Consider the following 72,089-nt stretch of genomic DNA (forward strand, 5'->3'; position numbering starts at 1 on the left):
TATGCCATAATTCAGCACCCACCAGTGAGCAGATAGTGTAAATCCCAGACCTGTATCATTCCAGACCATGACAACATCCCACATAACAAAAGGTTGACACTGTACCCGCAACATCCCAGACCTCAACAAGTAGTAAGAAAAAGAAAATAAGACAATAAAAAACAACAATAACACAAAAGTTCCTAATACAGGTGAAGGCATCAAAGAAGGCCTTCCGTAATGAGGGGTGCTAGCCACTAAATGGGGCCCCTCGTAAGCAGAAAGAAACAAAAACAGATGTGTGGCTCAAACATTACCAAAGCACCAGCCATTATCTAAAACTTTTAAACGTATTTAAAGGATACTGTTATTTGCATAGTTATCTATAACACACCTCGAGTTCCATTTGACCGGGGGTTAAGGCGCTCACCCCTCCTCTTAGTCTTGCGTTGCTCCCTCTTCTCCAGGCTCCTTCCTGCGATATTCACTCAGCCTCTCCCGAATCTGCTGCTGGAACAGATCCTTGGCTCCAGTGTGCTGGGCCCTCACCATTTTCCATGGCAGAAGCTCAGCAAGCTTTTCCGCTGTCATACCCTTCTTCTTCTTCTTGTTCCTTGGGGTGAAGTTCTCCACGGTGAATCCCTTGCTTCTGAGGTCTTCAGTTGCTTGTGCTGCACTGTCGTATGTTGTGTACACGCCCTTCTCAAATTCAACTCGTATTTTAGTCATCGGGGTTCTGAAGCGTATTTTCTTATTCAGGAGAGCTTTTTTGACTGGAGCATATTCCATTCTCTTTTTTTGTACAGCTTCCGGGTAGTCGTTATCGAAATAGACCCGTTTACCTTGAACACAGGGTTTCTTCTTCCAGGATGTAATAAGTATTTCCTCTTTCACTGGAAACTGAAGGAACTTGACCAATATGGAGCGCGGTGGAGCGGTCGCAGGCGGCTTTGGCCCAACTCTATGAGCCCGTTCTATTCCAAAGTTCTGGTCCTGTACCAGGTTTATATCCCCCAGTTCAGTCTTTATCAGATTTTCTATGAATGTGACTGTGGAATTCGCTTCTGCGCCCTCTGGAATTGAATAAATTCTTATGTTATTTCTACGGGAATATCCTTCCATTGCAGTCAGTTTGTCCTCCAATTCTTGCTGGTTAGAGAGCATCTGAATGAGGGTGTCTTTAACTCCAATGTCCCATTCTTCCATGGTGGCAAAGCTTTCCTCCATTTCCCCCATTCTTTTCACTGCTCCATCCAGCTTGTCTGTAGAATCCTGTACCTTTCTGTTTATTTCCGTTCTAAATTCCTCCATTTGTTTTTTAATATCTTCTCCAAGGCATTTTCGGAATTCAGAAAGGTCTTTTTTAAGTTCTGATTGGATTGTGGCCAACCCCGCCGCCATAGCCTCACCCACCACAGTTTTAAGAGAAGCCATATCCATCAGTAGTGGCTTCGGTGCCATCACAGGGTGTCGATCACCGCCGTCACGGTTTCCTCCACCGCGGTTGCCGTCTCCACGGCTCGCATCGCCGCGGTCGCCGCCTCCGCGACTCCCGCCGCTGTTGTCGCCGTCTCCCCGGTTCCCGCAGTCTCGGTCGCCGCTCCCGTGGTTCACGCCGCCCTGGCCGTCATCTCCGCGGCTACCGCCGCCTCTGTCGTCGCCGCCGTCGCTTCCACCCCCGCGGTCTCCATTTTGTGTTGTTGTTTTCTCGGCGTTTGCGTCGCCCCCGATCATCGACCCAACGGTGGTTTTTCTTAGCTCGTATCCTCCTTTTTTCTCTCCTTGCGTCTTTCCCCCACTCATATTCCTTTGTTTGTATCACTTTAGATGTATTAAACTCACTGAATTAGGGGAAATTATAGGCTGGTGCAGGAGCTCTGTTACTAAGCTGCCATCTTGTTCAGCGCCACCGGAAAACCATGACGCAATATTTTATGCTTTAACTATCAAAAAATAGCAGATATACAAGCTCACAGCGCGGCACCGAGTGCCGCGCTGCGAGCTTGTAGATCTGCTATTTTTGAAAAATCGTGAAAATTAGACTTTTGACCCGATTCTATAAGTGTCTTTTGAATCCTTCTAAGGTTTTTGGGAAAAAAAACCTATGTTTCTATGTCAGCAATCTGGCTAGCCATCGTCAAAGAAAAGGTCCTTTTCACTTAACTGGAGCTCAGTTAGTCTGTTCTTGAGAGACTACTATGTCAGTGGTTCTCAAACCTTTTCATGTGAAGGACCCCCAAAATTATATTTATTTGGCCACGGACCCCTATTTCAAAATATCTAGTTCCAGGGACCACCCAGAAGCAAACATTTAGTTACAAACGTTCGCTTTGAAAATACATATATGCAAAGATTTGCACACATTTTCACAGCTTTTTCAAAAATAGCAGATCTACAAGCTCGCAGCGCGGCACTCGGTGCCGCGCTGTGAGCTTGTATATCTGCTATTTTTCACTGGTTAAAGAATTCAACAATTCTATAAAAAAATAGCAAAAGTAACAGATCAACAAGCACTTGGAGCGTTTCGAGCTTGTGGATATGCTACTTTTGATGCTTTTGTGTGACGCTGTAGTATGATCAAGTATGGCATTATTTGCTAAAGAAACACAAGTTATAATATGGAGATGTGAGGTTTCTGCCCGACAGCAAACGATATATCTGTACACTGTTCTTGAACATACAAAATCGGTCATAGTACACTATTGATCTACTACATTCACAGTAGCCGGAAACCATGTTCATTCAGTTCATTCATTCGGCCTTGTCATCATAATACAGGGCATAATGTGTCAGCAGGGGCGTCATTTGGGTCATCGGGGGAATGCATAGTGTTCACGTTTAACTTCAAATTCTCTGAATTGTTTTAGCAGATTAATCTGATTTCATCGCAATCGATGCATGCATGTACACGTGCAACCATTCATTTATTAATGCCTATTTTTATTCTTTTCGCCCCCAAACAAACTAGTCTAGTGACAAACATTTCAAGATACCCCTACCGGAGTCATAGTTTCTCCTCATCTCTAAGGTCTCCCATACATGAAATGGATTCTATTTGCGACCGTCAGGTCGCAAGTTACTATGAAAAGCTCCACCGGCTGTCAGTCAGTCAGTCAGTCAGTCAGTCAGTCAGTCAGTCACGTCAGTCAGTCAGTCAGTCAGTCAGTCTGTCTGTCTGTCTGTCCATCACGTCATGTCACGTCATGTCACGTCACGTCACACTATTGGCCCTACTCTTATATCCGGCACCGTTGCCCCTATCCATGCCAAACTTTGCACACACACTCCTTGGCTGGCAAACCACAAACTCCGCCCCTGATTTCTAACATCACATGCCCCTCTTGTTTGTTTGTTTGTTTGTTTGTTTGCATGCCCCTCTTCTAGCGCCACCATGAGGTTGCCGCTTATCTCCCAATTAGGGAGTGTAGAATGCTCTCTTTACTTTGTAGTGACTCAGACATGAATAACCATATCAACATATATGGCTTTTTGGAAAGTGTGGTTCTACTATTCAGCAATACCAATTGTGTCTTGTATGGAGTTATACCAGTAAGAACAGGGGCATGTGAGAAGTCAGGGGCGGACGTTGTGGTTTGCCAGCCAAGGATGTTTGTGTGTGAAGTTTGGCATGGATAGGGGCAGCCGTGCCGGAGATAAGAGTAGGGCCAAAAGTGTGATGTGACATGACGGACAGACTGACAGAGGGACTGACAGACAGTCGGTGGAGGTTTTCATAGTAACTTGCGACCTGATGGTCAATCATCACTAAACGTATACGCAGAGATGGGCAGTATTTGTATGTATATTGAAATACTTTTTGTATTTTGTAATTTGTATTTGGCTGGGATGGGGAAAAATATGTAATTTGTATCAAAAAAAAAATACTTTCAGGTCTAGTATTTTCTGTATTTGATATACAAAATACTTTTTTAATGTCATTTTATTCTCAAATTGACACATTTTAAATATTCACAAAGGTTTAAACTGTAGGGAAACACACACGCACAAGGTGGATGTGTGTTTGACTCGATTTTTGATTTGCTTCAAATGTAAAGTACGTTATCTAACTAAAAATTTGTCAAATCTCTGTCTGTCTGTCTGTCTGTCTGTCTGTCTGTCCGTCCGTCTGTCTTTCTGCACTTACATCATCCAATGGGGAAACCCTTGAAAAAAAGAATAACAAACTGGGTCTAATTACGGCGTGGCATCTACGTGGGTCTTGTCCATCGTGATCTCTTCCATCATGGCGGTGATGTCATATTGATATGTCACTCAAATATGGAGGGGCGGCAGCCTGCGCACATCGGTGTTGTCAGGCATGCGTGATAACCGTTTGTGTTGTGAGTGAGGTCAGACCAGAGCTCTGCTCAGCATGTATAAGATTTGAAGATATTTTTGAGTAACACTTCATTGGACAGAGACCAGAGGATGGTTGTTACTCAGTGCCTTGAGCAGAAGAACCTAAAACTCCCATCACGATCCATCTATAGATGCAGATTTCATGAACCGCCACTCCAGGAAGGAGTGTGTTCTCTATCTTCCCAGACTAATGTCTGCTGTTCTGATTGTAAATACTTCAGATCTCAATCGAGCCATGACGACCTCTACTGCCATATGCCCATAAATGGACAGATACCCTCAGAATCCCTCCAGCAAATCACCAGAATTGTAACCAGCCAGGAACAAGGAGACACGGATGAACCAATATGTTACAGTCATCAAAGGTTTACCAAGATGTTAACTCAACCAGGAGAAGACAAGACACATCAGCTGACTTATAAGAAAACTCACATCTGTAAACAGTGTGACAAGAGTTTCAGTAAGCTAAGTCGCCTGAAGACACACCGGCGTATCCACACAGGAGAAAAACCTTTCCACTGTAAAGAGTGTGACAAGAGTTTCAGTGAGTTAGGTTCTCTGAAGAGACACCTGCCAATCCACACTGGAGAAAAACCTTTCATCTGTAAACAATGTGACAAGAGTTTTAATTACTTAGGTCACCTGAGGATACACCAGCGTATCCACACAGGAGAAAAACCTTTCTATTGTAAACAGTGTGACAAGAGTTTCAGTGAGTTAGGTTCTCTGAAGAGACACCTGCCAATCCACACTGGAGAAAAACCTTTCATCTGTAAACAGTGTGACAAGAGTTTTAGCCGGTTAGATAACCTTAAGATTCATCAGCGTGTCCACACAGGAGAAAAACCTTTCATCTGTAAACAGTGTGACAAGAGTTTCAGACATTTAGGTAACCTGAAGAGACATCTATCTGCCAATCCACACTGAAAGAAAGCCTATTCACTGTAAACGGTGAAACCCACCATCTGAACAATGGAGGAAAAAAAACAACTATGTGGTCACACATTGTTTGTGCAAGACCGCCTGTTTTGTGCAGCCAGTGAAGCCCAGTGTGAAGTGGGTGGCGTTTCTTATTATTTAATTTCATTAAAGGAGGCATCCAGACCAAAACACATATAGGGTTAAATCTGCCTTTTATCAAATCCCTTCATACATGCTGCAGTTGTTTTTGCCAGACCCATGAAATGGGTAGGCCTACATAAGCAAATGTCTGTCCGGGTTTTCTATATAAAGGGTATATATGATGATGACATGATGATGACATGCCTACAAAAGGCATGATGTCATAAATGATGATGACAGACAGAGGGTTGGCAGAACCGGGGTCTGGCACAACCAGGTTGACCTGGTCTAGTTTTTATATACATGCCACTGTTCTGAATTTATCCCCACCCTCCACAGGAAAATGGGGGTATTTGAAGAGCTAATGCGGCTATTTATATCGCTCCAAACTCCACTTTTTTTATGGATCGTGTATTTACCGTCTCATGAGACTCACAGATGCACTGTTTGTCCCTCCCTAGCAGCCGTTCATGCAGAAATGACGAGTAGACTACTCGTCAAATACACAAGTTGAAATCATGACAAAGTCATACATTGACTTTGTCTCAATTCCAAACAATCCAAATGATATAAATGGTAAAATAAACAGTGAACTTAGAGTTGAAGCATCTGGTAAGATTAAGCGCTGTTCAGTGTGTCCTACAACAGCAGACAGGAAGACAGACTGCTTGCAGGAGGTGCAAGAAGCTCATATGTGCCTCACATGCAGTCTGTGTTTGTGAAGCATGTGCTTCCTAGAGTATACGTACAAGTGTGTATTCATATGTGACGTTAATGTACAGTATGTTCACATGTGTGTTCAGCTCTTATCGTCTCCACCAGCCGAAGGCATGGGGGAGAGTATGTTTTCGCCCCTGTCTGTCTGTCTGTCCGTGCGTCCATCCGTGCGTCCCTCCAGTTTGTTACCAGCTAATCTCCAGCGCCGTTGGCCCGGTCGCTGCCAAAATGAGCACACACACTCCCTGGATGCCAATTCAGAATCTCTGCTCCACATTTTTCGAATGGCCCTGTTCTAGCGCCACCATGAGGCTGATGTTTGCAAAACACATTTGTGTACACTACTGTACAGTAGACACGTTTATATCCAATTTCACCAGTTTTGCAGTAAAACATTTTTATACAAGAATCCATTTCATGTATGGGAGGCCTTAGAGATAAGGAAACTATGTTGTGTGCTTTTAGATGTGGATCAACAATTGTTGCTATTTTACAAATGTGGCTATGTAACTTAGTTTTGGCCACCCCAGATTTTGTTCTGAAATTACACCTCTGTGTGTCACCAGCCGGTATTAAAAGTCCTTAAATTGTCACTTCATGACAGTCAAGGGCACAGATTCCAGCTGGAACCATAACTATGGTCCATTCGTACCCCAAATCGTAATCATAATCCTACGTAATCTAGAAGAACGAATATTCAAATGTCGCTAACATATTGGCTTCTGTGCAAATGGAATAATGGATTTTCTGATTTGTTATACTTTGAACTAAGCTCCCAAAAAAGTAGTTTTCCCTAATCCGAATTACATGAGCGACCGGACTAAAACACTCCAGTTCATGTATTAAAGCAAAAATAAAACCTCACAACTGACAATTTATGTCAGGCCAAGTCCTAATCTGTGATTTGTGAAACAGTGTGAAAGGATCCCACTCCACTAGCACTCATTTTCATCAACAATTATCTCTATTCACGGCCCGCCAACTCAGCATCCCCCTGGTGCTGAAGTCACGTTTTGAAGGGTAAAACCCTGCTAAAAGCCCATAGTTAACACAGAAATCGCAAATTTAAAATGTAATGCAATTTCCGAATAGTAAAGTATAAAATACGGCTAGCATGATCAAGAACACAGGATAGTAAAAGGCACAAAGCATTATAATTTACTTTACCGTTCAAAATAATGATTTGTTGGCTTTAAGTCCAGCAATTTCTGTCTGACGTCAGCACCAGGAAGTTGCTGAGAAATTTGTGATTCTGTCAGAACATAGACCCATTTTGTTATTATTTGTATTAAATTAAATCACTTACCCAACCTTTAAAATAACTAACAACCGAAAATAGAGACGCATCGTGAGCCTGTAGATCGTCTATTTTCGGTGTGCGACTTCTATGGAATCCAAATGACTGAAATTAGCCATGGTGACTGAGAACTTTAATCCATGAGAGTAACACTATCGGTAGGCTAGGCCAGTGTTTCTCAAATGGGGGTACGTCTCTCCCTAGGGGCACACGGAGGTACTACAGGGGGTACTTGAGAAAATGAAAACATTTATTTTAATGATAAAACATCGACAAATGTATGTGAACGTGCTGCTCCGTAAAGCTTTAAACCAAATTAAATACGATTTTGTTTTACTAGCACAACTGTTACTGAATACAAAACAGGCTATTTTACTTTTATTTTCAACATATTGATATAAAAACTAATCAAAATGTTGTCGAATAAAGGGGTACTTGGATGGAAAAAGGGGTACTGAAGTCCAAAAATGTTTGAGAACCACTGGGCTAGGCAGTAGCTATAGCCTATATTTTCTTTCCTAGTTCTAGTATGGTTCTTACCCATAACCCACAACTCGCAAGGTTTTACAAAGCTGGTGAGGTTTATTGAGCAAAATGGTACAGTTCCACTGTTTGATATTCATTACAATCTACAAAATACAAAACATCAGAAAACAAAATGAAAATCCCACCATATGCTCATACAAGCCCTGCTTGTAGTTGTAACACACACACACACACACACACACACACACACACACACACACACACACACACACACACACACACGTAACCCGTGGCTTTTAATTCTCTAAGTGGGGTCTAGGGACCCTCAGCATTCCTTGAGGGGGTTCCAAATGGACCCTTATAGCACACAGGTCTGTAAATCTAAGAGTGTAGCTCTTAATTAAGAGGGTCCTTGAAAAAATGAAAAAGTTTGAGAACAACTGATATAGATGCATAAATAAGACGTGTTGACTACCACACAGTGGGTTTAAACAAACTTAGTGTTTACACAAACTATCTACACAGCTTATTTCAATGTTCAAACAAAGAAGCATCAAAGGCCCTTCTAGACACGTTTTGTTTCTAGAACGTGGTGTGACCACTAAGGTGCCTTTTCCACCGGCAAAGAACCGGTTCTGGTTCTTTCTCCCGCCTATGGGATGAACCAGAGGTGAGCTTTTCCACCGAGAACCGGAGTTGGTTTCCGAACCGTAAAAGTTGGTTCCGAACGGGACCGACAAAATCCTTGGTTCCTCTGGTTCAATCATGGTTCAATCTGGTGGAAAACGCAAGCCGGTTCGCAAGAACGAACCAAGGTTCCAAGAAAGTTGAACCAACCAGTGGAAAAGGACCCTAACAGTGTAATCCACATTTTAACCATGGTGGACTCTGCCCCCTTGTGGCACCTGCAGTGTACTGTCACAGCAGAGTACTCCAAACAGCAAGGGGGATCAAATGTCATGCCACTAGCTAGGCAAAGGTCATATCTACTGTACCCTAGTGCAGTGGTTCTCAACCTGTGGGTCAGGACCCAAAGTATTTTGGCGGGTCCCCAGATTAACCTAATGTGCAACACTGTTTTCTCACTCAACAGTAAACAAACCAACAAAGTTTAAGTGTATAGAGGCTATCTGCACATTTCTAAAGTGACAATTTAAGGTCTTTTTAAGACCTCTAAAAAACATTGGCCAAATTGTCAAATATTAGAGGCGGAATTTGTGAAAATATAGTCGATCTACATGCTCACAACATGATCACAACGCCTTGCAACGAGGCGTTGTGAGCATGTAGATCTGCTATTTTCACAATAGAAGCGTTTTATACAAAATGTAATGCCTCAACTCTTAGTGCTCGTAGGGTGGGGGGGTCCCCAGTTGAAATATGATTCTTTTGGGGGTCACGGCCTGAAAAGGTTGAGAACCAGTGCCCTAGTGACACCCAACGTTCCTAGCACATTAACATTATGTCCCTCCAGTGGTGGCCAGTAGCCAAGTACCTCGACTCTACAGTACTACTGCATGCCAACACAATTCTTCTTCAACTACTCCAATTATTTGAAAACTTTTAGTCATTAGTTGACTTTGTAGATTTAGACTATTACAAAACACAGCAATTAATCCCTGTTTTATACATTTTGGCTTTTACAAAAACAGCAGAACTACAAGCTCCATAAATGTACCCACTATCTTTCAATGATTGTGACCAAAGAAATGTTTAAAACCTTTGAAAGAAATGAAAAGTATATTTTGATGCCAATACCTTTGTACTTTTACTCAAGTCAAATTTTGAATACAGGCTTTTTCCCCCTACTTGTAACAGAGTGCTATTGCTATTCGTCATTGTCGGATGGAAACCTTGTATGTCCAAAACCGTTCGTTTCGTATTTATCATCTAAAAAATTTGCGATGCGAGGCGTTGTGTGCTTGTAGATCTGCTGTTTTCACTAGTTTTGTGCGACGGTCTTGTATGATGAAGCTTTACCAAAAAACGTACACATTTGAAACTTGGAGATACGAGGTTTCTGCCCGACAATGACGTATTGTTACTTGAGTGAAAATATCCGAGTTGGGCTACTTGGTCCACCACTGGTCACATGTAGCCTGTGCATTGTTTCCCTACGTACCGAACGCACACAATCCAAACATAATACAGTGTAGTTCAGTAGAACAGTGAATGTGCATCGAGAAAACTAAAACAAAAGAACAATGCTATACTAGCTCGTCAAACAATGGTAGTTGAAATGAATAGAAAAAAAAAAAAAAAAAAAAACACTGAGTAATTTATAAATACTGCAGTTGGAGATTTCTTTTCCTTTTTTACTCAAATCAAACCCTTTGTTGTATTGAACAAAGTTCAGTGTAAAAAGAAAACACAGTCAGGTGGCAAAATGTTCTGTGATTCATGTGCTATACGTTTCAGACAGATTACCCACGATAAAACGATACCTGAATAGTTCCACAGATTAATTACTCTTCAACAAGTATATATATTCTCTGCATCATCGCGCCTCTCTCCCTACTCAGACTTCTACTATTGGTGATGGATGCTTAAAAAAAATAAAAAATCAAGCTAACCTCTCTAACTATCAGTATTAAAATGGACTTAGGGCTCTGGATTTTCCAATCTGCTTCTAGGGCTGTCACAATTATTACATAATCGTCTAATCGCAATTATTTGAGATGATCGCAATTATTTTGTGATAATCATCATAGTCGTTTACATGTTGAAAAATGTTTATCAAACATTAAAAAAATAGTGGAAATAGCAGATCTACAAGCTCACAACGCGTTGCGATCCGACGCGTTGTGAGCTTCTAGATCGGCTATTTCCACTGTCAATGTTCTTTTTAAAGTGTAAAGTTGTCAAATATGTCCTTCATTTCTTTGTATATTTAGGTTATGTGTCATATCTGCCATGTGCAACTTCAAAGCCTACAACAAGCCAAACAGAAATGTAATTGTCAACAACAAAAACATAATTGAAATCGTTAATCGCAATCGTAATGTAAAATGTCATAATCGTGACAGTCCTATTTGCTTCCATCGCTCAGAGTTAAATAAACTGAGAGTTTACCACCAGGCCGGCACCGGCCCACACGTTGAGAGACAGAACTCTTTAACACACAGGACACCCACATACGTACAAAAAGGTACAGTAACGGCAGCGACAGGCGGTATTAACGGCACACTAAACCCGACTGGACCGAACCATCCATCCTCCTGAAGCTTAGCAGTGTTGTTTTTGACAGCAAATTTTGATTTAGTTTTAGTCATAGTCTTTTGAATAAAATGTCATTTAGTTTTAGTCATAATTTAGTCGACTGAAAAGTTTTAGTTTTAGTCTAATTTTAGTCGACTGAATATCATAAGATTTTAGTTGACTAAATCTACAGTTGATTTAGTCAACTAAAAATGTATTTCGGCAGCCCTTGATGGCATCGTAATGACTGATTTTACACTTGGTTGGGTGCTGAAAATAGCCGATCTGCAAGCTCAAAACGCGTCGCGCTGCGAAGCGCTGTGAGCTTCGTCATAGTTTTAGTCGACTAAAGGAACAGTGGCTGACAAAGACCCATGATGCTGAGATGACCTGGGCGGCCACGTGAAAACAATAAACGTTTCCAGATTAAAATAGGCAAAATAAATACTTTTAAGTTTCTAGTTGAATCTAGAAACTTAAAATCTTTCAAATAAAGTTTTTCAAATGGATTTGAATTTGCACTTTTTGACAAGATATCCGGACAATATATATTGGTGGTCTAAAGGGAGTGATTCCTTAGATGTGTTTGTTTTGTTGTTTGAAAATTCATAAAATTATTTTATTTCTAAAAATGTAATTATTTCTGGGGTGGCGAACATTTTTTAAATATATATTTATTTATTGTAGGAAAAGAAAGTGGGTTGGTTTGCATAAGACTGAGGTGGACTGAACTCGATACTGTACATCACTGGTTCTCAAACATTTTCATGTCAAGGACCCCCAAATTACTGTAGACTAGGGCATTCACCAACTATTCGAATATTCGAATATCAAAGTCACTATTCGACATTGTTCACCGAAGTCGAATATTCGCTTATTTTTATTTTTGTATTGTTTTGTCTTTAAAAAATATATAGTTTATAAAGCTTGGCTACATAGGAAGTCATAAGAATGAGTTGTCAATGCCCCTGGTGGATGAATTTGTTAATGCTCTATACCAGGGCTTCTCAAACCTTTTTAGGCTGTGACCCCAAAAAAAAAACATATTTGAACTGGGGACCCCCACCCTGACAAACAAATAAAGGTTGATTGATTGATTGATTGATTGAAGCACTTGGAATTGTAGGTATTAATGTGACTCGATTCCAGGCGTTGTGAGCATGTAGATCTGCTATTTTCACAATGTTTGCCTCTTGCTTACTTACAGTTTGGCCAGTCCTGTCGAATATTCGACTATTCAAAAAGTTTGAGGTCGAATAATTCGAATACTAAAAATCACTATTCGTGAATGCCCTGCTGTAGACTTGGCTGCGGATCCCCACCTGAGTGAGTCAGGGGGACCCCCAGGGGGACCCCCGTACAAGATGTGGGTTGTTAAAATGTTTTTTTTGGTGATCCTTAACTTGAAAAAGTTTGAGAAACTGTACGTCCGGGGTGCAAATAACATGGTTTTATATCCGGGTGCTCGTGTCTTGTCTCTGTTAAATCCAACTGGGTGTAAAAGAGACACGTTGGCTATTTCACCCTGGGGTGCAAATAGCATCGTTGGCTACCGACACCAGGTTGCTAATAGCGCCTGCCTTAAAATAAAAAAATAAAAATGAAAATAGTATGTAGATATAAAAACGGTTTGTGCTTGACAGCGTTACTAAGTTTAACAACCCTCTTTAATTAACCATCAACTCTGCAGCAGAAGAACGGAATCCTGAGATAGAAAAAGCGGCAGTCTGAATAATACAAAAGAAGGAGTTCTCCTCACAAAGCCACGACGCTTCCCCGTTGAGAAGATCAGGGTTGTTTGGGGGTGTCAGCGAGTTGTTTCAGCGCTGGCTGACAAAATGTCAAACCCAGATCCCGTGAAGTTCTGGCTGTTTTTTGTCGTTTTCGATTATAGAACACTCTGAAGAGGGAGGTACATCGTAAAAAACTTTTACAAAAAAAAGTTAAAATAGCAGATCCACAAGCTCACAACGTACATGTTGTGAGCTTGTGGATCTGCTATTTTTAGAACAATTTTGAAAGCATTAAAGCTTGTCATGGGTTCCCCCAGCCGGGTACCCAGGGTGTAGGACCACCTCCTGAGCAGCAGGAGGCGCTCCTTAGGTTCTAGTCTCTGTCGGGTGGAAACCTGTCCAAAAAGTGTCACTTTTTAGAATTCAAATTCAAAAACAGCAAAAAAAAGTTGCTGCTCTACAAGCTCAATACATTTAGATTTGAACTTGAAGATCAGCTTTTTCTTTTTGCTACTTTTGTGTGCCACTCAAGTATGACGAAAGTAAACCATTAATTCATGACAAATAACGTAAAAAGTTAAAATATTTCATTCCGAGGTTTCTAGCCCGACAGCGACGTTCAGAGAACAGCGTCTGAAGGCGAGACGCAGCAGCAGCAGCAGCGTAACGGAGACAAAACCCAGAAGAACCCCTGGATTAAATACGTTTCACGGCTCCCCGGCTCACTTTAGCTTCTCGTAGTGCAGTGTTTCTCAAACGTTCAAATTTAAAGGTCTCCCATTAACTTTGACAGTGTACAAATGGACCAGTTAGGGTCCATTCGGTTCCATTTGTACACTGTCAGACAGAGTTACAGACTTGTATGGGTCCATTTAGACCCACATAAAGGAACCCACAGAGTAGCTGGAATCCACTTTGAGAAACACTGTCTTAGTGGACGTAGCTTTCCTCCTCTCGCGTGGGCAGGCTGGCTGGCTGGCTGGCTGCTCCCCCCCATCCCACCACCAAACTCCACTCCCTCCGCTCACCGCAGCGGGACGAAGTCCACGACGTCAGCGGGGTCCCCCGCCGCCGCCTCCTCCTCCTCCAGGACCTCCAGGGCCCCGCGGTGGCTGAGGGACGGCGAGGGGGAGGCCAGGCGGAAGGCGGGGTTGATGGAGTGCAGCGAGTCTCTTCTGGGGTCCTCGGACCTGCCGAGGAGGAGCCGCCGAGGGGGGCAGGAGGAAGAGGGAGGAGCACCTTCTCCTCCTCCGCCTATGAGAGGCTGCTGCTTCAGGCAGGAGGAGGTGGAGGAGGAGGCGGAGGAGGAGAGAGAGGAGACGGACTGCTCCGGGCCCAGGGGACTGGTCTTGGGAGCGCCGCCGGGACAGCACAGGCCCAGCGGGACGTCGTCCGGGGATCGGAGCACCCTCTCCAGCAGGTCCTTGGTGCTCTGGGTGCACTGTGGGGAGGAGGTCAAGGAGGTCAAGGACGGTAGAGGACTCAGAGGTTTAAAAGGATCCCTGGCTAATACGACAAATATGCACTAAATACATTATAATTGTCCTCTATAACTACAATGTAAAATTAAAAACAGCTTAAATATTGTATTTCTTCTATAAATAAATAGCTAATCTTTCACTCAATAGGGGAAATGCCTGTCGCAAGTTGATGATGTCATAAAACCATTTGTGGTCTATCCCTATGGAATTTATGGCATTCATGTGCAAAAAAAAAGAAAAACCACACACACACATTTTAAATATTGATTTGATGCTCATATTAACCATAGGAAGGTTTTATGACATCATCAACTTGCGACAGGCATTTCCCCTATTGAGTGCAAGATTAGCTATTTCTAGAAGAAAAAATATTTAAGGTGTTTTACATTGTAGTTATAGAGGACAATTATAATGTACTGTATCAAGGCATATTTGTCGTATTAGCCAGGGATCCCTTTAAAGGACAACTTTGTTTTTTTTTTACAACATGGGTTCACCTTTTAGATTGTAATTGGAGAAAAGAAAAGATGAGTGTTAAAATGTTTTCAATTACTTCTTTCTACGGTTTTAGCAATTTTAATGACCTTCATTTCAGTGATTGGGGGCATGCATGCAAGTGGCTTATTGTGTCTAAAATGTCTTTTTAGACACAATAAGCCAGCGATTTCTTTACAGGAACACTAATAGCCCCCATAAGTCACATCTGCCCATGAAAGATTGAGGTGCATCTTGGGAATGGGCTTATTGTGTCTAAAAAGACACATTTAGCCACCTGCATGCATGCCCCCAACCACTGAAATCAAAGTCATTCAAATGGCTAAAACGATAGAAAGGAGTAATTAAAACATTTTAACACTCATCTTATCTTTTATCTAATTACAATCTAAAATACGAACCCTTGTTGTAAAAAAACAAAGTTGTCCTTTAAAGGCAAGATGATCCACATGAGCGTACAGATAGATGATTGTGATTGATTATTACATTTATTTAATCAAAAATAAATGCGATTCCAGGGCTGTCACGATTATGACATTTTACATGACGATTAATTGTCACTCAAAAAATAGCGATTAACGATTTAATTGAGTTTTTGTCGTTGACAATTACAATTCTGTTTGGCTTTTAGGCTTTGAAGCACATGGTAGATAATATGACCCATAACCTAAATATATAAAGAAAGTACTGACATATTTGACAACTTTATACTTAAAAAAGAACATTGATAGTGGAAAAAGCCGATCTTCAAGCTCACAACGCGTTGCGATGCGACGCGTTGTGATCTTGTATTTTCACTATTTTTTACTAAAATATATGAACATTTTTCAACATGGAAACGATTATGACCATTATGAAAAATAATCGCGATTATGTCAAATAATTGCGATCAGACGATTATGTAATAATTGTGACAGCCCTATGCGATTCATCTCAAATAGCTGCGATGGGTCGACGACGCAACAATGGTGACAGTCCTATCGGTGTCATGGAACACGCCAGCGGCCTCAGCCGTAAACACACACACACACACACACACACACACACACACACACACAGTTAGTGGAGCACCCCAGGGTGCATCGGATGTGAATCAACAAAAGCACAAGGTTAGTTGAGGACAAAAGCATCCAGCATGGTGACGACAGAGAACAACAATGGCAGTACAGTAGGTCTGTGACTTAACATTTAGGCCTAGAATTATTGAATGCTTTAACCAGTGAAAAATAGCAGATATACAAGCTCACAGCGCGGCACTGCCAGCTAGTAGATCTGCTATTTTTTGAAAAAGACATGAAAATGTGTGCAAATCTTTGAATATATGTATTTTCAAAGCGAACTTTTGTAACTCAAATTTAGCTTCTGGGTGGTCCCTGGAACTAGATATTTTGAGATGGGGGTCCGTGTCCAAATACCTATAATTGTGGGGGTCCTTGACATGAAAAGGTTTGAGAACCACGGACATAGTAGTCTCTCAAGAACAGACTAACTGAGCTCCAGTTAAGTGAAAAGGACCTTTTCTTTGTCGATGGCTGGCCAGATTGCTGACATACTGTAGAAACATAGGTTTTTCAAAAAAATCTTAGAAGGATTCAAAAGACACTTATAGAATCGGGTCAAAATTCTAATTTTCACGATTTTATCAAAAATAGCAGATCTACAAGCTCGCAGCGCGGCACTCGGTGCCACGCTGTGAGCTTGTATATCTGCTATTTTTCAATAGTTAAAGCATAAAATAATGATACACAAAATGTGTACCCGTTCTAAATGGGTTAAAATGAAGAAAATACAATCCACACAAGGTGAGGTGAGGTGAGCGAGGAAAGAAATAACAACAACGGAAGATTAGAAGAACGGAAGCTCCCCCCCCCCCCCCCCCTCCCTCCCTCTTCCCTTTTCCTGTGTTTGCCGGAGGGGCTGATTGCAAAAGACGGAACGGAAGGGAGTGTTACGTAACAATGGGTCACCCAAGCAAACAGCAGAGAGCCCTGAAGAGGATGACTGGGCATGAGACTGCACAACGGGGTTGGGATCCTTCGGGATTTTTTAAAACCATTCCGGTTCCTTTAACGGTCCCGTTCCTTACCGGTTCCCTTTAAACGAGACGGTTTAAATGGTGCGACCTACAGTATGGTGCTTCCGTGCTTCCCTGTCTTCTATGGTGCTTCCAATTAGTGGTCGACCAATTAATCGCCGGCAACATTTGGCTTATTTTTATAATCGCTTTTGAGCGGTGATAACCACGCTTACATCTGGCTTTGTCTGTCTGTCTGTATGTATATGTATGTCTGTCCGTACCACATTGGCCAAGCTTCGCAGAACGCTTAATGAAATTAACTCACTTGACACTACACTGGGTGTGATTATTTATTTATTCTTCTTTTTGCTTTCAGCCAATAGTTTTTGGGATTTTTTTACTCCTTACACACATAAAGAACCAGTAAGACTCCCTAATCAGGAGATAAGCGACCGTCAGGTCGCATACACAAACTTTAGAAGGCAATGGTAGCCAATCAGGAGGGAATATGGGACAGATCCATGTTGATGACATGACTTTAGAGATACTGTGTACCGCTTTGTGTGAACATCTGTAGGAGCAGTGTCCAAAAATGTGTTTTGCAAGAATTTGCCTCATGGTGGTGCTAGAAGAGGGCCATGTGAGAAATGAGGGGTGGAGGTTGTGGTTTGGCAGCCAAGGAGTGTGTGCGCAAAGTTTGGCATGGATAGGGGCAACGGTGGCGGAGACTGAGAGTAGGGCAAAAGTGTGATGTGACGTGTGACGGACAGATTGACAAGACAGCCGGTGGAGGTTTTGATAGTAACTGCGACCTGACGGTCCCAATAATTTACATTTACTGATAGATTAAATCGGTAATGATTTATCGATATTGGTCAAACTTCGGTAATTTTTTTTATTCATCTTTAGTTTATAACACCTATCAAAGCTTTCTATGTCCGTGAGAAAGTGCACTGGTATCTAAACACAGGTTCATAACGTTTAACCAACATGATTTGTTAGTAGGGAGAGAACTAAAAGTTTGTCTATTGGCCTTGACCATTCTCTAAATATCGGCATCATCGGCCACTGAAAACCCATAGTCGGTCGATCACTACCGTTAACGGTTCCGAATGTGACAGAACATGGATCCCAACCCTAACAGCACAGAGACAGGACACCAACATGTGAGGAAAGTGAAGGTTCATCCAACACTGAAGAGAGAGAGTCCATTTTAATGAGAGGAACAGAGTGAGGAACCGTAACGATGGACAGTGAAGTGAACCATGCACATCCAGAGGCAAGGCACACGCAGCCCAAATCATCCAGACTACGGGCCTTGTTCAGAAAACCATCGACTGCATCTTTCCCCCACGTCGCCTTCCTTTGTCTTTTACTTTATTCACGTGAATATGAAAGCATCTAATGTAGTTTATTGAAATGCTTGACGGGATTATAAATGGCATAAATCGTGGTCGGTCGGGTGTAGTAAACCTTGTATGTCCAAAACAGTTACTTTTCAGGGAATGGGATGACAAGATATGACTCAGTCATATTTATCAGGTCGCACTTGTTGTACGTCCAGACATATTATGTGCTCGTATTTCATATAATGTAAACATCCTTATTTGTACTGGCATATACCTATGCCATTGTCTGAGGACATTGACCCCAACAGCACCACAGATAGAGATACACAGTATATACCAGTAAGATGCCCTAAGGGCGAGAAGCGACCTCACCCTAAAGGTCATGCATCCGCCTGGGTGACAGCAGACTGCTGACCGAGCACTGGTGCTTTGGCATGGGATCAAGTTTGACCAAAAAAATGCACAGACCTGGTTGGTTGTTTAAGTTGAACAAAATGTGTCCATATTTTCCCAAATATGGAGATGATTGACGTCTGACATCATAGATATTTGATGTCATAGACCACATGAGACTGACACAATATGTCCATATACATGGGCATTCCCAGAAGTGGGCTTAATATTGATGACATCAGAGATCTCCACATATGGGCAAAAAAGGATATCAGGGATCTCCATATATGGGCATAAAAGGGACAGCTATATTCTTCTGCTGAGCTGGGATGAGGTGTCACGTACTGTGACGCACGCATGCACGCACAGGATCTGACTTTTTTTTATAGTAAATGCAACCTACGGTCGCAACAATGAGCCCTCCTCGCTGGGCCAGCCAATGAGGAAAAAGTAACGAGGAAATCACGCGTAAGTGGCGAGAAATATGACCAGGTGATCACTACTTGCACGTCTCTTCACTGATCAGGCCGTCTACCACCTGATCAAAAAGAACCTGTGTCCAAATGGATCCAATGGAGATAGATCTGCTATTCTTGTTATTTTGGAATTTGAACGCTGAAAAGTTAACCATTTTGGACATGTGAGGTTTCCACCGGAACAGCAACGATGTATTATCGTTTGATATTTACTGATAATCATGCTACACAACAACAACAACAAACAGATGGCGAGGAGGGGTGAGATGATGAGTGCGACGGATTTGAAGCCGAGCCCAACTCTTACCATGGACCCGTCTATACAGCAACAGTGCCCCCTTCAGGCTGTGCAGGACAGAGCAAAATCCTGACAGTCGTCCTCCTGGCAGGATGGAAGGCATTCATCACTACAGTACACATTCTTAAAACCCGGAACGTGTTAGATTTTAACCACTTTAACCATTATTTTATGCTTTAACTATTGAAAAATAGCAGATATACAAGCTCACAGCACGGCACCGAGTGCCGCGCTGTGAGCTTGTAGATCTGCTATTTTTGAAATATCGTGAACATTATTTTGTGAAAGTCTTTGAATATTTTTGACCCTATTCTATAAATGTCTTCTAAATCAGTGGTTCTCAAACTTTTTCATGTCAAGGACCCCCAAAATGACATGCCTTTGGCCACGGACCCCCATCTGAAAATATGTTGTTCCAGGGACCACCCAGAAGAAAATATTTGAGTTACAAATGTTCGCTTTTAAAAAGATATATTCAAAGACTTTTACAAAATCACGATTATTCAAAAATAGCAGATCTACAAGCTCGCAGTGCGGCACTCGGTGCCGCGAGCTTGTATATCTGCTATTTTTCAATAGTTAAAGCATTAACTAATCCTAGGCCTAAATGGGTTAACCCAGTCTGCCACGGCAGCAACGGGGGCTGCCAGGATATAGCAAGTGGGCCCCCAAATAATTGGCAAAATACAAAGATGTTAATGATAATAGAACATCAATGCTGTGCTCACACTGGCAGATACACAGCATATATCGTCACTGTCGGGCAGAAACCTTGTATCTCCAAGTTTCAAATGTTTTTTCGCGAAGTAAAGCCCTGCTTCATCAGACAAGGCTGTCGCACAAAAGTAGTGAAAACCAGGCGATCTACAAGCACACAACGCCTTGCAGTGCACAGTAACGCCTTGCAGTGCGAGGCGTTGTGTGCTTGTAGATCGGCTGTTTTCACTAGTTTAAATCTTTTTTTTAAATGATAAAAACGAACAGTTTTGGACATACAAGGTTTCCACCCGACAATGAGTATCAGTAGTCTCCCCTGCTCATTAAATGAAAATACATGTTTTTAACTTTTTATAGCAGTTTCAGCCAATCAGAGGAGAGAATCCATTTTGGGTTGCACGAGGTGCGGTACAGCCATCTCACAACTTAACCCGGCAGCCATAATTATAAAATATAATATAGCAATACTTTTTTGTTTTAATCTTGATGATCATCTCATACAGCTCATGAAAATCCATATCTCAAAATGTTAGAATATTACATAGGCAGCCTAATAACAATAATAAAAATAAAATAGTTCACCTTATGCACAATGAATCTATTCCAGAATATATGAAAGTTTCAATTTCCAATGGATCTGCATGGATATCATGTATAGCAGTGTCACACACTGAAAATAGCCGATCTACAACTCATCACGAGTCAACATCGCTGGTGCAAAAGAAATACAAAAAAACAAACAAACACACCACCAGCTTGTAGATATGCAATTTTAAGACAGACACCATTGCACAACAAAGTATAAATCAAGCTTACATTGACATTACTCGTTCATTTCACGAAAAACCATAGAACATGCTTTATTTTTTGTATCAGGAATCATAAAAAAAGGCACATGTCGACTTCTATTCACCCCAAAAGATTTGTTTTCATTTTGGAAAACAAATATTAACATATTATTGATCATTCTGATCTAAACTAGAGCCTCTGCTCCTGATGAAATAAGATATACTGTAAACACAAGCACAAATGTTGCCAATTGTCTTATTATTTGTGCGCAATGAAATAAGTCAACTTAACAGAGCAACATTCCAATAAACAAAATGTGTATATATTTATGTGTATATATTTTTTATTTAATACATTGAACCATTTTAAGGACAGTGTTTAAACATATAATCGTGCCTCAAATCGTTTGGGGACGGACTACACCAAAGATATTTGAAACGTTAGGATGTTTGGTGTGAATGGCAAACACAACCAAAGCATGTGAAAAATGAGGTGCTAAAGTGCTTACCAAAAAAAAAAAAAGAAAGAAAAGAAAACTGTCCAACAATCACCCAAACAAACGTTTCCTCAAAATACTGTACATACAGTATGTGCCAAAACAGAGGAATAAGCAGCAGCCATCTTTACAACACAAATCAATAGAGGTAGGTCAAAGAAAAGGCACGACTCGTCAAAGTTAAAATAAAACAAACAAGGAAATTAAATAAAACACTTGATAAAAGTACTAACGGCGCGAAGCGCACTTTTAAAAGTAGAAACCTGAAATTTGCGCTGCAACAGCGACGGACAGAGCAGGGAGTAAAGTAAAAACAAATCTCACTACTGAAATGTTTGTTTGTCCATCCAAATCTGTGACTTGCGTTTCCTAAACAATTACCAATATGTATATTTATGATGGTTAGGTATTATCCTAAACCTATGTTCCAGCTTTTCTACATGCAGCCAAGAGCACACCATTTGAAGCAATCGCAGATTGGCTTTTATGAAATATATGAACATGTCATGTATTCTGAGGAAAAAATGAGAAGCCAAACCAGGTGCTCAAACAGGAATCAACAGGAATGAAGTCTGACTTAAAAACTAAAAAGAGGAAAAGCTCTCTAACACAAAAAAAGTGGAGGAGATGATGTAGAACGTCATCAGTTCTCCACTGACGAATGTCGAAACACCTTCCTGACCTGAGTTTTCTGAACAACTTCAAAGTTGTATTCAAAAAACAAATAGAAAATGTATAAAAATGTTGCTATATATACTGTAACAAATACACACGGAGGTGTTCCCGACTTGAAAGGTATAACAATGTACCCAATAAGACCTGATCAGGTCTAAATGGGTTAAAAACATTACTTTTTCTTCAGTTTTGTCTGAGTGCTCAGATATTTTCCATGTATTTTATTGCTTAGTTTGACCCAATACTCTTGGCGACTCAGAACCTTCAATCCATGACACGGCTTCAGTGCGTTCCGGGGTGCAGCAGCAGATTAATGTTGAGGAGGAACCTGAGCAACCTACAGTACAGTCATACTCACACACACACACACACTAGGGCATTCACCAAATATTCGAATATCAAAGTCACTATTCGACGTTGTTCACCGAAGTTGAATATTCGCTTATTTTTTTATAGTTTTCTCTTAAAAAAATATATAGTTTATAAAGCTTGGCTAGATAGGAAGTCATAAGAATGAGTTGTCAATGCCCCTGGTGGATGAATTTGTCAATGCTCTATACCAGGGCTTCTCAAACCTTTTTTAGGCCGTGACCCCCAAAATAAACATATTTGAACTGGGGACCCCCACCCTGACAAGCACTTGGAATTGTAGGTATTACACGTAATGTAGTCTGGTAGGATTCACCTTGAAACATGGGCTGCATATTGTTGTAGTGTTTTTGGTTGGTTTCTGTTCTGAATGTTTTGAAGGTTTGCACAGGGCTCTACTTCCTGTATTGTCCCAGCTCAGATTCTGAGCCTGGGACAACTTCCTGCCCAGGAATATCATAGTTTTGGCCCAGAGGTTCTTCTCGCCCCCCTAGTGGCGAGAAAAAGAACCTCTGGGAACTCAGATTGCACTAATGTGACTCGGTTCCACAGATAAATATTGTGAAAATAGCAGATCTATATGCTCACAACGCCTCGCAACGCGAGGCGTTGTGAGCATGTAGATCGGCTATTTTCACAATGTTCGCCTCTTGCTTACTTAATATTTGACAGTTTGGCCAGTCCTGTTGAATATTCGACTATTCGAATACTTTGATGTCGAATAATTCGAATACTAAAAATCACTATTCGTGAATGCCCTAACACACACACACACACACACACACAAGGGGCGGGGGGCAGGGGTTGGGACACTGGGAGCTACACCCCCAGGTGGGGGGCACTAGCGGGGGACCACAAGGTGTCTGATCCTACCATGTGTGCGTCGTTCTTGGCCATGAAGGGCGGCAGCTCGGCGTCTGAAGAGGAGGAGGTGTTGGGGAAGGCCTCGTCCGGAGCCAGGAAGCCTCTCCTGTCGATCAGGCTGCGGAATCAACGGACGGAAGGCACAAGAGCATGAGTGAGAGTCATCGCCATGACTGGCTTGTGGTGGACGTTTATGTATATATATATATATATTTTTTTTTCCATGGACATACAAGACAAACACAAAGAGCTAGCTATTCCTCTGTAAATTACCATTACAGGTCTGTAACTCTGAGAGTTATGGGGGTCCTTTAAATTATTGAATGCTTTAACCAGTGAAAAATAGCAGATCTACAAGCTCACAGCGCGGCACTCGGTGCCGCGCTGCGAGCTTGTATATCTGCTATTTTTGAAAAAGTTGTGAACATGTGTGCAAATCTTTGAATATATGTATTTTTCAAAGCGAACGTTTGTAACTCAAATTTTGCTTCTGGGTGGTCCCTGGAACTAAATATTTTGAGTTGGGGGTCCGTGGCCAAATACATATCATTTTGGGGGTCCTTCACATGAAAAGGTTTGAGCACCACTGACATAGTAGTCTCTCAAGAACAGACTAACTGGGCTCCATATTAGTAAAAAGGACCTTTTCTTTGATGATGGCTCGCCAGATTGCTGACATAGAAACATAGGTTTTTCAAAAAATCTTAGAAGGATTCAAAAGACACTTATAGAATCGTGTCAAAATTCTAATTTTCAAGATTTTTCTAAAATAGCAGATATACAAGCTCGCAGTGCGGCACTCGGTGCCGTGCTGTGAGCTTGTATATCTGCTATTTTTCAATAGTTAAAGCATAAAATAATGATACACAATAATGTGTACCCGTTCTGAATGGGTTATCTAATTTGATGCACACAACGCGCCAACTCGTCAAACTCTTTGATGTCTCCCTGTGCCCGACAGTAATGTACAGTAATCTACAGTAAACTGTAGCTTACTGTACGAGGTACCCGCATGTGAAGAGAAACACTCCCAATTCCCAAAATGCAACGGGGTATCACGTGACCAGGAAGTCGCGGCTCCTGGTAGACAGCAATGTTTTGCTGCTGCACAAAAGTGCATTTATCACCTAATCTAACTTTTAAATCAAACGCGGCCTTCTCTATCAGCTGTTACAAAAGCCTAGTGGACTCCTAATGTGTCATACATAGTGTCATAGTAAATCAGTGTCATACAGATTCTGAAGAAAACCTGGAGTTGACATTTAAGGCTCATGCATACCCCAGGTGAAAGTGATAGCTTTTCACTTTTTTAGGTGATAAGCCATCACTTTTTTAGGTGATGACGGAAAATAAAAGCAGAGATGTGTCTGGGTTTGCAGGGAAAGCCTCTTCACCGCGGCTAATGACGTAATGTTGTCGTTTTCTGACTTTAGAAAACTACCCTGCGGTGATAGCTGATCACTCCACCCTGGAGTATGCATGACGACTTGTGATTTTTGCAAGTCGACTCGACTCAGTAAAAAGTTGAGTTGAGGTCGACTTTATCGCATCACACACGACCCCCCAATTATTTTGGAATGTCCCCAGATGATTAACTTAACGTGAAACATTGTTTTCTCACTCAACTGTAAACAAACCAACATAAAGTTTAAGTGTATAGGGGGTATATGCACATTTCTAAAGTGCCAATTTAAGGACCTTTTAACTCATACAGTGCCAGGCGACTTTTAGAGCAACTTTCTCACTATGGGCTTCCCTGCCAAGCGACTTTGGGCGACTTTTACTTAGGAAAAAAAAAAAAAAAAAATCAAATTTTTTTTTTTTTCAAAAGATTTTTTTGGACCCCAAAAAATGTAGTAGGCATGATAGAAATCGCGAAATTGCATGTTTAACCCCCATAGCAACCCCATCTATCAAACATGGCAGCCATCTTTGTTTACATTTTAGGAAAACATAATGGCTATTATCTCAAGAATGCCTGAACGGATTTCCAATCTTTTTTTTTTGTTTGAAAGCTGTGAACAGCCTGCACAAACATGGTGCATGATCTGTGCATGGGTGTGCATGATCTGTGCACTACAAATTACATGGAAGTCTATGGAGAGGGCTGGCACTAATGCCACTCGAGGGCATTTTTAATTGGCAGTAAGTGAGTTAATACCTCTAAAATGACAAATTAAACATTGTCCAAATTGTCAAATATATAGAGGCAGAAATTGTGAAAATAGCAGATCTACATGCTCACAACGCCTCGCGTCTCGAGCCTCGTGAGAATGTAGATCTGCTATTTTCACAAAAGAAAGTTTTTCTTTTCAACTTCGACTTTCTCTGGTGGAAGTCGACTTGTCGACTTTTTCATTAATGCCCTAGCGTGAGCCTTAAGTAATTGGGTCTTATGATCAAAATAAGAACATTCTAACAACACAGAGTTCCATTGGTGCTGACCTTGGGGGCATGGGCCCACACAGGGTGACGCAGCAGTTTGTAAAGATGCTGTTGTACGTGTATGGATTCCCCGTCTCTTCTGCACCTCTTTTACTGGACCAGGAGCCCTTTATCTGCATGGGGAAAAACATTACGTTAATAGTCTGATAGTTGAACTAAATCAATGCAATGGATTAAAGTAAATAATGGATAATTTAATAAGATATTATATTGATCATCTATCCCTATTTTTGGCTTGTCACTATAGGCGAAAGGTAAAAACAACAACAACAAATGGTGAATATCGGAAATAGTGAATATCTACAAGCTGTGATGCGTTGTATGCTTGCAGTTTGACCATCTTCACTAGTGGGTAATCAATTTGTTGATATTTAAATTCTTTCATATATTAAAAAAAGCTCTTAGAAGAACACCTTATCGAATCAATTGGAAAAAGGAATGTATAGAATAATAATCAGGCTTTGGCAGAGTGAAGACAGTCCCGCACAAAACAATTCCTAACAGTTATTAGCAATGATTATGATGGTTTCGATTGAAGTGGTGGTGTAAACTGTACACTATTCTTTTTTTCCTACGATGGCAGAGGAAGACTTAAGGAACAATTCACTCCCAAAATAACTTTTTCCCCCTATCAATTACTCACCCCACGAAGCCCTGAATTCATGGGGAAGTTGTGTTTGCGTCACATTCTTTCACAGAGAGTGAAGAATCCAAAAACAAAGAATAAACTTGATGAATTGAAGAAAATAGGGATCCAGGATTAGCAACAGCAAATCTATATTAAACTCTCAGCACAGCTCTCACAGTATAATCCAGGTGTCCTCATTACTTCCAAAACACTGTCTTTTAGCTGAAACTTTACTATTTCTTTAACACTTTCCGTGTAACCAGTCCCAGGCACAACCCACACGCCTCATTAGTGCATGAGACCGTTTATCCCGGAAGTGGTTTAAATAGCAAACTTTTGTGGTGTTTTGGAAGTTATGAAGATACGACTGGATACAAGAGACTTGGCTTACACTGTGTGAGAGCAGGGTTGGGAGTTTATAAATGGATTTTTGTGTTATTAATCCTGGATGCCAATTTTCTACAATTCTGTGTGTGTGTGGATTATTCATTGACCGTGAGGGACTGTGACACCAACAATCATTATCCATGAACTCAAGTTCACAGTTCGAGTAAGTGATAGGAAAAGAAGTAAGCCATTTACCATGAGTGGGTTGTTGGCTGATTTACCACTGTTTCAGGGTTGTAAGCCTCGTGCCACAACAACCCACGACCCTCGAATGGTAAATTGCTTTTCTACCACTTCTACCATATAAATGAAACACAGTTGTAACTTGCAAATGTTACAACTGTGAGCCAACTCAAGGTTGTTGACTGATTTACCACTGTTTTAAGTCAATCAGAATCCAGTATCTGAACATGTGACCACAAAAAGTGGTAGAAGTCATATTTTACCTACCCTCTCCCACTCACACTTGTAAAGCGACTTCGGGTACTCAGAAAAGCGCTATATAAATACCAGATATTACCTGTAAGACTCCCTAATCCGGAGATAATCGACCGTCACATCGCATACACAAACTTTAGAAGGCAATCGTAGCCATTCAGGACGGAACATGGGAAATGACACAGATCCATGTTGATGACATGACTGACTTTAGAGATACTGTGTACCGCTTTGCGTGATTTTAGGGCAAAATCTGTAGGAGCAGTGTCCAAAAATGTGTTTTGCTAAGCCTGATGGTGGTGCTAGAAGAGGGGCATGTGAGAAATGAGGGGTGGAGATTGTGGCTTGCCAGCCGAGGAGTGTGTGTGCAAAGTTTGGCATGGATAGGGGCAACGGTGCCCGAGATAAGAGTAGGGCAAAAACGTGACGTGAGGGACAGACTGACTGACGGACTGACTGACTGACAGACAGCCGGTGGAGCTCTTCATAGTATATTACTTACGTCTTCGTTTGTTGTGAGGTTGGAGGCAACCAAGTAGGTATGGAATCCAGAGAGACCCAAAACAGACCAGATGGAGAAGAAGCAAATGACCAGCTCCACCACAGTAAGAGAGATCGTCAAGGACAATTCACCATACAAAACTCATTGTTGTCACAGTGAACAATGACATCACAAATTAATGACTAAACAACTGAAGTTGACCACAATGCTGCATGTGTGGAAATGAATGTGTACGTGTGTGCAAGACACACACACACACACACACACACACACACACACACACACACACACACACACACACACACACACACACACACACACACACACACACACACACACACACACACACACACACACACACACACACACACACACACACACACACACACACACACACAGAAGAGTAAACTGGGTCAACTTGAATGAAACATATGTCAGAGGTAATTGTTTCCACCATGATACAATCATGTGACGATATCTTAAATTGATTCAAACTGGTGACAATTTAAATCGTGATTACGTCGCAATTTGAATCATGGTGCACTGCAAACAGCAGAGGACCCGTTAAAAAAAAGAAGAAAATACACAATCTCTGTAAGAGATTTAAAAAAATCTTATCATGAACCTAGTATCGTGATTCGATTCAAATCTTGAGTCGCGTGAATCGTTACATGCCTAATCAATGCCCCATCCACTGTTGTTGACCGTGCGTACAACACAGCGTTCCTATTCTAATTAGGGTTGTTTCTTAATGATTCTTAACTCTTAACGGTCTGATTGGCTAAACGGTTTTCTTTAAAAAAAAAAAACGGTTGCTGAAGCGGTTCCAAGTGTGATGGAACCCATTCCGATTCCTCCCGATTCCTGATCCCAACACTGATTCTAATAAACAACACACACACACACACACAAACACACCTTGTAAACAACACACACTCAGCTACAGCTTTACAGCATTTGTCTAGCCGGTGACATCATGCCATATGGACATGACATGAGACAACACAGTGTGTGTGTGTGTGTGCTGGCCATGCCTCTAATCCTATTAGCTGCTGGCTTAGAGAGCTAAGGCTCGTCGTCAACAGTGTTGCTACAGTCAGTCACAGCATGTGTTCTGCACGACACCACAGCATCTACAGGCAGAGAACCTCCTATCTGAATAATTATTTTTACTCATTTTAGGTTTTAATTCTAAAAATTCAAAATTTGTGTGACAAGGGTAGCACGAATAGCCAATCCACAAGCTCCTCACAGCCCGTAGAGCAGCTATTTTTTTGCACACAAAAAAGAAAGTTAAGCGAAAGCAGGTTAAGTGTGTTTCTATAATTATTGAATCAATGAGTAGTATTCACTCATTTAACGCTGATCCCGAGTATACTCGTGAAAAATACTCAAGTATTTAGAGTGCCGATCCCGAGTATACTCGCGTAAAATACTGTATATAGAGTAACGCCGGTTCTCCTACCCTACAGTCCGTTGGAAGGTCTTGGCACGATCGGCCTCGCCGATTCATCATCATCACGGATCCACGTGCACAAAATAGTAATCCCATAACATGGAGGCCGACGGTGGATCTCATCTTTAATGTCCATTTTCTCCAAACAACACTTTTAAAGCCAAGGATGGCATTAGATTCTCGCTACAATAACATAATAACAAAGGCAACGATCGGCCATTTTAGCAACGGCATGGGGTGACGAAGGCTTCCGTTGAATGACGTCATGACGTCAACCCGGAACTGTTTACGCAATGGACTTCTGGCCTTCAAAATAAGATAATGGCTGCGTATGGAGCCTGCGAGAGGCACGCTGGACATTTAACCCGTTCATGTCTGGAGCACTAAATGGGTTAACAAGAGCTTGTGACTAATATAATAATTTGGAATTTGGAAGAAGTTATTTTTCCCCCCTCAGTTTTCTGAATAATTAACAGTTTAGGACGGGGGTCTTCAAAGTTTTTCAGGCCAAGGACCCCTTAGCTGAGGCGACCGTGGTTTTCCCGGTGAACCTAAGCGCAACGGTGGGGGCGCGGGAGTGTGGGGAACACACACCACTGACTATTGCCGATGGAGAGGTTATATAGCTCTATGTATTGATCTGAGAGACACTCTTGCCGATTTCGTAAGAGACTCGTCGCCAATTGCAAGATATTTAAAGGTTATTTGGGGCCATGATGATAACCCCTTCTTCCCACTACAAGACTAAGGATTTATATTGTCTGTGTTATTGTTTACAACCACAATTATTCACATGTGGCAAGATCGCAGTTCCACTAGTTTTACTAGAAGGCTAGTGTAGGCTTAGAAGCCTTTTCAGAAGTTAATTTAATGTTTTCCATTTAATGATTTCCTTTATCCTCATCTAATCTTGCGCTAATGCACGCAACTGTTTTCGCCAGGTTTTAAAGCCTAGTAGGCTTTTCAGAAGTTAATTGAATGTTTTCCATTTAATGATTTCCTTTATCGTCATTTTGCCTAATGCACGCACCTGTTTTTCGCCAGGTTTTAAGGTCTTATTTTAGTTGTTTCTCAAAAGCTCGGGACCCTCCTTGCCCATCGGCCCCCACCGTTGCACTTAGGTTCACCGGGAAAACCACCGTCGCTTAGCGCACACGCACACACACACACACACACACACACACACACACACACACACACACACACACACACACACACACACACGATTCATGTAAAATTGTCAAACATTTAACGACTTAAAACCTCAGTACTTGGTAAACTTGATCTTTGGCTTGGCGCTCTGCTCTTTTTACCCCAAAATGGCTGATCTATAAGCTCACAGCGCATCACAGATGCATTGTGAGCTGATGTCATGCAGGAATGTTGTCAGTACAGAAAGGATATCTGGCAGGACTCTCTGTGATGGCTTGGATAAGGCCTCTCCCTTCTTGGGAACCTGGGGGGTAAAACAGAGAAGATTACAGGCAGCTCAACACACCCAAAACAGCCTCTCATTAAAACCATTACACCGTAAAGAAAAAACTAAACATCCTCAGTGTTCATTAACAGAGTTTCAGCAGGCTTCCACAAGTTTAATGTAAGACTTTAAAACTTTCTTTTCAAGACCGTTATAGATGCAATTTAAGACTTATTTCATATCCGTTCTGGCAAAACAAAAGGTACGAAGGATATGAGGAAAGTCAATGTCCCGGATCTATCTTAAGTAAATGAATTTAAGCTATTCAAGGTTGAAGCGCATGAATGTTATTGGTTCCATTTTGGTCTTCCTTTTGTAGTTTTGTTATAATGTGATCGATGTGAACACGTTTAAAAGTGAGTATCACTTGATAAAAGTAACGTTAACTTCACAATCCAATACATTATTTGGACCTGTTAAAGTCGTACTTTTTTAAGACAATTTAAAAGGCCTGAATTTCAGATAATTCTAGACTTTTTAGGGACACGCAGAAACCCTGATTTAACTCAATAGTGTAACCTTACGGGTCCATCTGGTTCCATTTGTACACTGTCAATAGTTTCATTAGAACAATACAACCACTGAGGAGTTTACTGTGCAGGAAAGGTTGACAACACAAAGTGATCAAGTCCCAACGTGTTGCGTGGAGTGCATGTGTGCACGGCAAGAGCATAGTATACGTACGCAGGGTGAGGTGTGTGACGACACATCCAAAGATGAACGACGTCAGAAAAGACAGAGAGAGGATGAAGCTGTAGAAAAAACGGTAGTTCCGCTTCCCCACGCAGTTCCCCACCCACGGGCAGTGGTGGTCAAAGCGCTCTGAGGGAGAAAACACAAAAATGTACATTACAGATTAGGGAGTAAATGTACAGCAGTAAACACAGTAAGTAAGCAAATATTTACCATACATCCTGGTGTATATTAACCACTACCCATTTAGACCTGTTGCCACCTATGGGAAAATCGCGATAGTCTGAGGTCCCTTTAGGATTAGGTTTAGGGTTAGCATTCACCAGAGTCGGCAGGTTAACATTCACCAGCCTCGGACTAAATGGGACGTCAAAATAATAACACATCGGAACAACGCTACGTGCCTGCCACGTTGTTACACCTTTAAAACCGGGAGCCACCTCTGTGTCTCATTAGTATAATATAGCAAGAGAATAGATTTTATGAATTTGTATGTTTTCGGGAACCTTAGGTTAGGTTTTAGAAGTTGTTTTTAGAATCGGCCTCAGGTCTAAATGGGTTAAACCTGGCATCCCTATTTTTGGAATGTCATTATAGGGGAACATTTTCAAGAACAGCAAAAGTAGCAGATCTACAAGCTAAGTAAGCAAGCAGCCTGCCTTGTGGCCCATAGGGCAGGAGGAGTATGAACCAAGTACAGACCACCCTTGATGAATTGATAACCTTGACAATAATTGAGAACACAGGGATCCAAGATTAACATCAGCAAAACTATATTAAAAAAAAGAATTGCAGGCTAAAACATATGCCCCCCTTAATTTGCCTTTTGCCATGATTGTTCTTATCTTATTGATGAGGGGCATCAACAGAAATCCACCAAACCAGGTAGGAACAATCATGATAAAAAGGCAAATTAAGGGAGGCATATGTTTTAGCCTGGAATTGTCCTTTAACTCCAAAACAGCTCTAACAGTATAATCGACAGTGTCTTCACTGTCTTGTGTGCTAAATACTTTCAAACAGTGCATTCTCTCTCCATTTAAAACTTTAAATGCTGTAAATAAAGAGTCTCATGCATGAATGAGGAACGTGCCTGGGCGTGCACGTGGGGTTCAACACAGGCTGAGTTCATATGCACGCCCTGGCATGCACCCGATTCGTGCATGAGCCCGTTTATCCCTGAAGTCTTTTGAATACTAGAATTTCAGCTAATATAATGAGCACAGACAAGACTGAGATTTGTTTTGCCCCATTTTCTTCAATTCAATCCAGTATATTCTTTTTTGTTTTGAGGGGTGAGTGACTGATAGAAAAAGGTCATTTTGGGGGCTGTGTGTTCCTTTAAGGTTGTGTGTACTAACTGCTAAGGCCAAGAACCACCCAAAAGCAAACCATTGTGTTTTCTTCAAAAGGTTGAACCCAGCCTACACGTTCTTTCAAGGCCATTCTGTGTGTTCACACCCCTGCATTTTCTGCTTCATTTCAGTCAGACACGGTGAAGGCAGGAAAGGCAGGGAGAGAGAGAGAGAGAGAGAGAGAGAGGTGACATGCAGCCTGCAGCCAACAGCCTCGGGTTGGAATTCAAACCCGGGTCAGGCCAGACTACAGACTTATTTATGTGGTATATGCGCTCTTAAGCCCTTTGCACACAGGCGCGTTTAACCGCACGGATAAAACGGACAATATCATTTTTTGAAAAGAAAACAATGATTCTTTACGACCTCATGCACACCGGCTCCGAATTAGCCGTGCGACGAGTGGCTGCCGCCGTGCGTTTTTTTCTCGATCGAACCCAGTTCGATTCGTGCGTCTTGTCGCATGCGGTAAAAAACTCATCACTCCTTTTATGACTCCTTTTTGGATCTGCAGCGCCGATTCCGCACAGCCTTGCACACCAAATCCAATGCGTTTTATTCATGCCGCAAACGAAAAAAACGCAACTGTCCTGTGTGCAAAGGGCTTTACTCTGTGATCCACAATTCTTCTGAAAACATTAAAATAAGTCATCTTCTTTTGAAAACAAAAGAAACCCCATCTGAAAGGAATGTCTCTATTTGGCTGTGGTAATGCCTAACGTTTGTTCCACCTCAGATTTCCAATTATCTGTTTGTCTGTTTAGGGTTTTCACCCGGCTGATGTTTGCTTTTAGACATACTGCTGTTTGTGTCAAACAAGGCTCCATCTGCTTTCCTGTATGCAAGGTCTGGAGGGAGAGTGTGATGTGACCTTAAAGGAGTAGTTCACCCCCAAAATGACTTTTTTTTTCTCAGGCCGTTTTTACTCGGGCCATGGAGACTTGGAGTTCAATAATATTTTTTGTTTTTTGTCGCATTCCTAAAACAATTTGCTTTCAATAAATGTACCCCCATTGGCTCCGGATGGGGACCCACATGCATTCGGGTCCCCATCCGGAATCAATGGGGGTAAATGTACTATAATCCATTTTTTACAAAAAAGAATTATTGAACTCAAGTCTCCATGGCATGACTAATCAATAGAAAAAAAGTCATTTGGGGGGTGAACTACTCCTTTAAAGACCGTATGTCATTAAAAAAAGGTTCAATCAGGCTATCTGATATCATGGGTTGCATTTGTAGTCCTAAACCGGCCATATTGAGAACCAACACAGGTGTTCAATTTGTCTGATTGGCATAGAACCAATGTTCTATGTTAATCAAAACACCTGTGTTGGTCCTCAAAATGGCTGGTGTAGGACTACAAAAGCACCTCTACTGTACTGTACTGTCTGTCTGTCTGTCGCCCCATCCTCCCCTTGCCCACACCAAGAAAACCAAGGAAGGTTAGGCAGGAACAGACAACACCCGGATGTTGGCACACCATGGGACGCCGCCATGACACGTTGGTGACTGTTCTTGCTGAGACCTTCTTTGAAGAAATCCAGGAAGTGACCTGACATGAAAATGTCTTTCATTTCTAAATCTGTGTATATAACATATATATTACCCCTCAAATAGCTTAGTTTTAGAAACATTGTTCATGTCAAGTAGTTAGTTTATGCTTATTTGTTGAAATGATGAAAATCGCTATGATGGATTTTAGCCGAAGAGGAGGGAGCCAAGTCGGTGGCGGTGCTCGCTGACCGTGACAAATGCAGTGAGGCGGCGGAGGATGGACAAGCAGAGCAAGAAATCATCATAGCGATTTTGATAATTACAATGTTAAAGCATAAACAAACTAGTTCACATGAACGTATGCAACTAAGATAATACGAACGTTGAAACGGGTACATACTGTATATTTTATATGCACAGAATTACAATTAAAATACATTTTATGTTGAGTGCACTTCCTCAATTTCCAGGTCAGTGTGAGTCTTGAGCACGGAGGCGCTCTGGCAGAGAGCAGCCAGTGATACGGTGATACAGAACAGAGAGACCACCTGACCTACTGTATCATAATGTTAATTTTCAGGGCGTGACATGAACTCTTTAATATTGAAACATTGACATTGCATCTTTGTTTTGTAAAAACAGCATGTCATGAGACAACCTTTAACTTTACGTGAACAGCGACCTTTAACTTTACGTGAACAGCGAGACCACACTAGGGAAGTTGTGGCTACCTCCCTCCCCCCACACTCATGTTCTGTTTAGGGATGGGACGATATGAACATTTCAAGTGTTGGCTTCATAGAGTGTTACCAAAATTTCATATCACGATTATTGTGACAACAGAAATCGCGATTTACGATCTACAAGCTCAATGAGCTTGTAGATCAGCTATTTTTTGGCAAAGACATTTGATAGAGAGTGAAAAAAGTATGTATATTATAAGTATAATTGATAGAGGGTTTAAGTGGTACCGGATATGCAGCTCGGCAAGTAAAAGGTGAATTGATCCCAGTGCATGACAGAGGACGATATCTCGATAAATGTATATATAATATCGCTTATCGTCCCATCTCTACTTCTGTTCTCAGTGCTTCCACTCGTCTCAGCATCAAATCACACTCTACCCATCTGTGGAACAGTTCGCTTCCGTCAGATCGCTGAACAGTTGATACTGGCACACCCATCACAGCACACTGTTGTTGTATAATGTGTAATGCTATCCTGTACTGTATATTAGGGCTAGGGGTTTTTCCTTGTTGCGTTGTCATGCCCTAAATATACTTGCCAAATAGGAAACATATCCAATCTAAAGGCCCATGACGCATTGCAACACAACGTGTTGTTGTGGCCTTATGGATTTGGCCATTTCCTCCTATTATGAAATGCACAGAATTGGGATACTGGGGTTCATGTGGTTTAAGGCAGAGGGAGTCAAGAGCTTAAAGGAGTAGTTCACCTCAAAATGATTACTCACACCATGGAGACTTGAGTTCAATAAAAAAAAATCCTAAGACAATAATTTGATTATAGTAAATGTACCCCGATTGATTCCAGATGGGGACTCGAATGCATTTGGGTCCCCATACAGATTCGATGGGGGTACATTTATTATAATCAAATTATTGTCTTAGGAATGCAACAAAAAACACAAAATATTATTGGACTCAAGTCTCCATGGCGTGAGTAATGAATAGAAAAAAATGCATTTTGGGGTGAACTACTCCTTTAAGGATTTCATTGCATAATTGTCTCTGTTGGGTGGAAACCTCATATGTCCAAAACTGTCTGTTACTTTTCAGGATTCAAATTCCAAAACAGCAAAAGTAGCAGATCTACAAGCTCAAAACGTGTCACTCCATGCCGTGTTTCGAGCATGTAGATCTACTACTTGTGACGCTGTAGTACGATCAAGTAGAGGGCGTTGCATGTGTGTGTGTGTGTAAACTGTAAACGGTGCTTTACAGAGATTGTGCATCACATTCACCCATTCACATACTGTACACACATTCACAGTCATACACCGATGGTGGAGGAAACCATGCAAGGCAACAACCTGTTCATCGGGAGCAACTAGGGGTTCAGAGTCTTGTCGACACTAACTCTGGGGGAGCCCGGGATCAAACTGGGAACCCTTCGGTAAACCTCCCTGTTCTAAGACGGCCACTCTGCCCCTGAGCCACTGCTGTGTGTGCATGTGTTTATGTCTGTGTGTGTGTGTGTGTGTGTGTGTGTCTCTCTCTCTTACCCACACAGTTGTCACACAGGCTACAGTGCGAGGTGCGTGGCGGTCGGAACATCTTGCAGGTGAAGCAGTATTTGAGCTTCACCACCTGCTGGTTGATGAGGATCTCCTTGGTCCGCGGAGGCGGGCGGTACGTGGACGACCCCGACGACGTGTCTGGGGTTATAGGAAACATCACAACAGAGAGGAGGCAGTGAGTCACTGGCTTCACAGCTAAACAAAGAGGCAACCGACATAGGTTTCATTTATGAATGAAATTGTTGAGAAATCATCTCAAGAACAATTTGACGAACATCCTCTGATTTTTGGCGTCAACTAACAGTAAGGGCAGTGAAATCTTTTTTTTTCTTCTTCTTCTTCTTTTAAAGGGAGGGCTTGCAACTCACTTTTTTGTGCTCCAAACTTTATGGGAAAAAAAGGAATAACAAACATGACTGTCTGTTGCTGCTGGTTTTAGACATGGAAAGGTAGACCCAAGAACAGCTGAGCCGCGCAACATCAGGAACTAGATGGAAACATGCCAATAAATCTCTGTTTAATTAGCCTTATTTCAGACTCTGCGCACTCAGAGAGTGGGCAGGTCTATTGGCTGGAGCCAGGCAACTGTTGAAAGTTCGGAAAAGGCACGCTGTGATTGGCCAGTAGTCACTTTGACTGGCAGCGTTCCCTCAGTTTTTCCGTACGTCCGGCCTCCAGTTGTTACACGTTGCAGCGGTGGTTGAGGCATCTAGCTTTTTATTTCCATAAATGAAGTTGAGCACTGATAGCGACTTCCCTTTTATTTAAATGATCTGAGGGAAACACCTGGCTCTGAGTGACTGCTTCTTGATGCTAACTGATAGTAATCTGCTTAGGTCAGCAACACAACGACCTCCATATGGCAAAGCTTTCTGATCCAATCTGTCTAACTAGTCCCCCCCCCCCCCCACCCCTAAATCTGCTCGATGTTCATACCAGCAGCCACACAACAACAGGCTAGGTCATTTTCAATGGAAGGCTGTGTAGAAGCCTTCCATTGAAGCCACACAGTGATGCCAGCCCAATACTTTCTCACTGGCACTGGAGTTGTCACAATTATTACATAATCGTCTAATCACAATTATTTGAGGTAATCGCAATTATTTTGCATAATCGTCATATCGTTTCCATGTTGAGAAATGTTAATATAGTTACAAACACTTTAAGAAATTTGTGGAAATAGCAGATCTACGTGTGAGCTTGTAGATCGGCCATTTCCACTATCAATGTTCTTTTAAGTATAGAATTGCCACATATGTCAGTAATTTCTTTGTATAAGTTATGTGTCATGATTGCCATGTGCAACCTCAAAGCCTAAAAGCCAAACAGAAAGGTAATTATCAACGACAAATGCACAATTAAATCGTTAATCGCAATTATTTGAGTGACAATTAATAGTCATGTAAAATGTCATAATCGTGACAGCCCTATAAATAAAAGTTGAGCAATCTTCAACTTTTTGACAGTGCTTCAATGACTCAAGTGAAGCGTCAATCAATCATGTTTTTGTTTTCACCATTTCCCTTCTCTCCCTCTCCCACAATTCCTGCTATGTTCTGTAAAAAGGAAGAAAAACTCATTCCAACCAGTTCCTTGTCCTGTATGTAAGTAACCCAACCCAGCAGCAGTGCAGCTTGAGCAACACTTCAATGGTGAGTCAGCAGCAAGGCAGCCGGTCGCGCCTGGTTGTTTAGTAGCTAGTGTGTGAACGCAGCATAAAATGACACGTTTTCACACGGGAACTGACCAATGAGGCGAGAGGTCAGGGGTATAGGCGATCAGTGCTGACAGACTGAGTGCGACCCCGGGAAATATTCACCGTTGTGCTCGTCGGTCGAGTTAAATACAACTTTTTCTACCCAACCTGTCGAAACGACATCTATTCACACGAAGAGCTACAGTGCGACCCCAACACAGCACAGACCACAGACCCACGTGGGTACGCGTCGCGGGGGGCGTCATTCCCCTTCAGTGTTGCTAGAAGTACGATAATTATCGTATTCGTAGGATAATTTCACCCTAATGATAATAATAATGCCAAAAATGCCCAATTGTGCAATAATTTTACCATTCTTTTTTTCTTTAAAAGGTGAGTGAATTTACTAGATTCCCTGGCTGTTGATTCGGGATCCGGTTTGGCTTCTCAAAATGAGTCAGTAAATCAGTGAATATGATACATACATACATATGATAAATATTTTGTGAAATTACATATTTACAACCGTGATGTCCCTTTTTTTGGTTATGTACGACAATTTTTCTTTCAAATATGACAATTTAACGTTTGGCCTTCTGGCAACGCCCTAGCCATTTTACCGTACCTATCTGCCTCTCGATGTCTGCCGCCTCGGCCGGCGTGGCGCGGGGCAGGATGCCCGGGTCGGTGAAGCTGGTCTGAAGGAGGGCGACGACCACAAAGACAAACAGCACCCCGCCAATCACAGGGATGAAGACGGTCAGGCGCTCTACCAGGAACGGGCAGCTGTGGCCAGACAAAGGAGACAATTAGGGATGGGACGATTAGGGCTGTCACGATTATGACATAATCGTCTAATCGTGATTATTTGACATTATCGGAATTATTTTGTCATAATCGTGAATGTCGCAAAATGTCCGAAATATAATAAAAAAAAATTGGCAAAGACATTTGATAGAGAGTGACAAAAAGACTGTATCAACTATGTATATTATAAGCAGCACCTTTTACATAGAGGGTTTAAGTGGTACCAGATATGCAGCTCGGCAAATAAAAGGTGAATTGACCCCAGTGCATGACGGAGGACGAAATCATGACAAATAAAATCTCCACGATACGATTATCATGAGTGTTTTTTAATCACGATAAACGATAATATCGGGTATCGTCCCATCCCCATCGTCCCCACAATGCATGTTTTTTTGGTGTCGTCTTCGTTGTTGCAACACATACATTACACAGTAAACTCCTGCTACTTCACTTACTTATTAACCTTAATGTCTGACTGTACCACGTGCGGTTTACATTTCTGACTAATGTATGTTATCCTTTTGCAACTCTGGGAGTGCACATAACCAAATGGACCCATGTGCACTCCCAGAGTTAAGACAGAATCAGGTGTAAAGAATACCTTTTTTTTCATGCATGCATGCACCATCATTTGTTGTTTTCAAAAACAGCAACAAGTTCTAGTGCTGCAAGTACTGTGGGTTATGGGTCCCATAACCTTGTGCACAAACTCATAAACATGCACATAAAAACTAAAATATAAACTTGCACATGCATTCATACAGAGATAGCTTGCTCGCCCTCTCCTAACCACACCAGCCTTGGATTGATGCAAAAAAAAAGGATCAGCCCTAAGGACTTGTGTCCATGGTGGTACTGTGTATTCAATTCCCCAAGACTATCATAGATGCATTGATCGATTTTGAGTCGACATTTGGATAGCTATGATAGATAGCCTGGATACGAAAAGTCAAAGTCAAATCTGTGATATATGTATGATATCCAAGGGTACCAACAACAACACCAATAAATCAATAATAAACGACTAAAAAACTAAATAAAATGTCCTAGGGTACAATAAATACTCTTATGAATTGAGTACTAAAGGACCCCAATGTAAACAAGCCATATTGCTTTCTTAGGTTTAAATCCTATTTATAGTAGACCTTGTATCTGAACTGTACCATCTTGTGCTTTTCCTAATGCCAACTGCTAATAAAGTATTCAGTCCATCAATCAATACAATACAACAAGTGGTTCTTAAAGAGGATTTCAGGCTCCTTTATGAGGGTCTAATTGACCCTTACAAGTCTGTAACTTTGACAGTCTACAAATGGAACCAAATGAACCCTAACGGGTCCATTTGGATCCATTTGTACACTGTCAAAGTTAAGGGGAGACCTCCAAATGTCAAAGTTTGAGAACCACTGCAATACAATATGCAGGATAAAGAAGATACGAACAACAACTCACTCGAAAGCAAAGAAAAGGCCACAGGTGACGACTATAAGGCCCAGGGTGAGAGGCAGGACGCCGCTCTGCCTGGCCAGGATGATCCGCCCGTCGCAGTAGAAGCGGTTCTTCCCCGGGAACACTTCCCACTTCCTCCGGCCCTGGGCCGGGGTCCGGGGCGGCGGAGGACCCCCGGCGGACCCCCGCTGCAGCAGCAGCAGCCCGGCGGCGTCCTCCGAGTCCTTCCCCCCGCCGGGGCAGGAGGAGGCTCCCTGGGCCGAGGCGGCCGTGACGGTCAGAGCCCTGGGGTCGATCTGCTGGTACTCACAGTTCTTCATCATCATGGGATCTTCTCCTCTTTTTCCCAAGAATGTAAACAACAGAAACACTAACAACAGCAACAACACAGGGGGAAGAAGAGGCTAAAAGGCACGTAGATCTGATGATGGTGGTTCCCAGTAGTGACTCATCCGACTCGATTTAATAGTTCTGTGTTAAGATAATGAATCAGTCCGGTGGTTGTTTGGAGAATAGCTGGACAGTAGAGCGTTAGCTTTTCACTTGTTTTAGTTCCCCATTCTGTGATGACTGACTGACTGACTGAGTGCTAGCTGTTAGCTGCTAGCTAGCGAGGCTCCAGCAGAGAACCAGCAGCAACAACAACGCCATGAGTCCACCTTATCGTCGTCGTCCAGTTCGGCCAGGCTGCTTTTCTTAGCGACCATTTTCGGTGGTCGCCGGTCCTTTCATAACGGCTAATTATGGCCGATAACGATTAATTTATTGCCCAGGTTTGTCGCAAATACCTAAAAAAGAAACCTAAGGAAGGACGGGTCCTGGTCTGGTGGGTCCTCCTCCTTCCCTTTATCGTCAGCAGCCGACGAATGAAATGAATGTCACGGGTTTCAGGTTCACGTATCCACTCCGCTCCAAGTATAACCTGTCAAGAGCGGATACGGAAACAGAAACGGTAGGCGGGACTCCAGACCGGATCTGAGCTCTGAGCAGGAAATAGGAACTTTCATTATACATGTTTTGTAGGTCGCAGTTTACTATCAAAACAGGCAGATCCTGTCCGTCAGTCCGTAACGCCTGAATGTATATACTGAGTCTGACCTCTTCTGACATCACATTGTTGACTCAATGACCAATACAGCCTGTTCTGGCAATCATATGAGAACCCTGATGTCATCAATATTAAGCCCATATTTGGCAATGCCCATATATGGACGCTCCATATGGCCAAGACAGAATTCATTTGCAAATCAAGATTACTGACTATCATCACCCGGATATCCTCCATAATATGAAGATCACGACACTGACATCATCAAAGCCTGGATATCCATAGGACATGGAGATGGCTGGATCATCACCACATCTCCATATATGGAGCTGACCTCTACATCTGATTCCCAGATGATTCAGTGTTAGGCCAACCTAATAGAATCCCTTTTATGCCTATCAATATTAAGCCCATATCTGGGAATGCCAATACAATAGAATCCCTTTTATGCCCATTAATATTAATCGCATATCTGGGAATGCCCTATGCCCATATATGAACATATTTGTCAGTCTAACCAGTGTGGTTGACACAACACGAGTCACACTTGCAAATTAATTCCGTCCTTGTCCCTTTTATGCCCATATGGAGATCCCTGTCCCGATGTCATCAATATTAAGCGCATATCTGGGAATGTCCATATTTGGCAATATATGGACGTTCCATATATGGCCAAGACAGAATTAATTTGCAAATCAAGACTGCTGACTATCTGAATCTCCATATATGAAGATCACAACTGACCTCATCAAAATATATTGTAGCCTTGTAAACCAGACTCTCCTTAATTTGAATCAGAAGACAGGAGGAATCTAGTTAGGCAAGCCCTGGTTTACATGCCAAAGCACCCATGTGTGCGACCTCAGGGCGAGGGCGCTTCTCGCCCCTTAGGGCGTCTCACACACACACACACACACACACACACACACACACACACACACACACACACACACACACACACACACACACACACACACACACACACACACACACACACACACACACACACACACACAGATATAGGCTACGCAGAGAGAGAAAGAGAGTATGCTTATATTGCGAGACGCACCATTGCTCAGATCCGCACCAAACTAAACACTTTTCAGGGGTCTGCCATCAGAATAGACACACCAGGGGGTCACTTCAAATGGCCATAACTCAGTGACCTTTGCTCTGATGAGCATAGGACTTGATCCTAAAAATATAGTAGGCCTACTTTCTCTATACTCTACTTTTGAATACTGGAATTTTCACGAAGAGATGAATAAAGTATGTATCCAGACATCTATCCCTGAGTCTGAAAACATTTGGGGCAATAGGGCATCCTTAATGTTTTTTCTTTTCTTTTAAAGATTTCCCCTGTCCAGTTTATGAAGTACAGATAATGTATTCCTTGAAACCTCAAGAGACAGACTCATTTGGATAATATATAATCCATTAAGTGATCCATTATTCAACACACTGACTAGGCACTACTTCCAAAGTAGTACGGATAACATTATCTATGACCTGAAATCCCTGAGAAACTAACTACATAATTATACATACTGTAATAGCAAGAGGTGCCACTGCCTGCAAGATATAATACAAAACAGGAGTTGAAGTGCATGTTAATGCCATTGAGGGGCACTGTTGCAATTGACTTAAAAGCCCCATCCAGCAACATCACATCATGATCACTTAGTTTGCGCCATACAGGTTCTCATCCTCGTCAGGCCTTGACCCCCAAAAATATTAATATGTCATTATTCTTTTTTGTATTTTTTTGCTCAATTCCACAGATAAATATTGTGAAAATAGACAAGCTCACAATGCAAAAATGTTGCCTCTTTCTTATATTATTTGACAATTGGTAAACGTTTGACCTTTTTTTATCTTATTTTTTTGAAGGTATTAAAAAGGTCTTAGAAGTCCGTAAATTGCCACTTCACTGTCATCTGGATGCGGACCCCCCAAAAAATCATGCGGGGACCCCCTCCCCTGTGGGGTCCCGACAAACAGGTTGAGAACCACTGTTGCAAATACTATGTATGAATGTGAAATCTTAGATTTTTCTCCCGTTTCATTCCTAAGTCTCTTTACCCCGCTCTTTCCCTACCCAGGCTACCCCCAACCCTTTCCTTTTCCTGGAAATGACATAATTTTCTAGTTCGCAGAGAAAATCCAGTAACTCACAAACTCAAGCCACTTCTTTACACCTATAAAACTGTGACATTAAAGTCTGATTCTGATTCAACCCACTGTAACCTCAAAATCAGAGCCAGATTAACCCTGCGTGGTGCCCATGCACAGCCCCAGGGTGACCACAAGTTGAAGTCCCCCCACCGAACGCACACACGCAAACACATGGTCGAAAAAGATTGTTTCCGGGGGAAATACATATGACGGAAGTCCGGCCCTTATAGACACTCTCTGCTTTAGGTTGTGACCAGGGTTTTCTCTTCGCAGATGAGTCAGGGCTGGGAGCGAGGCTACCATCCATATTACCATTAGTTAGTGATATTTGTTTTGTTAAAACCAAAGCTCTATATTCTGATGGTATTCATTGCTAGAGAGCGTTTGTTTAACAACAGGGATCTTTCCAGCTCTCTTCAGAAGACACAGTTTCAGGTGGGTTGCCAATTTCAGACAATCGGTAGAGAGTATCCATTTATCAGCATCAATTTGATAGTGTTCCAGTTCAAATTCTGTCTGCTCGCTTTTTTGTGTCATCTTAGTTTCCATCTCACTTGTTTATCCTGAAGCCTGTATGGGTTTTCTCTCTGGACAAAATTGGGTATCATGAGGTTTGGCTGATTGCTATCAGAATACTAGTCAGAATATACTATATAGTAGGGCATTCACGAATAGTGATGCTAGACAAGTAGTGTGAGGCGTTGTGAGCATGTAGATCTGCTATTTTCACAATATTTATCTGCGGAACCGAGTCACATTAAATGTAATACCTACAATTCCAAGTGCTTGTCAGGGTGTGGGTCCCCAGTTCAAATATGTTTATTTAGAGGGTCACGGCCTAAAAAGGTTTGAGAACCCCTGGTATAGAGCATTAACAAATTCATTCACCAGGGGCATTGACGACTCATTCTTATGACTTCCTATCTAGCCAAGCTTTTTAAACTATTATTTTTTAAAGAGAAAACAATAAAAATAAGCGAATATTCGACTTCGGTGAACAACGTCGAATAGTGACTTTGATATTCAAATATTTAGTCAATGCCCTACTATATAACTATTTAACACTCATTTTAACAAACAAACTGTCACTTACTGCACATTTAGAAGTAGAATGTAGTTTAAAGGACCATGATATACCAACATCATTCCCAGATTCGCTTTTTATTGTATTTTTTATTAACCATGCAGTGCCATCTTAAATACAAAGGATTCATCAGAATATTGCAGCAAGAACTCAAGTGTGTTCTTAAAGAGTCATTATTGCAAACATAGTTCTTCTTCCCTGCACGTACAGTACACCCACTCTACTCAGTTTGGCTAAAATGTGCAAATTGACTATATTTTCTTAGACTACGGCATTCAATAAATCTCCATTTGTATAGAAAATGCAATAAAACTTAAATGTCAGAGTAGCATTTACATTACTGGCCTGTCTTGGTATTATGAAAGTAGGACTGGGTGAGAGATCTTTATCCCGTTTTCAGCTTATAAATAAATTAAATACGGTCTTTGACCATATTCACTTTTTACACTGCACATTTCACCATAAAATGACATTCTTTTCAAAGTCATTCTTTCAGTTTTGTTTTTGAGCAGTGCTCCTGGAAGGAGCTAAGTTGTCTTTGTCCAGTTCTCAAAAAATGTCTGGTCCCCAAAAAATGTGAAGCGTGGCCCAAATATGGCCTACATCTTGGCACAAACGGCTCAAAGTCTGTTGTACGCCCAGGGTCCCATTGGCCAAGCTTCACAGGATTGGCCAGCGGGACGCTTGATGAAATTAACTCAGCACCGTTCACTTTGCACTACCTTGTGATTTTTTTGAGAAACTTTCAAAATGGAGGTTTCATTTAAAGCTGCAATCCATAGAGATGCATTATAATAGCCTTGCAGGGATTCAAACCCAGCTCTCCCACCACATGAGAACATGTGGTGGGAGAGGGAAGAGGTGCCTTGAGCTTCAGGCAGCACTACTTCTCTAGCAGTGAGGTACCTGAAGCATTCGACCAAGCCATGTAATAAAGTGTATTAACATACTCTACCACACAGATGTACTAGTTATGTTGTATTAACATATAGAGGGTATGCCTGTGACATCATCGTACCTGGAAGTTATGAGGGAACGCCTATGGAGTGGCAAAAAAACGAGTCAGTAGTAGGGATGGGACGATACGCGATATTATTGTTTATCGTGATAAAAAACAAAGATTTAATTTATCGTGCATGTCCTCCGGGGCACTGGGATAAATTCACCCTTTATTAGCCAAGCTGCATATCCGGTACCATTTAAACCCTCTCTAATTGGTAAAAGGTACCGTACTTCTAATATACATACTTGATACAGACTTTTTTTCACTCTCTATCAGATGTCTTTGCCAAAAAATAGCCGATCTACAAGCTCACAACGCGTGACGCGTTGTGAGCTTGTAGATCGGCTGTTTTTTGGCAAATGTTTCGCCCCAGGATAATGGATTTTGATTATCGTGATAATATCGCAAATCGCGATTTCTTTTGTCACAATAATCGTGATATGACATTTTCATATCGTCCCATCACTAGTCACGAGGAGTTTCCCAGCGAGTGGTTCCATACTCCGATGCTTCATGCTGCTTTATTTTTTGTCACTCAGTCTAGATGAGTGGCATATGATTCATACTCTCTACCTAATAAAGCTGTATTCGTTAAACTACGTTCCAGATTGCAGCTTCAACTTAAAACGGTCCATTCGTCATCCCATTTCTACATCAGCCTCTACAGTGATCCATATACTAGTCTCTATGGCCAGAACTCCTGCAGTCTCTGAATGCTAGATTCTGTAAATGTGCCTCGCAAAAAAGGTACGAAGGAAGCCATTTCCATCTGAAAATGAAAATCTTGCTTAATTTTAAATCCCCCGTGGTGCACCGACTGCACACAATCCAGGAACAAAAGCCTTACCTGACGAAGACCTGAGTAGACACGTGTTGGTCATTTGTTTGCCTTAGTTAAAGAAATACATATTTAATATATTCACCTGAAAACAGAGGGCCCTATCTTGTGCGATGCATAATGCGTATGCCTAAGCTTTTTTACTATTTTGAAAAACATTTTCAAATAGTGAAAACAGCCAAACTACATCCAGCACACTGTGAGCTTGTAGATCGGCTATTTGAACTATTTTAAAATGTTTTCCAATTTGTAAAAGGCATATGGGGTAAGGCGGCGCACAGGATCGGGCCCAGAAAGGCTCTATGCATATACACCATTTTGTTCTACTTCCGGGTGTCTTCCTTCACAGGTGTTACTGATGATACTAATGAAGGCTCTGTTTTGATTTGGTTCTTTAATTTCAAGGACCCCCATAACTCTGTACAAATGGAATCAACAAATGGAAGCAAATGGACCCTTGCGGGTCCAATGGAAGCAAATGGACCCGTACACTCTCAGAGTTACACACCTGTATGGGGACATTTGGAACCCACTCAAGGACACTTTGAGACCCACTGGTGTAGCAGAGTGTTTCCAGTGAGCCAACATGCACAATATCAGCACCCTGACTCTGTTTGACCAGAATGGAACAGAGCCTTCATTAGTATCATCAGAAACACCTGTGAAGGAAGTCGAAAGACACCCGGAAGTAGAACAAAATGGCGTATATGCATATACAAACTTTTCTTCGGAAAGTGAGGTGATGTAACAACAAATCAACGTCATTGCGAACTTCTGATGGGCGGTGCATCCCCAGATGACCCGACTCTCTGAACTATAGTTCAGAAGGAGCATGTATTTCACTTTAGTTGTTTTTCCTTGATTGTCTGCACCACTAGGGGACAAAAAAATCAAGCATGACTTCTTGTATATACTAGGGCATTAACGATTTACAGTAGAGACTTATTGCGTGACTTGATTTCCAGTGGTTTTCAGCGGGGAGGACATCCGTTTTGTTTCCAGCTGATGTTCAGTGCTTCCCACGTACAGACTGTTAGGCGGAAGCGTTTGGAAACTCTGAGAGTCAACAGTCCGTCTCGAGATTCATACCAGTGTACCTAAAATGAGTATTTCTCAACCAGTGGATCTGGACCAAGTAATGGGTCACAACTCGCAAGAGGTTCTGAAAGAGCCTTCAGACGAAGACGTTCAACGGAGGAATGTGTTATTACTCGCGCCAGCAGAGCACGCAAGTACTGCGTTCGGCTGCGTATGTATACCGTTCTTAGGGACAATTTTGCAAACAATCAGTGTTTGAGAATGCCATGGAAATGTTTAAAAATCTAACCCGTCCCTGGTATGAACCTGGTTTAGAACAACAGTCTTACTGTACTGTAGCCTTGGTGTACTGCCCAGTCCTACGTGAAAAGTATTGCATCCAGTGCACAGATCAAGTTGTAGGTCCATTTCACCCATTGTCAATTTATCTTCATATCATTGGTCTTCAGTAATGCTGATTACAAGATGGCTACAATCTGTCTACTAGCTCTGTATCTCAGAGGAGGACTGTGTGCCGTTCAGAAATCTGCCTACCAATGACATCATCATCGGTACGCACGTTTGGTCGTTTCATACAAGATTTAAAACTTTTTTGTTAATGCAAATACAATTGCTTCTATTCCAGCATGCCAACTTCCCAGGAAGAGAAAAAAACCTTTCTCCTAGTATAATCACAAGTAACACGCCATAAGGGCGAGAAGTGACCGTCAGGTGGCCCCGACCAAACAAAACAAAGAACAGGCATTGGTACAATAACATGAATGGTTAGTCAGGACACGAGTCACGTTGGTGTTGTGTTGCTGCCCTCAGGTGGTCGAGTAAGGTACTGACTCTAGAGTGACTCACTCACTCACAGACATGTGCTGAACGCTTTCATACTAAGTGCAACCTGACGGGCCCAATAATTACCTGATGGTAATCGTGTTTTATAGGAGGGAAAAAAATCACGGCACCCCGTCTTGAACTGTCCACAGCCCACCATCAATGTAGACGCAGAGCGAGTGCACAGACATTGGGCCATCTCATAACGAGCATTAAGTTAGGGACCAATTATATGAAGAAGATAAGGTTGAAAACGGGTGAAGCGTGTTCTTTTTTTCCCCTTTTTTTTAAGTCCAAGGCAGGAAGTTGCAGTGCAGCGCCAGACCCAGCAGCCAGTAGGAGAGGAAGTATCCCAGGATGCATTGCGTGGTCAGGGAGCATTGTCTCCAGTGCGGCAGCAGCTCAGCGATGGGGTTGTTGTGGGGCGTGTGCTTCCAGCCGTTCCTGGGCGCCCTCTTGTGGAGGAGCGGCTCGTTGAGCAGCAGCAGGTGGGCACTGATCCAGAAGGGCACCGGAGTGGACGACGCCATGAATCTGGTTAGGACCTATAGGAGGTTAAAAAGGTACCATGAATCTGGTTAGGACCTATAGGAGGTTAAAAAGGTACCATGAATCTGGTTAGAACCTATAGGAGGTTAAAAAGGTACCATGGATCTGGTTAGAATCTAGAGAAGTTGAAAAGGTTTAAGGACCAGGTCACATCTGGGACAACCAGATCTTATTTTATTGTTGTGTGGTACACGATCAACACAATCCTGAGTTATTTTTTGTGTTCAATCTGTGTTTTTAGATATTTTAGTATTTCAGCCGATTTCAGCATGCTACAACTGGTCATATGATGCAAAATGCATCATATGACCAGTTGTAGCATGCATGCTGAAATACTAACATATCTAAAAACACAGATTGAACACAAAAAATAATTCAGGATTGTGTTGATCGTGTCCCACACAACAATAAAATAAGATCTGGTTGTCCCAGAGGTGACCTGGTCCTTTAACACTTCCGATGCCAATTACGTCCATTTACGTGATAAGAATTACGGCAGTGCGACGCCACGGCCCTGTTATCACGTCCAGGGACGTGTTAGCTGGTTACAGTGGTAACCAGGCAAACTACAGTGTCACACTACTAAAGTGTCAGAGGTAGCAGATCCGCGCCGCGTTTAGAGCTTGTAGATAGATTACTTTCGATATCTTTTGAGCTTGTAGATTACTTTTGATATCTTTGAATTTGAATCCTGAAAAGTAACAGTTTTATGACGTTTCCACCCGACAGAGACAATATTCTGAAGGTAATCGTTGCTATAGATTGTTTGTTCAGTAACAGGTAAGGGCTCCCCATGACTCCATCTCTTCAATAAGCAGAAAAATTACATATTCAGGTGGGATGCGAATTTCAACCAAACAGGAGAGAGTACCAATTGATTCATTCATTTATATATTTTTTTATGTGTGCAAGACATCATTGTACACCCAAGTATAAAACAATACTTAAGTGCTTATAATCATCCCAAGATTTTGTAACCCTTTTTTCACCCCGTGCCAATTGCCTACGCTGTAATCCTGGGCTCTGCTCTCCCTTCGCCAACCTGGGGAGAGCCCCGAACTGAGCTCCTGTTTCCTTCAGTGCATGCAGGGGGAGCTTCCCCGGTTGGACGTAGCCCGTGGAAGGAACACGTTATTCCAACCAGTTCCTTTCCCCTCCATCAGGCGCCCCGGCTGGCCAGGGGTAGGCAGTATAGAGACCAGGATTACTTCTTGTGAGGGTACCTACCCTAGGAGACACAGGGAGAACATGCAAACTCCAGTCCACACAGAAAGGCCCTTTCGCCAACCCCACCTAGGGTATAGGCACTGATGACGGGGAGGAGAGAACATGCCCCCAGCGCCCACAGCATCCCCTGGCGGGAATCGAACCCAGGACCATTTACGCAAAGTAAGTTAATAACCGACATTTGCAGCCCTACTTCTCACCTGCACGTGCATGCACAGCGTTCCGAACCCCAGGAGCGCCGTGGAGTGCACCACGTACACGAACACCCGCGGGTTGAAGAACCCGGGCACCGGCTTGTCCAGACGCTTCTTGGCGCCCGTCTCCCAGAGGCCCAGCCTCAGGCAGGTGTCCGGGTTGGCCTGGTAGTAGCCGTAGGCCGCCGCGATGCCCAGGCTGGCCATGGGCAGCGCCAGCAGGAAGTTGGGGATCTGCTTGAGCTGGAAGTAGCGCAGGAAGCCCACGTCCCAGTACACGTCCTGGATGCAGGGGTGGGCGATATGGAAAAATGCAATAATCAGGATATGTTTCCAAGCGGTATCACGACACACAATCTTATCACGATTCCTTTTTTATGTTGGTTTTTATGGTTATTTTTCAAGTTACTTAAAAGTACAACAACCACCTACAAGGTAACACAAACTAAAAGAAAAAGGAGTAACAGACCATTTAGACAAGCAGTCCTCAAAGTGGGGTGCAGGGACTGGGGGCAGACCTCCATTCAGAAACACCCCCACTTAGAAACATCCCCATTCAGAAATACCCCCACTGAGGTTAGGGTTAAGGTTAGGTGACACCTCCATTTAGAATAATGGAAGTCAATCTTCTGAATGGCAATGTTTCTGAATGGAGATGTGTAAACGCAGGGACTCTCTGGGTTCCTTTTGGGAGGTCTAAATGGACCCTTACAAGTACTGTATGTAACTCTGACAGTATACAAATGAAACCAAATGGTTTCATTTCAGAGTTAAAGGGGAAGACCACCCATTTTCAATATTGAACTGTGTCATTAATATACCTTAAAGTAGTTGTGTGGAAATATACAATTTTTAGGTTTGTATTGTAAAGTACAATGTGTCAAGTTGTGCTTCGTTCGTTCGTTCGTCGCCTCGTTCGTTCGTTCGTTCGTTCGTTGCTTCGCTTGTTCGTTGCTTCGTTCGTTCACTGCTTCGTTCGTTCGTTCGTTCGTTCGTTCGTTCGTTGCTTCGTTCGTTCGTTCATTCGTTTGTTCGTTCGTTCGTTGCTGACTAAATTACCTCCCTCAGGCTGTCCGGGTGCATGTTGGGACCAGTGGCCGGGCTGACAAAAGGCCGTGGCTCTGTGAGACAGCGTACAGTCACTCCTAATCCCAACCTACAAAGTCACTGGGTTGGGCTGAATAATGGGTCAGAGGGGAGGGGGAACCCTCCTCCCTCTCCTCCCCCTTTTGGTTGTGTGGGTTTGTGTCACATCATTGCAATTGTAACTAGCACTGTGCCTGCCATTATAAGGCCTGCCACTAATTCGAACTCCGGGGATCATCCCCGGAGTTTCTTTTCTGTCTCCCACTCCACAGTTCCAGTTCCTGGAAACTCGACAACCTAAATACCTAAAACTCGACAACTCAGCTGCTGGGATTGCTACTAAAACCCGACTACTCAGCTGCAGACCAAGAGTGTGACCCCGGACCAGGCCTCCATGAAGCACACCTGTGGACCTGCCTGGATCTCTCTGTGTCTATCTCTTGTTCTCTCTTTGTTCCTTACTGTCCCCCCGACTCGGTCGAGGCAGCACGGCTGTTCACCCCAGAGTCAGGATCTGCCTGACGTTTCCTCCTCCTTAAGAGGGGGTTTTTCGTTACCATTGTAGCAAATTGCTTGCTCAGGGTGGGGGCCCCGGGCCTGTGAGGTATCCACTCGAGTTCTCTCGGGGGGGTACCTCACAGGTACAGGTTCTGCTCGGGTTCTCTCTCTCCTCCCCCCACCCCCCCTACCCTTACCTCCCCCTCCCCTCCCCTTCCCCTCCCCCTACACGCGCGTGCGCATGCAGCGCCTGTGTGTGTGTGTGTGCGTTCGTTCGTTCGTTCTTGTACATACGCATGCGGGACCTGTGTATGTGTGTGCGTGTGCCCCCTGTTGTCTTTCCCTTGTCTCTCCCTTGTTTCTCCCTCTCTCCTCTCTCTCTCTCATGGCTCTTTAGCCTTTGTAAAGTGTCTTGAGATAACTTGTTATGATTTGACACTTTAATAAAATTGAATTGAATTGAATTGAATTGAATTGAATTGAATTGAATTGTACTTTACAATACAAACCCCAAAATCAATCTTCCAGTTCTAGGCAACACAGAAGGGGGGGGGAACTTCTTTTCTATTTCCACACAACTCCTCTAAGGTATATTAATGACACATTTCAATATTGAAAATGGGTGGTCTTCCCCTTTAAGCGGAAACCTTGACATTTTAAAGTTTTAAAACTACTGATTTAGACCGAAATGCAGGAAATTGAATACTGCAATGAATCTCTGTATTAACAGTTCAACAGGATTTTCTTTTATACGGCTCCCTCATTGTATCATGATACATACGCTATCTTTGAAAAGGCATATCGTGGAGACATTGTATCATCTCAACGATATCGCCCTACGCCCTACCTGGATGTGGGAGTAGAGCAGCGGCAGGGGCCTCATGCACCAGAGGGGCGGCGGTCCGTTCTGGTCGGGCAGGCGGTAGCCCTTCCTCTCGGCCAGCGACAGGAGCGCGGGCGGGAGGCTCTCCAGGGAGAGGGAGGGCGTGCAGAAGGTCCTGTAGCCGTAGTACTGGAAGGCCAGGAAGGGCAGCGCGATGGTGGCCGTGCCCAGCAGGGAGGTGAGCAGGAGGCGCGCCACGATCCAGGCGTAGCGGAGGAGCTTGCCGCCGCGGCCGTTCTCCGAGGCGCGGCAGGCGCCGATCCGGGACATGGCGTGCAGCGACGGCAGGTACAGCAGGAAGCCGATGTTCACCAGGCCGTTGGAGCGCGCCGCCGTGGCGATGCCGAGCGCCAGGCAGGCCCTGGGAGTTGATTATTTTATGCTTTAACTATTGAAAAATGAACCTCGCCCACCAGGCTTTCAGAGAGAAAGCCTGGTGTTTGTTCACAACAGGCCGTTTGGTCTCCGCCTAAAGCGCGGAAACCACTAGAAGAAGCGGCGTCGCTTTGATTTAGTTCCCTCCGTTTGTTTCCCCAATCCCTTTTAAAATGCTGGAGTAGCCTAGTGTAGTCTTGCCAGTCGCTAACAGTTGGACTAAAAGATGCATATACCAAACGAATTTTTCAAAAGCAAAACTACTCCGCATCAAGGAGTTTATTAGGTAGGCCCTAAAAATATGTCCTTGAGCGCAGGGGAATATTTTGGGTTAAAACTGTTTCCGGTGGATAGTTCCGGCCAAATTGTAGTCCTTTGAGTACTACAACATGACGTTTTGTGGTTTCCGCTCCAGACCGGTTACAAGTCCGAAAAGTGAAGTGATCCCAGACTATTGAAAAATAGCAGATATACAAGCTCACAGCGCGGCACCGAGTGCCGCGCTGCGAGCTTGTAGATCTGCTATTTTTGAAAAATCGTGAAAATCTGAATTTTGACCCGATTCTATAAGTGTCTTTTGAATCCTTCGAAGATTTTTTGAAAAACCTGTGTTTCTATGTCAGCAATCTGGCCAGCCATCGTCAAAGAAAAGGTCCTTTTCACTTAACTGGAGCTCAGTTAGTCTGTTCTTGAGAGACTACCATGTCAGTGGTTCTCAAACCTTTTCATGTGAAGGACCCCCAAAATGATATGTATTTGGTCACGGACCCGCATCTCAAAATATTTAGTTCCAGGGACCACCCAGAAGCAAAATTTGAGTTACAAACGTTCGCTTTGAAAATACATATATTCAAAGATTTGCACACATTTTCACGACTTTTTCAAAAATAGCAGATCTACAAGCTCGCAGCGCGGCCGCGCTGTGAGCTTGTATATCTGCTATTTTTCACTGGTTAAAACATTCAATAATTCTAGGCCTAAATGGGTTAATCACGATAAATAATATCGCTTATCGTCCCATCCCTAATAGGTTTGCAGCCCTACCTGAAAGTGAAGCCTTTCTCCAGGAGGTAGAGGCCGCCGAAGGTGAGTGCGGCGAACAGGCTCTCAGAGTATCCGGCCAGCATGAAGACGTTGGCGGGCGTGAGGCAGTAGAGCAGGCTGGAGAGCAGCGCCAGCCGCCTGTCCTGCAGAACCGCCCTGCTCAGGGCGTACAGCGCTACCACGCTCAGCAGGAAGAGGGCGCTGTTGCCTGAGGAGGAGGGCGTGTGGTAGAATTATATCTTATTATCCAGGGCAGGGACATGCTGGGCCCCTGATTCAGCCCGGGAAAAAGAGTTGTAGAGGCCCTCATTGCGCGCTATGGAGAGAGATCTCTCTCTATAGCGCTGCTGCTACTCAAAGATTTTCCATTTCAGATCATGACAAGTGACAAGCCAGTGGGCAAATTACTGTACATGAGTTATATTTTGTCGTTGTCGGGTGGAAACCTTGTATGTCCAAAACTGTTTGTTTTGTATGTATCATTTAAAAAATGATTTAAACTAGTGAAAACAGCCGATCTACAAGCACCCGCCAGGGGGTCCTCAGAGTCACAGCAGGCCAGGGGGTCCCGCCAAATCTTTGTGTGATAGGATCAGATCCAAAGGTCAAGTTTACAAAGTATTGAGGGTTTAAGTGGTTAAAATGTCTGAAAATACACATTTAACATGAATCCAACATGTAATGGGGGTCCCTGCTTCAGCTCTCTCTCTCTCAGCTAAGGCCGGGTCCTTGACTGAAAAAATGTCGAAGATCCCTGGTCTAAGTGGTTAAACTGATTGATACATTCCAAATGTAAGTATTCTGAGGCACTGGACGCACTGGACTGGTGTCATGGCACCCACTTTGAGAAACCCTGGCCTAAATCAACAATGAATAGGGTTGGGAGAATGAAAAAACACTCACAATAATCGTATTGTGGTGATTTTAATTTATCGCGAAACTGTCCTCCGTCATGCACTGGGATGATGAATTAGCTTTAGTTGAGCTGCAAATTCAGTTCCACTTAAACCCTCTGTACTCGATAAAACAATACCTGTTAAGAGCGCATTTGGTACGCTCTTTTCACTACACAAATCGATTTCACCAACAATAGCAGATCTACAAGCTCATCAGCAATTTTTGTCGAAGCATTTGATTAACGCGTCGCATCGAGCTTGTAGATCTGCCATTTCCACTATTTTTGAAAATGTTTGAAAATATATGAACATTTTTCAACATGGAAACGATTATGTCAAAATAATTGCGATTATAAATAATTCACCCTTTGTCAGCCTTCTGGTTGGTCCCTGACTGACCAACCAGCAGGCTCCTTCTGACTTGTCCCGCCCTGGTTCTGCCTTTTTTGTGTTGAATTTGCTAAAACATAATTTTTGGAGAAATAAAAACATTTAAAAACATGCCATGTCACTATACTGCCACCGAGAGGCTCCTTTTTAATGAAACTAAGATTAAAATGAGAATTGAATACATAGAATAACAATACGAAGCAACTGAATAACCATGGTAGTGGATGGAGAGAAAGGACTTTTGTCCCACCAAGACACAGCAACCAATGGGTGCGAAGAGGGGCGGGAGGTAGGGCATTCACGAATAGTGATTTTTAGTATTCGAATTATTCGACCTCAAAGTATTCGAATAGTCGAATATTCGACAGGACTGGCCAAACTGTCAAATAGTAAGCAAGAGGCAAACATTGTGAAAATAGCCGATCTACATGCTCACAACCATGTAGATCTGCTATTTTCACAATATTTATCTGTGTAACCGAGTCACATTAATACCTACAATTCCAAGTGCTTGTCAGGGTGGGGGTCCCCAGTTCAAATATGTTTATTTTGGGGGTCACGACCTGAAAAGGTTTGAGAAGCCCTGGTATAGAGCATTAACAAATTCATTCACCAGGGGCATTGACAACTCATTCTTATGAATTCCTATCTAGCCACGCTTTATAAACTATATATTTTTTAAAGAGAAAACAATAATAAAAAATAAAAAAAAGCGAATATTCGACTTCGGTGAACGACGTCGAATAGTGACTTTGATATTGGAATATTTGGTGAATGCCCTAGCGGGAGGGTGAATTGCGATTAGACACTGTCGTACCCAGTGCCACGGCCAGCAGGAGGCGCCCCCGCACCGTCAGCCAGGCGCTCAGGGGCCCCAGCAGGGTGTCGGCCAGGCCCCGCAGGAGCACCGGCAGCAGCGGGAAGAAGGCGAAGTTGTGCTCGTACAGGTAGCCGCGCTCGGCGATGAACAGGAAGTGCTCGGCGTCCCAGCGGGCCAGGCCGCCCAGCAGCCAGTCCACCGCCCCGTCCAGGTAGAGGGGCTCCTCGCTGCGCGGCGGGCTGAAGGCGTCCGCCTGGTGGTCGGGGATGGCCGCGTTGAAGACAGCCTGGAATGATGATGAGACGTTGGTTGGTTGACCGGCACGCACACACACTCAAAAAGGGGGCTTGAGCCCCTGCCCTTTTACCCGTCTGTAAAAAAAACTGCCCTCTCCATGAACGCAGCTTTTACTATGGTGAGAGAAATACAAATTCCATGCCATGGGGGGTCCGCCGCTATGGGGGGGTCCGCCGCTAGGTGGCGCTGTGTGCACGGCTGTCTCTGCGCCGCCGAGGCGGACGCGTGGGTACCGGCCCCGGCTCTCCCGGTCGCTCCTAGCCCTCCCACAAAGCTTGGCTAATGTGACCCTGGGCGTAGAACAGACTTTGAATGCTGTAGGCCAGACGTAGGCCATGCTTCAGAGACCGGACAAAGCCAGATGTTAGAGCTTAGCTCCTTCCAAGAGCACTGCACCACTCAAAAATATATATATAAATGGTAAATGGTGCATTTATAAGGCGCTTTACAGTCATACACTGATGGCGGAGGAAACCATGCTCACAGGGAGCAACTAGGGGTTCAGAGTCTTGCTCAAGGACTCTTCATCACTAACTCTGAAGGGAGCCAGGATCGAACTGGGAACCCTTCAGGAACCCTCCATGTTCAAAGATGGCAACTCTACCCCTGAGCTACTGCCGTATATACTGTATATCTATGCATTAGATGGCATAGATCTGTTAGTTATGCCCAAAATAGGGATAGATTATTAATCAATTATTTAATTAAATTATTGATTACTTGTATAAATTGAGATCGATTAGTTGAATTAACGATTGCACCCCTAAATACATCATGATCTGCTTGAGGGGGTTTCAGACAGGCATCCCCCCCGCTAAATGATAGTTTCGTTTGGAACCTGTAATCCCTTGTAGGTCTGAAACTCCCAGAGTGTACAATATGTGTCAGTTTGGCTATATTGTGTATAATAACAACTAATTTAAAATAAGTTGTGAAGCTTAAAAACATAGGATTTTGACCAGATTTTCAGGTTTAAAGGGAAACTATTCATGATGTCTGGTCTGTGTGTCATGTGTGTGTACAAACACACTGTGGCTGGAAAAGGGAAATGAATGGCTTACATTTTTTTGTATGAATTGAGAAAAAAGGGACCCCAATTTAAACAAGCCCAAAAGCTTTCTTGTGGTCTTTAATATCCTTTTTAGTAGACCTTGTGTCAGTGAACTGTACTGTTCTGTACTGTACTGTACTGTTCTGTACTGTACCTTTTCCTATGCTAACTTCTAACAAAGTATCCAATCAATCAATCAATCAATCAAAATAGTTTTATATTATAAATAAAATAGGCAAAAAAAAAGGGGGGAAAAAAACATAATTTGACAAACAAACAATCCATCATGTATATCATCTGACCTGCAACAGCAGAGACAGGCCCCTGGTGACTGTGGCGAACTGCAGAACTGTTCTGACATCCATGGTCATTGAGGAGGAGGAGGAGGAGACGAGGAGAAGGAGAACATCAGGCGAACATCAGGAGAACAGCAGCAGCAGGAGAATCTCGGGGGGAGGAGGAGGAGGAGAACAGGAGGAGAACCACAGGAGAACATGGTCTGTGGCCGCAGGGCCAACAAATAAACACACACTGAGCTAGGAGGACACAGGCTCCATGTTATTGTTGTTGTCCCACCATCACCATCACATTATCATTGTTATTATTATATTATTATTTAACACCAGAGGTCCAAACTACTTTTAGTCAAAGTAAGGCTATAGTGTTCAAGAGTCCAACTAAATTAATTGTACTAGAATTACACGGCAGCGTAGACATTAAAGCCTTCATTATTTACAGTGAATCTTTCATCCTTATTGATTGTGTTTCGGTTCCTTTCTGCTGCAGCGGCACACACACTTGATCTGATTGGTGGACGTTGTACTTCCGGTGTCATTTCGGTGGTAAGTTTCAGAATAAAGGCTCCTCAATGCGGGCGTTTTTTTTTTCTTTTTCTTTTTTTACTCCGACCATGCACTTAATAATGCCACCCGAAAAGCGTTACTGTTCCACTTTATTCGGATTCTATTTATTCTCTTAATTAGTGTGGTTTCTAGAAGCAACACACATTGTATTCGGTCCGATAATAAGTGAACTACAAGCTTTGCAGGGGTAAATTAAAACATTAGCCTACTCAGCCTAGTATTAAGGACAATACAATATCAAAGTATAAGGAAACAGTCCATTTGAAAGGTGACAGCCAGAGAGGTGGGCACCAAGGAAGAGTGGGCACCTCAGTGTTAAAACAAATACATATTTGTAATTCTTTAGTAAAGGAAAATAGGCCTACAGAACATGCTTAAACATTCGACAGTTAATAGTTCTATAATTGCTACAAATTGCTACAAAACCTGTTAGCTAAACGCAAAGCTTGGCCAATGTACGACAACAAACTTTGGACAGAGTTTGGACAAAGCCAGATGTTGGAGCTTAGCTCCTTCCAGGAGCACCGCTCAATAACAACCATCATATTGATCAAAGTTCAGCCAAATATTCTGTGCAGGGAGCTGAGAATACAATTTTATTAAAAGGTGTGAAGTCCTACCAGCCTCTTTTGCTGGGCTGACATTGATAGGCTATGCATTTTTTATGTAATTAAATCCAAAAGTCTATATTTGGGCATGGCTGGATGACGTCAGCAACAATCTCCTAATCGGGTGGTATATAAAGCAATTTTGGTTCACTGCTTGTATTTTCGAGCAACCTTTCTATTGAGCAGTAGCGAGTTATAAAGGGAGTCAAAATGCCAAGAAACGGAGATACCAAGGTCCTTCCGGTGAGTATGAAGGAGAAGGAGGAGAAGGAGCAGAAAAAGTTGTCCGACATGGAGCTCGCCAAATACAAATCAAAGATGGAGGCTATTTCAAAGATCAGGGAGCAACTCAAGAAGATCCAGGAAGCCGGCGATGATGACCAAAGAAAACTGCTGAAGGACATAGAGGAAGACAAATACCAAACACAGGTCGCGAAGGTCAAGGCCCAACTCCTGGTCATCCAGAAGGCCATTGAGGAAGAACAAAGACAACTAGTGGATGACGTGGAGGAGGACAAATACCAAGCACAGGTGGAGGCCATTGCAAAAGCCAGGGCTCAGCTGAAGAAGATTCAGGAAGCCAACGAGGAAGACCAAAGGAAGTTGGTGGAGTTGGAGCAGGCCAGATACAAAGATCCGGCGGATCAAGAAGACAAGGATGTTCTTATAAGGGCCAAGTCCAAGATATTCTGTAACACTGAACGTGTCCAGAAAATGCACAGGGCTCTCCTGCATGCTCAGGTTCTGAAGGAGAGAGAGATACAGATTAAAACCAAGCGAAAAGTACAGAAGAGAATGGAAATAGAGGGGAAGAAGGAGGCAGAGGCCGAACTCAAACTATCTCAGCACCTTCATAGAGAACAGCAAAGAGCGGCGGAACAACAAAAGATAGACGAAAGAAGATATTGTGACTACGTTTGCAAACAACAAGTGGCTGAAAAACGTGCTATGGCCGAAAAGGTGAAACAAGACGAGCGCGATTACAAAGACAAGTGCATAGAACGTGCTCTTTCAGAGGAGAATGAATTCCAACAATACGCAGACCTGGTGATCAGCACAGCAATAGACGACAAGCAGAACCTCCGTCCGCTACTTGTAGCAGCCAGGGAAGGGATTGGAGAAGGCCACGGAGATCTTTGGGACGGATTTAGACCTAGCTACCAATCTACAGGTGCAGGCAATGAGCTGGATCACGTCGGCCGTGTCAAATCATACGACACAAAAGAAAACCTCTGTTTGATCCAGCCTTCGGTTACCCATCCGATGTGGAACAAGAGACTCAAACCTGGTAAGAAACCCGTCCCGAAAATGATCCCAAAAGAAAGTGAACTGAAAAGTAAACTGAACTTGAACGGAGACACCACACTGAAGTTCCCCAGAGGGTACACCGAGGTTACCACACAAATGGAGACGACCAACTGGCCGTGGAAGAAGACTCTAAAACAAGTACCAGTTAGAGGGTTTAGGGTCTAGGTTAGGCTGTTTTAAGGAAACGTTGGAGGGAAGTGGACTTGCAGCAAATGGCCTCAGACCCCGTTTCCCTTCTTCCCAGATGAGCAAGGCTGGGAATGAGGCTATACCTCAGACCAGGGCCAGGACTCCTTTTATTTATTTTTTAGAGTAGCCAATAATTTTGTTGTTATGAATTCCCTGCACACTTTTGTTTTCTTACTCCTGTTAATCCCCATTGGCTTACCTGCCAGCAATAAGGAGCCCCCACCGGGAAGACGTAGCTTGTGTGAAGAAACACACTATTGTTCCATGCAGTTCCTTTGAAAAGGTATACCCGGGCCAACCAGAAGGGGCTGCCATAGTGCAGCAACAGAGATCACCCTTCCCGCCCCCCAGCTTCCCTACCACCAATTGTTTGTATGGACTCCCGGCCAAGCCGGAGGCACGGCGGAGGATTTGAACCCCTGGTTCTCTGCGATGGTGGACAGGAACGTTACCTCTGTGCCACCCGAGTGCCTGAGCCAAGGAATTAGGCTTCACTGGTGACCTACTGGGATGCTTTTTTCCAGCTCTAAGCTAAATATGTATTTGTTATTTTATTATTTCACCCCATGGTTCCATCAGACACTTAAATACACTGATTTTTATTGCGTTTTTATTGTTCATGATCTGATGTTGTATGTCCCTATCTTATGATTTCATGTGGGTCTATCATCATCATCATGATCAGCACTAATCACTTCACACAGGTGTGATTTCTGAGCGCTGCTCCTGGAAGTAGCTAAGCTCTAACATCTGGCTTTGTCCAAAGTTGGGACACAAAGCTTTTGGCTTACATCTTTGCACAAAGCGCTCAAAGTGTGTTGTACGCCCAGGGTCACATTAGCCAAGCTTCGAAGGACGCTTAATGAAATTATCTTATATATAGCACCACTCACATCACGCTAGGTGTGATTTCTGGCCTACATATATGTATGCCTCTGCTTTTGATGTCCCCATTCTAGTCATTAATTCTTTTTTATAGCCGATGATGTGTTTCATTTCATCTCGGCTTCTGCCAGACTTATAGTATACTGTATATAGTACTGTACATGCTTTTCCTCTGTGGAAATGGTTTACTTTATTTTTTAGAATATATATATATATATATATATATATATATATATATATATATATATATATATATTAGCGAACTAGCAGATCTACAAGCTCACATTGTTTCACATTATGAGCTTGTAGACCTGCTATTTTAGCCGTTTGTCCAGGCAAGTATATAGGGCTTAAATAGTTATGAATTCCCCTGTCTTTTTACAAATCGAATCACATTTTACAGTAAGTGGTATTTTGTGGTTTTTGCGTTATATTCTGATATCAATAAGTGCTAGAGTGTTTGTTCAATAACAGGTTGGAAGGCTGATTTCATCAGAAGAGAAAACTTTCACCTCTCTAATAAACAATGTAAAATACATAATTATATTTTATGTATTTTTAGAACTCTTTTAATAATATCTGAGTGGGCTCTTCTGTACTTAAATGTTTGCATGTCATTGATGTATGTCAAGTGCATACAGTATGTGATTGCACTTGCTTTTGTGATGCCTTGTTTTGTTCATTCTGCAACGGCTGTTGTTTTCAAATGTGCTGTATTAATAAAATAAAATCACACCCAATGTGAAGTGAGCGGTGGTCGTGCTTGCATAACATCATCAGACTAGGATTTGAGTCTAGGATGTACAGGCTATGCTACACACACACTGACGCTGAGGAAAAAGGCTACAGACACACGACAATGACATCACTAGACAAATATGATGCTACGCACACACATTTTGCTATGGCAAAACGCAGAGGAAAAAGGCTACGGACACACGCACAGCCACATATAGGAGTGGTTTACCACCGCTCAATAAATATTTGATAAATGGGTACTATTCTGATTGGCTGAAATTGAAAATGTATTTTCTGTTTATACCAAGGAGCTGGAGAGACAGGGAGACCCCTATAGCTTTGACTCTTATGTTTTTTGTTTTAACCAAACATATCTCTTACCCGACCTGTAATGAACTTGAGAACATGGTGTTTATATTACCCTGTATGTCTTCATTCAGGCTGAGGAAGGCCTGCGGGCCCAAACGTCTGATCTGCTGCTGGGGGAGAATGGAAAAGAGGCATTACATTTTGTATAACACGGTTCTATTGTGAAAATAACAGATCTACATGCTCACAACGCCTCGCGCTGCGAGGCGTTGTGAGCATGTAGATCGGCTATTTTCACAATGTTTGAAAAAAAAACTAGTATTTTCAGTTTTTTACCCAGGTTTCTATGGTTTCTTGGGCTGGATATGGCAGCCTGGAACGGTTGTTCAAGTGCAGCTAAACTTAGCATGTAAGTAAACGTGCCACAATTAACAATAATGCATTGCACCTGTGCAGCTGACCTGCGGAACCTGGGAATATACCATTTTGTCAAGCTGGGAAGAATACAAGTCTGGAGGATATAATCATAATACCTTGTTAAAGTGACCGTTTTGAAAAATGTTGCATTTGTAGTTATTTTACTGTAATTTAACAATATAATAACCAGCGCAGATAGACAAAGAGACATTCATGGATTTATATTTAAAAGGAACTTTTTATTTCCCCCCCTGGACCCAGGGTATGGCAGCTGCATATACCCCTGCCACACCCAATTGACGCCCCTGATCAGAGTGAGTGCTGGTTTCCTCTGTAAAAAAGTGATATTACCTTGTGTCATCTTGTTTTCCAGGCTGGTGCAGCTTGCTTGCAGAGCGGGGGCAATCCAACTGAATCACCACCAGCCACCACCTGATTAAATGATGGCTCTTATAGGATCACAACAGTCAGGGTCAAGCATTCGGGCCTGTAGTGCGTGTTCTCTTGGTGTGCACTTGCCCACATGTGGAGAATATGGTGAAGAATGACTCAGCCCGCCATATCAGTTTCTCTACAGACACAGTGCCTGTGGGTTTTTCTTTTTTGCCAGTGAACTCAAATGTGCGTCAGTCTGTAAATGAGCGCTTTATGCACCGCAGCCCTATAGTGGTTCTAAATCAGGGGTCTTCAACGTTTTCAGGCCAAGGACCCCTTAGTTGAAAGAGAGATGAAGCAGGGACCCCCCCCCCCCCCCCCCCCAACCTGTTCATAGATTCCATATAGTTTCATCTGTGTATTTTGGATTCATCATGTCAATTTGAGTTTTCAGATATTTAACCACTTGAACCGTCAATACTTAATAAACCTGACCCTTCACTCTGTACTTAGTCTGCTCTTTTCCCCTTCTACACCAAAGCTCTTTGCCTAAAATAGCCGATGTACAAGCTATGAGCTTGTAGATCTGCTATTTTTGGCTAAAGTTCTCTGAATATGGATGCAAGGGTTCAAGTGGTTAATATAGAAAGGGAGAAAAAAAAGCTTCTATCGCACAAAGATTTGGAGGACCCCCTGCAGTAACTCTGAGGACGCCCTTGGGGTCCCGGACCCCCTGTTGAAGACCCCTGTTCTAAACCTTTTCACATATAAAAATTGTGAAGATAGGCGATCTATTAGGCTCAGTCACAGTCATCAAACGTGCGCTTACGAGCACAACCCATGTAATAAATAGGAAAACCAGCTCAGTTGACTTTGTGGTTAGAGTGCCTGCCCTGAGACTGGGAGGCCGGGGTTCAATCCTGGGCCGGGGACCCAAATTCCTCCTTGCTTGAAATCAAGGGTTGGATTTGGGGGCAAGTCCCTGTGACATCCTAGCGTCATGTCCAGCGGGTGTACCTATACATCAAGCTGCCTCATGCTACAGAAACAGGAGATAGGATCCTGACCTATGGGCCTCATGGCTTGGCAAGGCTTACTACTTCTTGACCCCTGGGGGTCCCCAGACCCCGCTTTGAGACCACAGTGCCACAGTACATTTGCACAGATAATTAGTGGTTGCTGTGGGCAGCACACAGCAAAGTGAACCTGTGTTTTGTAAACGTTTTGAGTGATATTATCCTGGTTGGGCGGAACAGAAAAGTGAAGCTTTTGGTCATGCTTCACTTGTCATCACAATATATAATGTGTAAAGTAAATAAATGGTAAGACGGAATTCATTTCCCAGCGGATTCCTCGCGACTCGCGTCAGTGCAACCACACTTGCAATTTCCCCGGAATTGCACCTTTCTAGTTTAGATAGAATTCATCGTCTGCTAACAATCATAACCAGGGACCATTGGGAAAAGTGGGACAACTCCTGAACGGCCGGCCATTAGGAAAACATTTAAAATTAAATGTCGGCCTTCATTCCATTTTGGGGGTTAGGCGGCCAACAAAGTAAATCGTCACTGTCGGGCAGAAACCTGGTATCACCAAGTTTCAAATTTGTAGATTTTTTCTCAAAGCAAAGCCCTGCTTCATCATACAAGGCCATCGCACAAAAGTAGTGAAAACAGCAGATCTACAAGCACACAACGCCTCGCACCGGGAGGCGTTGTGTGCTTGTAGATCGGCTGTTTTCACTAGTTTAAATCATTTTTAAAATGATATATACGAAACAAACGGTTTTGGACGTACAAGGTTTCCACCCGACAATGACGAAATATAACTAATATGTAATATGTAATTGGCCCACTGGCTTGTCACTTGTCATGATCTGAAATGTTAAATCTTTGAGTAGCAGCAGCGCTATAGAGAGCCAGGCTGAATCAGGGGCCCAGCACGTCCCTGATCATAACGCTCAGACACTGGGAGAGCCAGGGGGTGGGGGTGGAACCTACGACCTTCCCATTCCCAGACAGCCTCCTCTCCACCCACTCAGCTACACCAGCCCACCAGGTCCAGCTAACATGCAGATTAGCCGCTTGCTGAGAACGCCAAACCACTTTGGAGCAGCAGTAGTGGGCGGGCCTGTGATGTATTTTTCATATTAGGACATTATGAATATTCAGCACCCATTGAATATTCATGTTATCCAGAATTTCGGCAACAAGGGACCACTTTTCTGTTTTGTTTAGTTTTTCTATGTAGGGGAGGGAAAAAACATGTTAAACAACACCACATTAATGATAGAGTATATTTGCATATTTCAAAACATGACTGGAGGGGGGACTTGTCACACACTCCCTGATAACACAGACCCAACTAGACTGTACTCTGTCGAGGTGCCAACTTGCTCCTTGTGCACTGTGGCCATGTATGGCCTACTTGTGCGCCAGCAGAGCGTGCTTTGTTACTTATATCAGGTCGCACTTGTTGATTGTGACGTCACCAAGAATGCGGGTCCCTCACTGGCTGTTGATGGTGATGTCACCAGGAATGCTGGTCCCTGATTGGCTACGGGCGCGCAGAGGGGACATAGTCTATTTTGGGACGAGGGAACATAGGGCTGGGGGAACATAAGGTTGAGGAAACACAGGGTCTAATTTGGATGAAAAACAATTGTTAGGGATTGAGGGAACATAAGGCTGAGGGAACCCCATACAGGGTCAGATACGCAACCGAACGCAATACTTCCTTTTTTGGGGTCATTTGTTGTCTATTCCCTGTTTACTTGTCTTACTGTGTGGCTTTGACACCCTGTATAATCATATACATCAACTACGTCAATAATCATGTCATTCATAATCAGGTATGATTATCATGTATTTCAGCTATGTTGCAGAATTTGTATTTATTCATGATGCAATCATCTTGTCAATTGTAGTTCCATAATGCGTGCCAAATTTGTTGGCCAATTGTTTGCAAATCATGTCCTTTGGGCTTCTTGCTTCCTCCCGGCACTTTCCCTTTCTATATTCTGTGTACAATTCTTGTCGTTTCAAAAATAAATCATATAAGAGTCAAATAAAAGGTTTCTTCTTTGAGAAGAAACAAGCATCCTAGGAATTAGTGAAGCACCTTTGAGCAGTTTCTCAATGCCGGGGACTGGGGACCGTTGTGGGTCTAACTCAGAAACGAACAAATGGAACCAAATGGACCCGTAATGTGTATGCTCTCACGTACGAGTTAAAATAACAGAGAATATTACAGTGATTGGGGGACCAGAGATGGAAAAAAAAACATAAAAATGGTTCCATTTGTATTAGGGCATACTGTAGCAGTGGCGGAAAATATTAATATAAATACTATATTTATATATACATTACTTTAAGCCTGGAACCACCATTACATTTTTTGACACCACAGAATCAAATGTTTTGTTCTGATCATTTGATTCATCAGGAGCCTGGATGTTCCAATCTTAAAATAATTTACATATAATATTTTCTCTACAGGGGAAAAGAATGGGCTTTCCATCTGTGGCACCACCGCTATAGACTCAAGAGTTACAACAAAAGGGTCCATTTGGACCAATGGGTAAATCCCCAGTACGTGTGAAAAGTGATGACTCATCACTTTTCATCCCTTTTTCAAACCACTAAACTGTCGTTTTTAGCGCAAGGAATGTTTTTCGTGCAAAACAGATGCTTGCAATGGATTCAGAATCATGAAAAACCCCTAGTTTGACCCCTCATATGCTACTTAAAGCAGATAATTTTTTACCTTTTTTTCCCTGTAATGTAAAGTTAATGGGACAACGACTCTAGCGGGTGATAACGTCAATTAAGCTACTTCTCAGAAACGGTTATCATACCAAAATGTAAACTAGAGACATGTAGGAAGACAAAAATGTAAAAAACGTACGGTCACCTTGGGTGGTACCAATTTGTGAAAATATCAGTATTATCCCCTGGTTATTATCCCACTTTCTGTCCCTTTTCTAAGTGGACAATATAATGACTAGAGTATTGGTCAAGCTTCACAACCACACTTGCACTTTCCCAGAATAGCACCTTTCCAGTTGCATCAACTTGCATGTAGTCTTGTCAATGCTGCCCCCTACAGGTTGATCTGGTAGGCCCTAGGGATTTTCTTTTTACAACTCAACTTTATTTGAGCAATATAGATATAGCAGCATAACGTGGTTGTCGGGTAAAAACCTTGTATGTCCAAAACCGTTGCTTTTGCATTTATCATTTAAAAAAAAATTTAAACTAGTGAAAACAGCCGATCTACAAGCACAGCCGATCTACAAGCCCACAACGCCTCTGCTGTTATACTTTTGTGCGACGGCCTTGTATGATGAAGCAGGGCTTTACTTTGCGAAAGAATGTACAAACGTGAAACTTGGAGATACGAGGTTTCCACTCGACAACGACGATAAGTTTGGCAGTGCTATCCAAAAGTGGTTCTCAAAAATAGCAGATCTACAAGGCAAGCTCAGTGGGTCACTTTGTGCCACACTGCTATGTTTTAACATTATTGAAAAATCTTCAGTATGTTTTTTTTCCTTCTTTTTTTACAAATCATTTCTTCTAGGGGTTCCTGGCACAACACATTGAGATTTCTTTTAAAAAGGGAAGGAGTCTTCAAAATATGTGAATGGGCCATGTTCTTTGTAACTGAACTTCTGAATAGTGAGCTCAAGGATAATGCATGCACATGAAGTTATTCCCAGATAAAACCTTGAAGATCATTTATTATTATTCTTGTATCCGGATGATCCGGAAGAAGAAAAATAAAAAGGTACACCTCCATGCCCCAGAAACACCAGAGGAATGACGCCGTTAAACATCTTAGGAAGATTTAATGTACATTTAATTCTTACCACGTGGAACATATAGTATAAAGATTTTCATACTGAATAAATGATATTCATTGAGCCAAAAAAGGGGGAAAGGGAGGAATTTACATGATGTCTTTAGCTACATAAGTCTTGAAATACAAATATGCAGAGAGAATCCATATTAACCGGAGAGAAAAATTGTCAAACGTAACTTCATCTAGGGTTTATTTTTCATTTTTGTACCAGGAGATTAACAGGGTTTGAGCCGTGTCTGCCGTACTAAGGAGCTGTGAAAAGAGAGAGAAAGAGAGAGAGAGAGAGCGAGAGACAGACCGGGAGAGGGAAGGGTCCATCTCATCAGCGCAGTCAGAGAGAAGTTGTGGGGATTGTAGTAGGACCCGGAACCAAGAGTTCCGGAACCCCCCAAAAAAAGGGCTTAATTTACGACCTCAATTTATGCTCCGTCGCCGGCCAGAAAACGGCCCACCGACCTACGGTCGTGGAGCCGTTCTCCAGCGCGCGGCCGGCCGTCCGTCCGTCCTGCGACGAAGAACGAATGGGGCCCTCGATGGATCGATGCCCCCGCCTCCCCAGCCCGTTAGCGTGTCGTTTGTAGAGGGGAAATAGTGACACAGACAGAGAAGAGGACGGACACAGAAAGAAGTGTAATGTACAACATCATATATACACCACAGCAAAGCTGTTATCCCAAGTTGAAAAGCAAGTCCTCTGGGGGGGAGGGGGGGGATGGGGGGGGGACTACGACTTCTTTTTCCGTCAAGGGTATCTCATACAATCAAGGGATAAAAGAGGAGGTAAGGATTGTTGTTGTCGTCGTCGTCCGTCGTAGGGGTCTTTTTCTTCTTTAAAACTTTAGGGGGGGGAGGGGGGAGGGGATTACCTTTTTGTGTTTAGTTTTTTCTCTCTTGAAAACACCAAACTAAAAACAAGTTAAGAGAAAAAAAAAAAAGAAACGTCCTCGAAAACGTCTAAGGGAGAGCTGCTGCTGCGCCGTCGTCGCCCTTCTCTGCGCGCGTTTGTGTGTTGCGTGTGTGTGTATGTATGCGTGTGTGTGTGTGTGTGTGTGTGAAAGAGAGAGAGAGAATAGAAGAGAGACGAAGTGGTGTGTGTGTGTGTGTGTTTACAGAATGCTTTACACTCATAAAGAGAGCAGTACGGTACAGAAAGTGTCCTACAATCTACTGCACACTGCACAGGCCTCCCCCCGCTGGAGCAGCAGGCTGTGGGACCGCTGGGGAGGATCCAGTTGAACAGCAACCAGAACCAGTTGGCCACTCATCGTCAGTTCTGCTTTTTTTATCTTCTTTTTCAAATCGCCTCAGGAAAACAGAAAACCAGTTTACAGACTCCACTTGTGCCCCCCCCATCGAGAGAGGGGAGAGCCGGGGGGCACAACAGGTTAAGCCTACCCAAAACTCACTGTAAACGAGACAGCAACTTTGGTTAACAGTTTTTTCTCTTGTTTTTGTTTTTTTGTTTTTCAGCTATTTATTTAATTCATTTATTTATCTTTTTCTTATTAAAAAGTACTTTTACCCCCTCCTTCCCCTCCCCTCCCCGACCTCCTCTTCCTCCTCCTCCCCCGCGCGCACACACACACCCACGAGTCGCGGCACGGTCCCCTAAACCTTTTTGCCGCTCTGCTCCGACATTGTCTGGTTGGTTCGTTCACGATCCAAGTTGTTGTTGTTGTTGTTTTGCGGCTGCTTGTTGGGGAGTCTCTCTGGTCGGTTTAATCCACTGCAGCTCTGTGACTGGCCCGCCTCCAACGAGGACAGGCCTGGGGAGGGCTCAGAGAATGGAATCTGAAGGGTTTTGCATAAATTAAAAAGAGTCACTTGAGCTTTCCCTGCCCCTTTTTTACACATACAAGCCAGGTCACCGGGGGAGGAGGGGGGAGAAGAGAGACAGAGAGAGAGACGTGGGGTGGTGGGGGGTGGTTTGGGGCGTGGGGGGCAGGGATTTTAAAAACCCCTAAAGAAGGTTGGAGCCTCAGCTCCCTACAGCTGTCATGACTGGCCGATCAGAAAGAGTACATCGCAGATGACGTGGGACACCAGCGAGTTCATTAGCGGGGACACGGAGAGGTCGAGGAGCCGGGACTCGTACAGCGTGAACTCGGAGCGGTTCTCCTCCACGCGGGCTAAGGCGTGCAGGGCGCGGGCCGCTCGCCGCATCATGTCCGGGCTGGTGGGCTCCAGGTGCATCCCCTGCAGGTGCAGCAGAGAGCTCTGGCTCTGCTGGAGCTGCGTGGCCGCCAGGCTGTCCTCCAGGAAGCCCAGCAGGTTGCCCACGCTGCCCTTCTGGACGGCGATGGCGCGCGCCGCCACGCCGCAGCCCTGCGCCAGGTTGGCCAGCAGCACCACGGCCATCTCCCGGCACACGGCCACCTTGCGGTCGCCGATCAGCCGCACCAGGATGCCGTAGAGCCGCTCCAGCCGGGCGAAGGGCGGCGTGGCCAGCACCAGGTCCACGTTGTTGTCCTGGACGCTCAGCTTGCTGAGGGTCTCCAGGACCAGTCTCTGGGGCGACAGGGCGCTGTGCGGCCCCAGCGTGGGGAAGGGGTCCTGGGCCTCGGCCGAGGGGCACACGGCCCAGTGGAGGAGGCCGTCCAGCAGAGGCAGGCAGATGCTCTCCGAGTAGACGGAGAGGTCCAGCTGGCCCGAGATGTTGGCCAGGGTGACCAGCGTGTTCTCCCGGAGCAGCTCCAGGCAGTCCCACCACCACTCCGTGTCCCGCTGGCTCACGCCCTCGTCGGACTCCTCGTCCTTCTCGTACGTCAGCGGCGCCTGTTTCCGCTCGGGGTGCCTGTGGGTTAGGGGGGGACGTACACAATTGCGATTGCGATTAGGATTCATAGACACTTATAGAATCGGGTCAAAATTCAAATTTCAAGATTTTTCAAAAATAGCAGATCTACAAGCTCGCAGCGGGCTGTGAGCTTGTATATCTGCTATTTTTGAATAGTTAAAGCATAAAATAATGATACACAATAATGTGTACCCATTCTAAATGGGTTAACGAGTTTGACATTGCGAGATAGAATTCTCTCAAAATGTCTGCATGGCGTTTTAGGCTTTGTAAAAAATAAAATAATTTCACAGGGCAGATATGCGTTGTTGTCGGGTGAAAACGACACAAATGTCCAAAACCGTTCGTTTTGCATTTATCATTTTAAAAATGATTTAAACTAGTGAAAACAGCCGATCTACAAGCACAAAACGCCTCGCATCGCGAGGCGTTGTGTGCTTGTAGATCTGCTGTTTTCACTACTTTTGTGCGACGGCCTTGTCTGATGAAGCAGGGCTTCACTTCGCGAAAGAACGTACAAATTTGAAACTTGGAGATACGAGGTTTCTGCCCGACAGTGACATATGAGAACTTTTATATATACAAAGAAATGATACCAATAATCAGAACTAGAAGCAGTGCTCTTCCGAGCACAGGTCTCCGCCAGGTCCGGAAGGTTATTGTGGCCTCCTGGTGGCGCTATAAAAGGCCAATGTGAAAAGGGTGCCGTATCTTCTATGGCCTTTCACGGCAATCGGACACTGCATGCATGATTTGAATCATTATGTTCCAAAAATGTGTTAAGCAGAGGTCAACCTGCTCGTTCCTTGACCTAGCGGGAATGTGTGTGCAGAATTTCAGGGAAATCACATGATCACATGACTATGGAGATATTGTGTACCGATTCGCATGATTTTTGGACAAAATCTATAGGAGTTCTGTAAAAGAAATGTGTTATGCAAAGATTTGCCTCATGGTAGAGTTAGAACGTTCCGATGAAAATGTGGGTCAGAATTGGCATCCAGGGAGTGTGTGTGCACGGCACCGGAGATTAGCTGGTAACACACGGACAGACGAACGGACGAACAGGGCGCAAA

General features: G+C 43.2%; 3 protein-coding genes across 11 annotated transcripts in view; all 3 read right to left on the minus strand.

Moving 5' to 3' along the window:
* Positions 1-14,177: 14,177 nt before the first annotated feature.
* zdhhc18a (zDHHC palmitoyltransferase 18a) lies at positions 14,178-41,174 on the minus strand. Of its 2 annotated transcripts, XM_080744746.1 has the most exons (10): positions 40,347-41,174; positions 38,710-38,870; positions 36,374-36,526; positions 31,268-31,405; positions 30,511-30,562; positions 27,651-27,753; positions 25,696-25,808; positions 23,260-23,368; positions 19,350-19,424; positions 14,178-14,272 (listed from the first exon to the last, which is right to left on the minus strand). In XM_080744746.1, the coding sequence occupies exons 1-9, from the start codon at positions 40,667-40,669 to the stop codon at positions 19,383-19,385; spliced, it is 1,194 nt and encodes a 397-aa protein (XP_080600872.1). In that variant the 5' UTR covers positions 40,670-41,174; the 3' UTR covers positions 14,178-14,272; positions 19,350-19,382. The 2 variants fall into 2 exon arrangements, with proteins under 2 accessions (XP_080600872.1, XP_080600871.1); XM_080744745.1 differs by lacking the exons at positions 14,178-14,272; positions 19,350-19,424 and having other exon boundaries at positions 23,071-23,368.
* A 7,228-nt stretch (positions 41,175-48,402) lies between these two features.
* On the minus strand, positions 48,403-58,152 carry pigv (phosphatidylinositol glycan anchor biosynthesis, class V). Its single transcript, XM_080750162.1, has 6 exons — positions 57,964-58,152; positions 56,311-56,599; positions 54,208-54,415; positions 52,753-53,149; positions 50,328-50,603; positions 48,403-48,896 (listed from the first exon to the last, which is right to left on the minus strand). Exons 1-6 carry the CDS (start codon positions 58,030-58,032, stop codon positions 48,639-48,641), a joined length of 1,497 nt encoding a protein of 498 aa, XP_080606288.1. The 5' UTR covers positions 58,033-58,152; the 3' UTR covers positions 48,403-48,638.
* An 11,636-nt stretch (positions 58,153-69,788) lies between these two features.
* Positions 69,789-72,089, minus strand: part of arid1aa (AT-rich interaction domain 1Aa) — a 55,079-nt gene continuing 52,778 nt past the window's right edge. For all 8 annotated transcript variants that reach the window (XM_080754323.1, XM_080754322.1, XM_080754324.1 and 5 more), the window contains exon 23: positions 69,789-71,010. In XM_080754323.1, the coding sequence (XP_080610449.1) occupies positions 70,212-71,010 (799 nt within the window). In that variant the 3' untranslated portion in view covers positions 69,789-70,211. The remainder of the gene's footprint in view (positions 71,011-72,089) is intronic.

This window comes from Nannobrachium achirus (assembly GCF_963921795.1).
Source record: "Nannobrachium achirus genome assembly, chromosome: 2".
Classification (NCBI taxonomy): Eukaryota; Metazoa; Chordata; class Actinopteri; order Myctophiformes; family Myctophidae; genus Nannobrachium; species Nannobrachium achirus.

What these genes read in the sequence shown, in the direction of transcription:
- pigv (XM_080750162.1), bottom strand. Translation starts at nt 58,032, where the DNA reads ATGACCATGGATGTCAGAACAGTTCTGCAGTTCGCCACAGTCACCAGG. An exon ending in GAGAAAGGCTTCACTTTCAG is followed by an intron (nt 53,150 to 54,207) that starts GTAGGGCTGCAA and finishes ATCAACTCCCAG; the next exon opens with GGCCTGCCTGGCGCTCGGCA. An exon ending in TGCTCTACTCCCACATCCAG is followed by an intron (nt 50,604 to 52,752) that starts GTAGGGCGTAGG and finishes CCCTGCATCCAG; the next exon opens with GACGTGTACTGGGACGTGGG.
- zdhhc18a (XM_080744745.1), bottom strand. Translation starts at nt 40,669, where the DNA reads ATGATGATGAAGAACTGTGAGTACCAGCAGATCGACCCCAGGGCTCTG. An exon ending in ATCACAGAGAGTCCTGCCAG is followed by an intron (nt 27,754 to 30,510) that starts ATATCCTTTCTG and finishes GATCTCTCTTAC; the next exon opens with TGTGGTGGAGCTGGTCATTT. An exon ending in TGTGGGCCCATGCCCCCAAG is followed by an intron (nt 23,369 to 25,695) that starts GTCAGCACCAAT and finishes TTGATTCCGCAG; the next exon opens with CCTGATCGACAGGAGAGGCT.